Source organism: Passer montanus, unplaced genomic scaffold (genome assembly GCF_014805655.1).
Source record: "Passer montanus isolate IOZ18808 unplaced genomic scaffold, ASM1480565v1 scaffold31, whole genome shotgun sequence".
In the NCBI taxonomy this organism is placed as follows: Eukaryota; Metazoa; Chordata; class Aves; order Passeriformes; family Passeridae; genus Passer; species Passer montanus.
The window spans coordinates 10,951,254-11,023,342 of NW_024367819.1; the positions used below are offsets into that span (position 1 = coordinate 10,951,254).

General features: G+C 40.2%; 1 protein-coding gene across 1 annotated transcript; it reads left to right on the forward strand.

Moving 5' to 3' along the window:
- The first annotated feature begins 3,749 nt into the window (after positions 1–3,749).
- Positions 3,750–58,928, forward strand: VWC2 (von Willebrand factor C domain containing 2). Its single transcript, XM_039714793.1, has 4 exons — positions 3,750–3,808; positions 4,907–5,688; positions 12,458–12,587; positions 58,443–58,928. Exons 2-4 carry the CDS (start codon positions 4,975–4,977, stop codon positions 58,592–58,594), a joined length of 996 nt encoding a protein of 331 aa, XP_039570727.1. The 5' UTR covers positions 3,750–3,808; positions 4,907–4,974; the 3' UTR covers positions 58,595–58,928.
- The last annotated feature ends 13,161 nt before the right edge of the window (positions 58,929–72,089 follow it).

Consider the following 72,089-nt stretch of genomic DNA (forward strand, 5'->3'; position numbering starts at 1 on the left):
AGGAATTTGTCTTGAGTCCTTTGACAAGTGGCATAAAGAAAACAAGAAATAAAAATGAAAAGATGAAAGGTAACCTACTTTAAAAATAGTTATGAAAGGTTGCTTTTCTTTATTTATTTTTTAAGAGTTGTTTAAACTGCTTATTTATAATTGAGCCTTTCAAATACACATGATTTGTTAGAGTAATATGTGCTTCAGCTTTGTCTCTCTCTTTCTGTCTTCAGATTGACTGCTATTTGAAGGCCTTATTTTATATGGCTGGGCTAATGCTATTGCACAAATTGCCACCTTTTCAAGGCTGTGATTTCAACCTGCCTGAACAACTGCCACTTTAGCACCACAATAAAAAATACCTTTCATATAACAACTCTCTTCCTTTTAGGAAGAATAATGAAACAAAGCAAAATAAAAACGCACAACCATCCCTTTTCCCAGAGGAGTCATGCTTTGGGGACATCTCCTCCCCTGTCACCTTCCAGAGTTTGAGAGCTGCTGCACGGACACGGGCACTGCAGCACACTGCTGCTGCAGCACTGCTGCCCTAAGCACACCCTGTGCTCCCCTGAGCTCTGCAGGTAGCTGTCACCAAAGCCAACCTCGCTGTTGTGTGGGCTTTTCCAACACCCACACCCACTCCACACTTGCACCGGGGCTCCTTTTCTGCTTCCCCTGCCCAGCTTTCCAAGGTCCTATGGAGTTGCCTTCTCTTTTCTTTCTCCATCTCCTCACTAGAGGCAGATGACACTTCCTTCAATAAAACAGTCCCTGTGTGAGAACACGTGAAGGGATTGGATGCTTCAGGTGGCTCCCTGGAGTGCAGGGCTGCATGTCTGCACTGGGGTACGTGCATATCCCAGATTTTATCCATATATTAGGCTAAAAGTGGTTTTCTTCTGTACTCTCAGATGTCCAGAACATGTCTGCCTAGCTGTGAAGTTTTGAGTTTATGTTGTAATTACCCAGTTAGAGAACCAATTTTAACTTGGCAAAAGATCCTACATTTCAATTCTTCTTGTTCATACAAAAGGTCACTCTTAAAAAATATTCATCAAAATTTCAGTCATGAGTAGATGTTTAATTAACTATGTTTGACTAATAGCCAGCTGTCTTCAGTATGGGTGTCCACTCTCACTGTCTTGACTCTGGTCTAATGGAGATGATCAGCTTGTTCCTTGACAGAAGAATTATTTCAACTACCAAGTTCCCTTTTGCTTTCCATTCAACCACATCCTATAAAATTAGGCTAATTCTTAGTAAAACTAAGCTAAAACAGAGAGAACTGTTTTGTGCACATGACAGCTCTTACTTAAATAATAAGCTAATACAAAGCTCTCATCATGCAGACAAGACCGAGAGAAAAGGGAAGTCTTGAATGGGATTCAGAATTTGATCCTCATCCAGATACAGAGTTTTCCTTGCAACTGTTGACTTGGGGGATCAGAGTAGGGAAACTTGGAGCTGTATTTTTATGCTGAGACTGTTCTGTGAATAAACAGGATTTCAGTCTCCAGGACCTTACATGATACAGTATAAGTATACAATTTCTCATTAAAAATATTGTTAGAAGCTGCCTTCAGATGACAGATTTTCATTATTCTCTCTCCTAGTTCAGGCTTCACTTCACTGAAAAAAACACCAAACATTTCTTACATATCTGTTATTTAACCATTTGGACTGTAACATATTGCAATTTGATTCTATGACATTAATGAACTGGTCAGGTGTCAGTTCTGCAAGGGTTCTAATGTCAGATACAATTAATCACTAAATATACCTACAAATCTGAATAAACAGGGACTGAAGTTCAATGAGAAATCCGTCTGAAAAATAAAGGAGGGTGTTTACTTCTTACTTTGCCCAGTAGGGTAGGATGAGCTGCAGTTTGTTGTTACAATCTTGCTCTGAGGCTCTGCCTTTCTCGCTACAGAGCCTAGTGTTTTGAACCATCAGCTCCAGCTGATGATCCCAGTTCTACGTAACCAGGGCTGGGAGAGGCATAGCTCCTACAAAGAGAGCTCTGGATGCTGAAGATCTCAGATTTTGCTCCGAAGTTTCACCTGGGAACACATGAAAATGTCAGAACCATAAATTGGCTTCTCTCTGCTCTTTATCACAGACATAGCATTGCTGTCCCAAGGCCCTTATTTTCTTCTGCCTTGCTCTCACCACAAGCAGCTGCTGCTGAACAGCAATGCTCACAGGCTTTTGAACTCCAAGGTAGGTCCATCATTCAAGTTGTTCTTCTGCAATCAGTAATGGGGTGTACTGGTTGCTCACCCCAAGTCAGGGTTTAAATTCCATAAGGCATGAAATCTTTTAGGTTTACACATGGCAAAGATTAAATTCTTTACTCAGAGGTAATGAGATGGTAGTTTGAAAGGAAATACTTTATTTTTAGTCATATAATAAGAAAAGTCAATCTTAACTCCTTAAGAATTTGTCTAGAAATCCCCTAGCAATACGGAATTTCATTTTATTAGTGCAACCTATGGAAAAACTTGACTGCTTCACATCCTTCAAAACTTAAGTCTTGTATTTTAAAGTTTCGGAGAATTATTTAGCTGGTGAACACCCTACTAGAAGACATGAGGCAATTTCAAGAGAAATATTTTTAAAATTAGACAGGAGTCAATACTTTTTAATAGTAACAACCCAGCAGCCAAAAGAGTTTAGCACCTGCATCCTCCTGGGGAGCAATTTAAGTATTTGGGTTCTCACAATTAACAGGTACTCATGAAGGTACTTAACTATGAAACATTAGTACCCAGCAGATTTTCACTGCTCTCTTGAGTACCGATATTGCAGTGATACCATTTCAATGGGGAAAAAAAAATCAAACCAAAACAAACCGGAAAATTAGACCTAGCCTAAAAATTTCAGATACAATGTGAAATATGTTGTGAAATCCAGCCCTAGTCACGAGTAGGGCACAGCAGATGTTGAAGTGCTACTGTGGCAGAGGGTTAGTGCAGCTGGGACTGTTCTGGAACATCTGTAAAGCAAAATTCAGAAAAGAAGATTATACTGATATGTCATCTAATGCAGCTTAAAAATAAATAAATACATAAATAAATAACCTTTTGGGCTCCAAGCCCTTGCTTAGATCCTGAACAAAAGTACCTCTAGCTATTCTCGTGCATTTCTGTCCCAACGCTCCTGCAGCAGTCATTTCATAACAGACCATGCTGTCCTTTTTCTCTTTTTGTGTCAAAGAAATATAAAGGAGAATAACGCAACTATATTTAACTTCAGAACTGTCCACCAGCCATGCAAAACCAGAAGGAGGTATTTCAACTAGTAAACCACGTACCACTTCGCTGCTAGAGCAGGCTGGCGGGGGAGCGCTAACGCACAGCACTGCGTGATGCTGCGGAGCGGGCAGCATCAGACGGGCACAGATCGCCCGTCCCGAATAAACGCTGCTCAGCCGCCCCTGCCCGTGCCCGGGGCGGGTCCGCAGGCGTGCGCAGCGGTGCCCGCCCGCTCCCGCAGCGCGGGGAGAGCGCGCCTCTCGCGTCCCGAACGACGCCCCTAACACCGCCAAAAGTTTCAGCCGCGGGCGGGCGGGGCCGGCCCCCAGCGCGCCCGCCTTGCCCCGCTTTCCCTCCCTCCCGCCAGCCGCTCGCCGGCTCCTGCGGCAGGAGCAGGCGGCAGGAGCGGGCGGCCCCCGCCCCGCACACCCTCCGGCGGCGGCAGGGCGGGCAGGGCCGCTGCACTGCCGCCCCCCGGCGGCACCGAGTCCCCTCGGGCGCGGGGCGACGCTCGCCCGCCCGAGCCGCCGCCGGGGCTGAGCGCGGCGCCGGCGCAGGTACGGAGGCACGGAGGCGTCGCGCCGGGCCACCGGGGAGCCGGCCGGGCTGGGGAAGGGGCTGGCCCGGCTCCCTCACAGCTCCAGCGGGCCGGGGTCGGGCGGCGCTGCCCGGCCCTCCGGAAAGTTTGGGCGGGCGGCGCGGAGCCGCGGCTCCCCTGCCCCCGGGCGGAGCGCGGTGCCCCGCGGTGCCGTCGCCGAGGGCCGGGTAGGCGGGCGGGTAGAAAGAGAGGCTTTTAAATGGCTTTGGGGAGCGGTACCGCGGAGCTGGGGTCGTGCCGGGAGGCTGCAGCGGCATTGCGTGTCGTGGCCGGAGTAGTGTACGTATTTTGGTTTGGGGGTTTTGGTGTTCTTTTTCCCCGATTTGGCGTGCCGTGTTTCAGGGAGAGGAGCCGGGAGTGCTGCCGAACTCCTGGAGGATGTGGGTTAAATGAGCCTCGGCTGCGGAAACTCGGAGCGGCTCTGTCTTGTCTTTCGAACACGGGCGAGGAAGAGGTGGTGTTGTGTGCTGGTTTGGGTAGTTCGGAAGGGAGGTAGTTTGCCTTTGCTCGCTTTAGTGTGTTTTAGTTGTCTATTACAGAAACGTGCTCGCTGGTAGGTATTTAAACAGAACCCAAACCAGCGTACTTCAGACTGAATAAGAGGTTAATGAAAATCATCGTGTGTGCAGACAGTGAATAGCACTCAGATGGGTAATTTCTATTCCGGACCCTGCTGGATTTTGGGGAGCTCCATTTAATTCATCGGGCGTCCGTCCTCTTCACATGTTGTCATTTGAAAGTTAAAAATAACGCCCCCCCCCCAAGCGCTCTGAGTTTTGCCTGCACCTGCCTTTGCAAACGCTGGCTCCCCGGAGTTCTGCGTGGGGCTCTCTCGGAGCCGAAGACGCCCGGTCCGTGTCCAGAGCCCTGCTATTTATAAGACTTGGCAGAGCGGGGGAGGAGGAGGAGGGATGCAGCAGCAGGCTGTTTGCCTTTTGCATAAACTACCGAGGCAGGTTGCATATTGTTTGAGATGTTGCATCGGTGGAGACGAGGCGGGGTGAGGGGGGGGGAAGAAGTGCAGAAGCTGAAGTATTCCTAATCCTTCTTTTCCTAGGGACTGTGGCTTTATGAAGCGCTTCCCTCCGATGTGAATGCAGTGTCCCCTGTGGGATGCAGTAGGTGATGCCCAGCTCTACTGCAATGGCAATTGGAGCTTTCTCTAGTTCTCTTCTCGTAACCTGCTGCCTCATGGTTGCCCTCTGTAGCTCCACCGTTCCCGTACAAAAACTGGCCAAGGCTCAAGACAAACAGGAGATAAAGGCGAGCCAGGAAAAGAGAGATCACACGTCTACAAGGGACAGCCAGACAGGTCCAGGGAAAATGAATGAGATCGGCAGGAGCGGGAGGGAGGAGGGTAGCAGGGACTGGAAGAGCAAAGGAAGCAGGAACTACTCGAACAAGGAGTCTTGGACTAAGCAAAAGCAGGCTTGGAACAGCCAGGGGACAAGCAGTAAATCTGGGAGCATTCAAGTGCAAGAACAGAGGGATGCTGCTCCTGAGGAACCTCAGGTGGCTGAAGATTCCTCTCTCCCAGCATCTGTTGCGAGCGTCACTCCCGAGCCTCCGGAGGAGTACGCCTACCCGGACTACCGTGGGAAAGGCTGCGTGGACGAGAGCGGCTTCGTCTATGCCATCGGGGAGAAGTTTGCGCCGGGCCCCTCCGCCTGCCCCTGCCTGTGCACTGAGGAGGGCCCGCTATGTATCCAGCCCGAGTGCCCCAGGCTCCACCCTCGCTGCATCCATGTGGACACCACGCAGTGCTGCCCGCAGTGCAAGGAGAGGAAGAACTACTGCGAGTTCCGAGGGAAAACCTACCAGACCCTGGAGGAGTTCATGGTAAGGAATGAAGCCAAAAGTCTTTTTGGGTTTTTTTTCTCTTGTTTAAAGTGGTATTAACGGTCTTTAACTGTTTTCTCGGGGAGTGTTCTGTGTCTCCCCCTCCTCTTCACATTTTTGTGTTAATATTACTCCTGCAGTCCTGTAAAATATTCCCCTTAAACATGACCTTTCTTGCTCTATGGTAGTCTAACATTTTTAAGTGAGGGTGCTGATCTTTATTAATTCCTTTGGTATTTACAGTAAAAAATGCTGCTTGGAAGGATGCTACTCAGTGGTGTTATGGATTTTGTGAGAATTTTCAGCAATACATTTGTTTCCCTATTTAACCATTAACTGTTAAACTTCTGCCTTGCAGGGATCAAGCAGGGTTTTGTGGGCTGACTTCTATTCCTAGCAATCAGTTTGTGATGATCTCTTCTTTTTTAAATGTCTTTTTTTATTATTAACTATTATTTTTTATTAACTATTTAAGTAGTACTGCCAAGATTGCATAATGTTTGCCCTTCTTTTTGAAATGTCTTTTTTTTATTATTAACTATTATTTTTTTATTAACTATTTAAGTAGTACTGCCAAGATTGCATAATGTTTGCTTTCTGTGGATGACTCTAGGCCTTCTTTTTAACAGTAGCATAGTTTTCAGACTTGATTGCAGTAATACCTAAAGAAAGAACTTGAAAAGCTTCATGTTCAGGGAAATCCTTTCAGACTAGGGTCTTTTTAGCATTACTGTGCAAGGTTGTTATCATTGAAAATGCAGGATGTTACAATGCACTCAAAAGTTTTGGAGTCGGGGCCAGTTTTCTGGTTGTTTACCTTGTCTTTTTCCATTTAGTATTTTGTTGTGATTGAGACCTATGAACAGGCTCTGAGAATGGCTTGTGAAATTTCTTGTGAGTGACTGTTAGATACAGTGCTGTTCCAAAACCCATTTCTGAATACACTGAAGAATTTAATGCTGAATATATTGAGGGGAGTATGAAATATAATTGAAGGTTCTGGAAGCTGAGCCCCTCCAGGGTAGAGAAAAAGAAAGTGTGTTTTTGAAGGCTGAAAGTAAGTTGTCACCTTTGCTCTCTGGTATTTGCATGTTCCTGAAAACTTAGCTTTGGTTCATAATGTCTTTCCATATTCGTCAATTTAAGAGAAAATAAATAACACAGCAGAACTACTTTCTCCATAATAAGAAAGAGTGTTGTCATTTGCTCTTCTCAGGCAGTAAGGTGCAGAGCACTGGTGAATTGCAAGGTGTGGCAGAAAACATTGTATCATTCTACCTATTTCCATGTAATCCTCAAAGGGTTACATTCAACTTCAGGGTGGAAGTTTTCTACTTAAGAGGGAGCAGCTACCTTAACAGCAGCTAGTTGGTGTGACCTTTTCAGCGATGGCTTGTGAGATCCTTTCTTTCCCAGCAAACTTAATTCTTGAGGGGTGGCCAAAAGATGAAGCTTCTCCATAGGTCAGTGTTTTAAAGGCTTCTCTCTGCTTTTCATTCACTCTCTTCTACAGAGTTTCATTTCTTAGCCTTTTCCTGTAGTGAAATTGTATTAATGGCTATAAAGCAAGCCTAAAATACTGTATTAAACCTGTAGCAAGCGTAGAACCTTAATGTTCCCTGGTACATTTGAATATGACTGACAGTCTTGGTAAGAATACTGTGGAACAGTGACATTTATAGAAATGTCCTGAAAAGATTTTGGTTTTCAGCTTTCTTTTTGACTCAGTTCAGCTTTTAGCCCTTGGCTTCATATCTTCCTCTAATGAAACATTACTGCTTTGTTTTACCCAGCTTTGGAAACACAAGTGAGAAGGGATGTCTGCTCAGTACAAGCAAGGAAAATTATTGATGCAATTAGATGGTGGAACTGCAGCCTGATTATTTTCCTATGTGAGAACCTTGTTTTTTGGTTGAGATTCAGCATTGGTTCCAATATTGTGAGCACAAGCTCTAAATGCAGCTGTTTGCCCAGGCCACTGCAATCAGAGGAGTTGTCTGGCAACACAAGGTGCAGATGTAGTCAGGTTGCTACTGCTCAGTGGAAGCAGTTGTAAAAGGCAAGCAACTGCACAGTTTCAAAGGTATTTTTGTTAGTTTAAACTTGGTGGTCTTAGGTTACTAACATGCTGTCTCTTGATTAAGGTCAGGGAAGGAGTTATAAATGGATAGTGATGTGATTTGTCTCTGCGTCTGCTCCTACTGTTTGTGGCAAAGAGTACCAGACATCACTGAAGGAAGAAAAAGATGACCTCCTAACATTTAAGTGACATTTTTTGTACAAACATTTATGTATAGATGTGCAATTATGCATGCAAGTTTCTGAGTCTACTTATATAAAATTCCTATATGGCTTGGCATGGCAAACAATTGCCCTGACTGGAGCCAGAAGCTGAGTGTGCCAGGGAATTTGAGGTTTGATGTGTTTCTTCTTTGATTTGCAGTCCATCCTTCAGGTTTTGCTTGCATGTGCACGTATGCGTGCGTTTTTGTGTTTTCAAAGAGGACATGGATATCAGCACAAAAAACAGCTTGGGTATAGGGGAAGGATGAAGTCTCATAAAGCTGTTTCCATCAGCACCACTCTGGTCACTTGTGGGTATTGTGGGGCAGAATAGCAGTGTGATCACAACATCCATATTAGTGGAACTGGTAGCAAAATCTTTATTTGGTGAAATGCAATGGGTGTTAAAGTTCTGCACTGAAGCTGAAGATTTTCTAAAGCATGTGGCCCAAATATTCCAAGTAAAATTTGAAAATGAAGGCTGATGTATAAAGTCTTACAAGAATGAGGAATTATCTTCAGAAGTGCAATGTTTTGGAAAAGACCTATGATTTTGAAATCTGTTGATTTGTGTCTTTTAGAATTTCCTTGATACCACAAATGGTATTTGTTTTATGGGTAAGTTACTTGAAAATCTGGGAGTCAGCAAACCCAAATGAGTTTTGAAAGATGAGTGGTATTTTGAAGCCCGGGAGTAAAAGCATGGCTGGTAGGTTTATTACTGTCAGTGTAACCCCATTCATGTTCTCGCGGGTTATGTCAGTGGCAGAAAATATTAGTAAAAATTCCAGCACAAAAGAAAATAAATTTGGGATTATGACTGTTTGCTTGGTTTTTTGTTTTTTTTAAATTTAGTTTTAATAAGTTTTCAAAGCTTAAAGAACCAAATGTAGATCTGAATATCTGTTATTAATCCAGCTTTTTTTTAGTTTTGTTTTGATGTCTTTTTGGTTTGTTATTAAAGTTGAACATTTGGTATGGGAAAGCTCAAATTATTTTGGACTACAAATGATTTGTCTCTTCCTAATTATGACAATTTACATTAAGCTGCTGGATAGATCTACTACCCTTACTAAGCTACAGCTTTCTTCACACCCTACTAATGGAAAACGTAGCACTTTACATAGTATTTCATTTGCTCTTTTACAGTGTCTGCAACTCAGGCACTGCTCATAAACTTCCCTTTAAACAATTCTAAAGAGCTAGGGGTTTTTTGCCATCTGTAGTCTATTTTCTACAGGTTTTATAGCTGCCTGGTGAATACACAAGGCTTCTGTTGCCTATTGTTGTCTTCCTGCAGTTCTTTCATAGGCAGAACTGCTGCTGCTACAGACTTAACAGCTTCATCTGTAGACCACAGAGGTGTGGCATCATTAGTTGCCAGAGAGAGACTGATATTATTTCCAGTCCAGCCTGGTTATGTCAGAAGTGCTGAGTGTGAGTGCTGCTGGGCTGGTCATTCCCCACAGGAACAAGTGAGATGCTCCTTGCAGTGACTGCCACTGGGACCTGCGCTGCAGGGAGTGCACTTGCATTGCATGAGTAAAGAGGGGAAGTGAAGGACCAAATGGGTCTTTTCATTCTGATTTATTTAGCTGCTGTTACATACAGGCACTGTCTTATTGTCTCTCTCTCTAGTGATATCTCCAAGTATTAAGCTGCCATTAAGGCATGGAAAGTGGGGGTTTTCTACAGTTTCTGCTGTATCCTGATGATCAATAAAAAGCAATGTGCTATATTTTAGTCCAAGGATGAACAAATAATGGCTCTCACTGGCACCATTTTAGCATCCACTGTGGTTTACTTGCATGCCTGAAAGAGCTTTGTAGAAATAAGCTCATGGAGACCCTCCTTCTTGCTGCCATTACTCAGGTTGGTGGGGTGTACAGATGACAGTACTTATCAAGGGTGTGCTGTAAGTATTCCTCTGAAATCCCATGATCTATCACACTAGAAGTGTCTTCATTACTGCAGTATCACATTAACAGTGCACTCTGTTCATGACAGATGTAGTCTACAGGTGTACGTGCTGTATAGGACAGAAATGTGTATCTTGAATCATCATTATTAGAGAACAATTAGATCAGTTTTGTTTCTCAATCAATAACAAATTACTTATTTTTCTGAGAATTTCAGCCTTTGTCAAATTTGGAAATCTAGTAAACCTATGTAATTAGAATATGCTTACATTTTACAGAGGAGAGATTTTAGGAATAACATCTGTGTGTTGCCTTGTTTCCTGATTGTCATCAGATACACGAGTTTTTACACCATCTCCAATGTTGCATGACACAGCTACTAAGCAGTGACTTGGACTAAGGAATGTCTGTTGTGGTAGTTACTGATCTCATTCAACTTTGATGGCTGGCAATTTTTTATCTTTTCCAAGTCATGGCAAAAAATGTTAAATTTGATTTAAAGCTGTATGTTCACCTTGTTGATCCTGATCCTTGGAACTGAGTGCTGGTGTCTTTTTTCAAGTAGGATTATATATTGTATAATATTTTATATTAAAAATAATATTAAGAAAATCAGTCCTCCTTAAAGACCATGTTTTATAATTTGGTAAGTATTGTTTCTAGACATAACACTAGAAGGAGGGATTCTTGTTATTGACTTAATATTTAGGAGCTCAGGTTTGCTGACACTCATAAGTTCACATGTGTTTCAAGTGATTACTTGAAATACCTGAGCCTTTCAACTCTGAGCATTGGATCAGAAACCTCCTCATCTGCTGACACTCCAGATCTGGAAATGAATATGACAGTTTAAAAACAATTACAGGACGAAGTTGCCCCAAAGTCTGCAGTAAAGATTTTCTGCACTGGACTGTCAGCCTCTGAGTGGGATTTCCTAAACATATGTGTGGTGTTATCCTTGGCAGAGTGAAAAGCAAAGAGAAAATGCAAAGTGAGTAGCCAGCAAAGGAAACCTGAAATAAATAATAGTAATAAAGCAGAAAGCAACACAGCAGGAGACCCTATTTAGGCTTTCTAAGCAGAGGGAAGGGCGTGAAAGAAATCTGAGTGCATAAGGGAATAACAGCCTTGGCAGGTGGGAAGGGAAGTAGCAAAGCATGAATGAGCATTTAGTTGGAGATGATGCTTTGCAAGCATCAGCATGTTTGAACTTTGGAAGTGAGAAGGATGTGAGAGGCAAGCAAGCAGAGAATGGATTTGAGGAAAAAGAAGTGATAGGCTGCCTGAAAAATAGGGAGAAGAAGCAGATGATCTGCAAGTTAGACATCTGGGTGATTCTTCAAAGCGAATAATTATTTTCTTTTTTAGATTTCATTTTTTTCTGCTCTTATTGGAGAAGTGAAATGGGGGATTGTCTGCATCAGCTGGAATCTGGAGTGAAAAACAGTCCATAGAAAGAACAACCTCCTCCTTAAATAAATCAGTAATCTGCACAGATTATAGATTTAGAGGATCACTAATAATAATGTTCAGCTGCATTTTCATCCTGGTGTTCTGGGCATGGGAACCCATGTGGTTTTTTGGAATGCAGCAATGAGATTTACAGTATAGCATTTATTGCTCTTCACATCCTTGCTTTCCTCTATCTTGTGAGGATATCAGCCATGCAAGTGAGGTGTGCCTGGTCAGGAATGCTGAGGGGAACAGCTGGAATTGTACATGTGGCAAATACAGACATGTCAAAGTCCATTTTTTACTAAAGAGAGTCTTGCTACTCTTTTGTTAGGAATTAATTTCTTTGAAGTAGGTCTTTCAAGTAACTATCTCATGGTATTCCTATTCTGTAAGAGTTCTTCAAACGCAGTAACATTTCACTAGGTATAAAGGATTACCAGTATTTTCCTTCACCCTTTTCTTTGAATTTCAACTTCCTTTCAGAAAGTTACAAGTACTAGAAGAATTGTCCAGAAACAATTAACCTATGGGAAATACCTGAATTCAAAAAGATGGGTTTTTTTCCTGACTTCTCTTTGAAAAATATAATTTTCAATAAATTGTAACTTCCTGCTACCAAAATACTTTCAAACCTGAAAAAATTACAGTAAGGATTTCCATTAAAAGAAGTTTCAAACTTCATTTAGCAAAGCTTTTCTTCTTAATATACACTTTTTTTTCCTAGAAATTATTTTTGAACATCTAATAGAACTAAACTAGATTATGAACTTAATTTTCAGAAAGTTCATTAGAAATTCAGTAAGGTAATTTTTGTTTAATTTGTATTAAGAGTCGTCACTGTTGTTGTTTTCAACATCCCTCTGACTTTCCCATTCAGTGTGTAGGTTCAGAGAACCTGTTTCGTTTTGGTTTTCTTTTCCTGCTGTGGTTCTGTAATCTTGCAGGAGCCCAGTCTTGGTCTCTGCATTATTTAGGCCACAAAACCCATTTGTTTTAGAGTGGGGAGGAAAAAGATGTGAAGGAAAGCACATTTCAGATGAGAAGGGGGGCACTGCACACTCCAGGAGTGCGTTAAGTGGTGGAGTTAAAGGGTGACTGGGTTTGTGTTTCAGGTTTCCCCGTGTGAGAGGTGTCGCTGTGAAGGCAATGGCGAGGTGCTGTGCACGGTGTCAGCCTGTCCCCAGACCGAGTGCGTGGACCCCGTGTATGAGCCTGACCAGTGCTGTCCCATCTGCAAAAATGGTGAGTGATGGCTGCAAAACTAGGAGGGGGCCTCTGTGGAGAGATCTGTGGTGCTCTGTTCTGCTTTTGAAAAGTTATTCAGATATTTTGTCTTCTTCCCCTAACGGAGATGGAGTTGTCTATGGATGGTGTAATCCTGTTGTGAGGAATCAGATATTCCTTGATTGGGGTGGCCTCAATTATGACCTATGTGGATTTTTGTTACCCAAGAGACAATTAGGATGTTAATATCTGCTGTTGATGTATCTCTTGGATATATAATTTGCATGAACTCATTGTGGCTGTGTTTTATCTAGGCACACAAAATGGAACTCAGACTCTTCATATTATCCACCTTTCAACATGAACAGGAAAAGCTACTTTTGTTCTCCATTCATATTTGTTTCCCTTTCAGATATTCTTCTCCTTTTTTTGGTTTGGTTTTTTTTTTTTCCATAAGGCAAATCAAAAGTACCTTATTGAGCTCATCTAATTTTCATAACTAAATGAATTAAAGTCCCAAGTTTAATTGAATATTTTTTGTAACTAAATTAGACAGAAAGTCTCTCTACTCCCAGCAAGGGCTTGTATTAGATCAAAGTCTTCGTCTATTTAGACGAAAGAAATTACATGACATACTAGCTCATCACTTATAACGAAGAAATGATAATTTATTAATAGAAATGAAAGCTGCAAAATCTCAAATGAAATTATATTTAAAATTAAAAAGGACATTTAAAAATACTCAGATAATGTGCACACATCTCTTATTTCTCTTGAATAGGTAGATTTCATTACATTAGCTAAAACAAACTGCTTAAAATTGTGGGAAAGTTGGGGGAGGAGAGAGTGTACAGCATATGGTTTCCACAAATTCAACAGTAGATGATAAGGGATTGTTAATTGCATTGGAGGAGTTTCATTTGTATGGATATAAAAGTAATTGCTTCATATCCCTTAATTGGTTGTTACAGGCCTGAAGGAATTTATTCTCGGCTGTACAGCTTAAGGGCACTCTTGTTTCTGGAGATGAGGACAGGCATTTTTCAAGGCATTTAGGGACAGTTCCTGAGAAAGTCTGAATTTGGAAGCTGGTGATGTCATAGTCCGAAGGATCCTTTAGCACTTCTTTGATGGCAAGAATGTCACCGACATTGTGCATGACACGCTCTGCTGCAGCTCCCCAGGTCAAAGTACCTTTAGCTGGCAAAAGGTTTGTTTTCAGTATCAGGGATGGAGTTACAAGCAGAATACGTTAAGACTCTGTAGTCTTTCTCGCTGAACTTATCCAGTGATCTAAACAGTGTTTGGAGCTGGGCTGACCTTCCGTCAGCACAGATTCTCCCACAAGCAGCAGCACAATGCACAGTAGTGGCAATCTCCCACTGACGGCTCTCTATTGGATTAAGGTGGTGTAGCAGTGCAGGGCTTGGCTCAACTGTTCACATAGATTCCCTGACACTTTTCCCAGAAATGAGGAAAAGTTACCAAAAACTGTACATGAAACATACCTTTTGTGTGAGGAAGCTGCCTTTTCAGAGCTGTTAAAGCTGTATTACCTGAGTTCTACCAGCAAGAAGAGGATGATCTTGTCCTCAGCCTCTGAATCCCCAACTTGTGTATTTCTTGTGTAATACTTGTGTATTTCTCCCACATAACTGTGAGCTGGCATCTCTGACCCAGTTTCAGACCAAGGTGACCACAGCTGCCTGTTTCTAGTGAGCTGTACTGTCACTTCTCTGCATGTCAGAGAACCAGCAATGGCTTTCCTTGTTAGCTTTTAGATGAAGAAAACCATTAGCAATAACAACCAGACCAAGATAGCTCAGAAGCAGCTCAACTTTTCTGGTTCAGCAGTTTCAGTATAGTATCACAAATAAACTTCTCATGAAAACTCTCCATCTGGGGAGTGCATTTAAAAAAAACAAAACAGTTTGCTTTTAGAGCTTTAAGTGTGGTTGCATGTGCAGTTCTCTAGGAACTTCAGTGAATTGCTGAATGTTTTTAATTAGATTGGAGCAAAAACCTACTGAGCAGGAAAACCTAACCTGCCTCATCCTCTTATTTTCAAGCCTGCTGGAACAAATGTGCTTTGAATGTGAGTTGGAGTAACAATCATTGTGTTGTGCTTCAGGGTTGATTGTTACAGCGATGACATCAATGACATCATGTAAGTGACACAAAAGAGCTTTGGGTGATGTACAGGGAGCTCAGCCATTTAACCCGAACGGTGGGAAAGGTGGAGCCATAGAAAGCATCCAAGTGAGGTAACTGCCACTTAACCTCCATGCTTAAGAAGTATGGAGGAGATCTAGTGAAAGCTTGTGATTATTAGAAATTAATGAATTCGGTATCTTGACAGGTGTGAGACCCTCTGCCTTATCTCTGGTAGGAAGGCAGGTATGCAGTTGACTTCTCTCTTTTCACAAATTTGCTGGCAGCCCTTACGAGGAGGGGTTAAACATGTTGGGCTTACACAACTGAGCACATGGGGAGGTACAGACTTGCTTTGGATGTAAGCAGTGGTGAATGGAAGACACATGTAATTAAAGAGTAGTTGTATGTGTAGTATTTAATAATCTTCTATATCACATTCTGACTTCCAAAAAAAAGCCTGGATACTTCCATAGCTGAAGGTATAATTTTCTCCTTTGTGGGTGCGGGAGTGCTTTAAAGCACATATGCTCTGAAAAGTAGTATCTAGAAAAGACAAGTGATAACACCTCACTGAGATATTTGGATTAGGGGAATTTTCCTGCTTTTTGTATCACAAGTCACTGCAACGGAGGGAGCTGTTCTGTGTTTATCTTATAGAAAGGCCCTGAAAGGAAACAGGGTGAGGACAGAAGGGGATGGAGGAGAGGCTTCCTTCTCATGTGGATTACATGCTAAGCTTCATGCTTTTGGTAACCATCAGCACCAGCCACAAGAAAAAATCCAGAAAGTTAAATCTGACTTCAGAAAGTTGCATTAGGTAACAGAAGCCCAGTTCAGACCTCCATCCTGCTATACAATATTAGCAGTGTGGTTACTTTTGTGGAAGACATCCCTGTTCACAGCAATATCAATAACCTTAGATTCAGGTACAGACATTTCTACAGTTTATGCAGAGTTAAGGGTAAAGGTAATGGACATACAGTCACTCTTTCATTGGGAAAAATCTGGGCACTTGTCACTGAGGCATTTGGGGCTGTGAAAGGGGGCAGGGGTAATACTGCTAGTGAGTTATCTTTCTTTAGACTAGATTACCTTGGTTGTGTGTTCCACTTCTATTCCCAGCATTAGAGCCCTAGTAGGCATACACAGCTGAGTTCTGCTTCGCCTAAGCCTGCAGCCATGGAGCAGCAGATGGAGTCAAGGGTGGCCTTGCTCCTGACGGTGTGCTTGCAGGAAGATGAGATTAAACCCGTAACCCACGTGGAGCCTGAGGGGGAGTTGTGGTTGCTAGACCAAAAAGCATTTTGATCTAAGGTCCCCAAGAGATTTTTATTTCATTATATGGCTGAAAGATTGCCCCAGATAAAATGAAGTGGATCCTGTTGCCCTCCTAGCATTCATCTATCTGTGTGTCAGTGTTGTTTCTCTCTCTACAGCAGGGAGAGCTGAGCTTCTACTTTTGGCAAAGACTCATAGCTGTACAGTCAAAAATAAAAACACTGATGCCTGGAAGATCAAGTGTGTTCTCAGGGCTGTAACATTTGCAGGAGATATCTATTCTTACCGGCTCTGCAATAGGGAGACTTCACTGATTGCAGTCCTTTCAGGTGTCTTAGGTCATTTCAGGACCTTATTTGATATTTGTGTTTATAGTTACAGTGGAAATACATGCATCACTTGATTGAAATGATTGCTGCTAGTGAGGTGCAGGTAATGTGCTGTGGCCAGGGAGGTTGTGTGGTGATGGTTTTGTATCCCTGTGCTGAGGTTGACTCACTGAAACTTGTTTTAGTACCTTTCCATACAATTGCAGTGTTTAGGCCCAAGGTGACTTAAAAGTGCTTCTGAATGGTGAGTGGGGACCTTCATCTGAGAGAAGGAGCTCTCAAGAGAGCAAAACCCTGGTAACAGCTAACAGAGCTACTGTCTCCTTTTGCTGTGGTTGGTGAAACAGGACTTTGTCTCACCTCAGGACTCAGGTCTGTTAAACAATGGTGCTGGTTGATGCAGTACCGTTGCCCCTGTCATCCCTCTAAGATCCAGGTGGGGAGAGGCTGCGTTGGGCTGAGAGACCTGTCTGCCATAAGAAAGATGAGGATATTTATTCTGGGCCCATGAAGGGAAGTTGCACCTTGACAGCTCTCACATGAGCTGGCTGTTTGCTCTGCCCTGCAGCCCCAGCTTTGCTCAAGTACCATGGTGAATCTGACCTGTAAAATTTAATGTCCTTCTGCAGTGTGTTTAAATAAAATATGATATGACCTTGACCATAAAAGCCTTAATCTCAGCAATGAAGTATCATCATGCTGGTGTCCAAGTAGAGGTCAAGGCAGGACTATTGCCAACATCAGGAATGTAACTGCTGTAAAATTTAAGTAATCTGTGCTTTTGATTGTCCTCCCTTCCTTTGTCTATTGTCACTTTAAATACTTTTTTCAGTCATGCTTTGGCAGCTAATTTATATATAGCAAATGAGATCCAGAAGTTTTAAAGCCTGAGGGTGGATTCTTTGGTCTACATTATAAGGGAGAGATCAAATCATGTGGTGATGGTGTTCTCTTCTAGATGTAAAATATAGGTACCATAAAATGATTGTAAATTCTAGTTTATTAGATTGAAACAGTATTTAATTTTTTTTTATGGAATGTATGTTGAAAAGTAATAACCTAATGAACAAGAAATCATTTCAAACAAATCCCAGTTCCACCCACACAGTATGCACCAATGTGATTTGTTCCATTCTAATGTGTTTACTTGAGGCATTTGAATGCTTTTGCATGCAGGGCAACATTTGCTCCATGTTTCTGTGTGCATGAGTCGTTTAGAAAAACTTCTGCATGGATTTGCCACTTTAATAGAGTGTATTTCACAAAAGGATTTATAATATGGGACTCCTAACCATGAAATATTAATATTCTAGGGGGAATGAATGTTTCAGGAAAAAAAAAAAAAAACAGTATTTAAGTTGCATGAACAGCTGTATCTGATTAAAACTGCCTAGAAATCATGCACGTAGGTTGAAAAACTGTAGCAGATATTTTGGCAGACATGTACTGAAAACAACAGTCTTGCTTCTTTTAGTCTGCATTGGTTGTTTAAAGTGGCTTCCAAATCTGGTAGGTGAAGTTGGTAAACTAGTTGCAGTAGTTTTTATTCTTGGTTTCTGCTGTTGATGAAGTTGAGAGGAAGTTTGGTCTGTATTGTCTTAATTCAAGGCATTCCTTTAAACTCATTTCATCTCTCTGCTCACCTTTTCCCTGTACTGCAGGAAGGTTGGTGGCTGCATAGGCCATGTGTGCTTCCTGTGCAGAAATCACAGAATCTTATTCTTGTGCCATATTTCAGATCCAAAGCTGTTTAAATGCACATGGATCAGCACTGCAAAGTGGGCTGAGCAAAGCCTTATGCCAAAAGCACCCAGACCTTGTTGTTTCCAGCTCACATCCATGTGCATATGTGGATATATGATCCACTGATGGCATCGCTCGTATTTGGCTGGCTAAGTAGTGCTAGAGGTGTTATTTCCTCCGAGGGTGTTTACAACTTATGTTGACTTTCAGGGTATACATGCTTTCCTAGGTGTAGAAACCCATCATCCCATGAAAAGGATCTGTCTGAAGATATGGCAAAAGTATCTAGTTATACTGAGCCTAGATCAGTTACAAGGATAAATCAGTTTATATACTGTGTATGTATTTATTGCAAATAAATATTGTGTGCATTTTTTTTTCCTTCCAGAGGCCAGAATGCTCTCAGTTGGGAGTTCTGCTGTCCAGAAGCAGCTGTAACTCCCCTGAGTATATAATGTCCCATCATTTTGCTCAGACACATGAGGACAATCAGAAATTATACTAACCTTGGTATTTAATGTGGTACTTTATACTTAAGTAGAAGGATGTAAAAGAGCCTATTAAACTCTAAAAGCAGTGTATCCTATAAAGTTTTCAGAACTCACTTTGCAATATTTTTTCTTTACAGGCTGTTACAGTGAGCCTGAAAAGCATTCTGTTTTTTTCCTCTTACTTGATACTGCAGGTTTAAGTCATATATAAAAGTTAAATTCTGCTGTATGAGTCCACTTTTGTGGCAGCTGCTTGCAGGGATTATCATTTTACTGTAAGTTGAAGCAAAAGCCAATGATGATGTGCCCCAAACTGTTGTTTAGTGGTGGTGGTCCCAGGTGAGTGTGGGAAACAAGCCGCCAGTTCCCCATGGTGCTCAGAACTTCCATGTGTCGCAGCTACCTGGCTTCTTAAAGTGTGTCTTGTGTCAGCCTCAGGGGCAGGAAAAAGAACATGCTTACTGTGCTGATAGAAAAAGAACAGAAACTGAAATCCTGGGATGGGAGGAGAAAATTTTTCTAGCAACTTTCACATATCTGATGTAGGTTACAGTGCTTGTCATGGCAGTTTCACATATCTGCCATCCTGTGTAGTTCTGGATGCTGGTTGGGGTTCAGACAGGAAGGTGCCTTTGTGCCAGTACCCATCAGAGTATTGGAGTAAACAGTGTGCTCTTGCTTGATTTGTCTTTCCTGACACTTTCTGTGCTACATAGAGCCACATTTGGGCATTTGCTTGGTTTCTAGCAGAACAGCTAGCCCATGCTCCCCAAAATAAAGTCATCAATTGCTTTGGGGCTTTGTTTGCTTGTTTGTTTTGTATTTTTAAGTTCTTCATGTAAGAATTTTCTGAATTTATATTGCTGTTTCATTTTCACACACGTAGAGATAGGTAAGATGTAAAAACAGAAAAATAGACCCCAGAGCTGACATTAGGGGCTCCCCCTGTTCCATACACTTCCCCCAGTGTTAGTTCTTTGCTGTTCAAAGAAAACAAACATTAAGGGAGTTGCCTTGTCTCCTACATCCAGTATTTATATGCTTTTCATTAGAGAAAATATTCTCACTGCTAAGTTTGCTCCCTCATTCTGCTATTGGACATCTATTATTATTTTGTATGTGTCACTAGTTGAAATTGTGGCAAACATTTGGGGGGCATGTAGGCTTCCAAGGTCTGAAACAGTTGTGTGCATCTTGCTGTATGCAACATCCTTGGAGTAATATTCCCTATGAATAGCACACTAAACTATTTGATTTAATTGTAAGATATTAGGTTCTGAAATCCTGTCTTAGTCCAGATTGAGTTACCATAGGTTAATTCATTATCCAGTGTCAGCTGAGCTTCTGTACTGCCCATGTGAGCTCTTAGTTGTGTTCTTTACAGATAATCCTGTTTGTAAATAGAAGCTGTTTGCTAGCTACTAGCTAGCTGTTTACTAGCTAAGTGCTACAGTAATAGCTCTACATGGCTGTTTAGTATTTTGTGGTGTGATCAAAAGGAGCAATGAAGAAAGATACACACCTTGTGCATTTTGCTTTATATTCTTTTACATTTTTTCATTGCTATTTCATTATGTTCAATGAGACATCCAAGAGTTTGCTTGGCTTTGAGGGGAAATGGAGGCTTATATTAAAGTGCTGTGGTATGTTGGTATATCTCTCTCATATAAGAACACTTGCCCTCTGATGATTAATGATATAATCAAAGTCTCCTATCGTTCTAAGTGCAGTGTAATTTTCTCTGCTTATTTTTTCATAGGAAGTTGAGATTTAGGCATTAAGAAAGATATTAATTGATCCAAGTGACTTACTGGTTGATGGAAACAGGGAATTAGCTTATTTCATTAGAGTTAATTTCCTTACCACTTTGCTTTTCTGTGGCTGAGCTTTGCAATTGTGATGGCCTTTCCACGCAGTGCAGGCTTGCTGATGCCAGGTTTGTCTTAACTCGGCATAACTCCTCTTTCTTTTGAGTTTGTTGAATGTCCTACCATGGCATGACAGAAGTCTCAGAAGTTTTCTTCTAGTCCTGATGGAACTGTATTTGTAAATTAAGTCAAAATCTGATCAACAACAGGAAAACCTGTTTCCTTTCCTGACATGAGCTTGACCAGGGGCTGACTGGGACATCTCTACCAGTGTTTGGAAAAGAGTTTTGAAGAAAAGGGAATGATGAGTTCTTAGGGAAAAGGCTAAAAGCTTATCTTATTTTTTATTAATATTTGTAAAATCGCAGTGCTTGTTTTTCTCATTGCTCTAAGTAGCATCTTACTGTTTCAAAGTACTGCACTGGGGATCCCCCCCTGTGTTGTGTGCTGTGAGAGTCCTGAGTTAAGTTCCTGGAGATTACCTTTGCCCAGCAGGTCAAACACCTTTGTCAGCTAGAGACTTAAGTACTTTCCTAATTTAAAACCTTGAGCTTTAAGGTGGAAGGAGCTTTTACTTTGTGAACGGTTGGATTGCTTCCATAGGGGTAATTATCCATACAGTTTTGTTTCCTTGAGCATGTACAGCTGCAGAGAAGCAGTGATTAAAAATAAAAAAAAAACAAACCTAAAAAAAGAAAATAACACCCTTTAAGTAATTCCTTACCTTCACCAACACAGTTACCATAATGATTAGCATTTCAAAGCTGATAGGCAATCAAAAACTTTGATTGCTATTTTTGTTTAGGGAAACAGTAATTTTTTTTTTTCTGCCTACACTAGTGCTTGTGAAATTTTCATTAGAGGAATGACTTCCTACTGGTAAACATCACTTTCTTCTAAATACCCTGTTCTTTTGCTGAGTCTTCAGCTCTGTTTGGTTATTTCTGTGCTGCTAGCCCTTGGATAGGGGCCCATTAAAGAACTGCATGCATAAATTCTACTTACCTTACAGTCTTGTAGGTGATAAGTGCTTTTTCTCCTGCATCATTTCTTCTCGCTATTGCACACTGGTAACTGACCACCTTTCTTTGAGGTACTTGTGAGCAGCAAGTCACACTCTCTTTATTACCCATGGAAAAGATAACTATATCTTTACTGTGTGCTCACCCAACATGTTATTTAATTTTGTTTTTCTTTTTCAAATGGAGTTGATCAGATGGAACAGTGGCAAAAAGAAGAGAACAAGCAATGCATTCTAACAGGATTCAAAATACTATTGGTGAATAGCACTGAATAAAGAAGATCCCTATCCGAACAATTGCATTTGGGCCTACTGTGTTTCAAATACTTGCAGTGTTATTTCCTTTCTCAGAGGTAGTTGCACTGAAGTGTGATGTTAATTGCTTTTTCCAGAAAAATTAACTTCTTGTGCTCCAAAATGGTTCCCATTCCTTTTCTTTCTGCTAATACCTTCTCGAACATTTTGAATTCAAAAGGGAAATGACTGGTTAAACTGGAAAATTTTGGGGGAGATATGCAAATAACAAGTCCTGTTAAAGACAGAAAAGGAAGGAGTAGTGACCATTAATAATATCTCACGAAGCCCAACAACAAGGCAGCACAGTGGTAAATGAAATTCAGCAAAACCATATGTTAAGGAGTAAAAGAAATTGCTTGAGTATTTTGATAACCTTTTTTAAGATTTCTGTGAAGGTGTTTTATTTACATATCAGTGTGAAATATTGTATGTAAACATCTGTCAGGCTTGCATGTATTAGAAGTATGCTATTATTTGAAGACTGGTTCCTCCCACCTGCTTTGTATAATCTTCCATGTTTCCTGAGCACTCAGCAAGGAGAGGTTGCAGAAGTACAGAGACGAGCAGCAAGAAATTCCCCTGAATATTATTCCCCTGTGAGAACAGATGAGTCCTCTAGTATTGATAGCACATGAATTAAAAATCATGTGATAAAGTGTGATTCCAGGGGAGAGGGACAGTACCAGTGAAAATCTTCTCTATGCTAACAAGTCAAGGGAGAGGCAAGAAAATAACAAGACATTGTACATGAGGTCTTTAAAGCACCATGTAATTAACCCATGAACTCACTGCAGAAGGTAGTGCTGAAATGCAGTTTCCTAGGATTGGAATTAATATCATGTCTTTGATAGAAGAAATAAAATACCTTAACCTAGCTACCATAAAACTGGCTGGGGTGGCATGATGTAGAGCCTCCCAGAAACCTGCTCATTTTCACATGAACAGAAATATAACTTGTTTTCTACAGTCCACATCTTACAATTTCCTTTTTGAACTGCCTTTTTTTTTAATTACTTTGCAGAAAAAGAGTTGGGCTATCTTGACTTTAGCCCAGCCAAACCCATCTTGGATGGGTACTTTCTTGTGAAGGCAAGAACACAGCCCTAATGAAGAGATATTAAAACAGCAGCAGTCCTTTTCCTGCACAACCATTGCACCATCCTTGTGTTGTGTGCTGGGCCACAATAGTACCTTACTCAGTACTTGTAGATGATGGAGATGGGATCTGATGAGGATGCCTTTTTGGCATGGCCTGCTCCCACTTATTCTATCAACCTTTCTTTAAATGACCTAAAGGCAAGTCACCCATGAACTGCTTGTGTAATAGCTATCCAGGCTGTCTAAGACTTCTGAGATTGGTCAAAGGACTCTCTATTTATAGTTTTTGTGTGTTTAATACTATCTGCTGAAGAACTAATGGGGGAAAAAAAAGAAGCAAATAAATTATAGCAGTTTATGGAGTTATTATATCAATGTAATCCATAATGTACCACCCCACAATGAAAACTAATTATCTTCAGGCCACTGCAGCTTGCTAACCTGATATTTTGTTAATGAATGGATTAGATGGAGCTTTGACAGCCACTAACATGAGCAAATGATTAAGTACACTTTGTGCTAATGTCTAAGCTAGGTGATGATTATGACAACTTGGAGGTAATTCTGTATCCATTATTAAGCCCCTGCCCCCTCTTTCTCTCTCCCCTCCACTCTTTCCTTCCAACCCTCTTAGATAATTAAGTCCAATTATATATGTACATCTTTGAGCACTCCTACATGCAGCTGGCATACATGAGGAAGCTTCATTTACCTACTTTGTAGCCTAGACTTTAAATCTGCACGTTGGAATTTGATTTCACTGTGTTTAAATACGGTATGCTTTCTTTCCCACATGACTGTTGTGTCTTGGTGTGATTAGATAAGCTGCTAAGACATTGGAAGAATCATCAAGTCCAAGTATTGGGGAAAGGAAGATCCAGGTTTGCTGCCAAAGGCTGCCTGGCTTGCTGGCAAGCAGGTGTATGTCAAGTGTACAGTTTATATGCCTGTGGTGCTGAAAAATAAACACTTCCTTGGATTTTCTTGCCTGCAGCTTCTTCAGCAAAGATGTTTTAACCATTGTGCAGTCTTCATTACGAGAAGGTGATGTATTTGTCAGTATGAGTGGACTTTTTAATTTCACATCAACTGAGTGTTTAATCTCCAGTCTTCTGAAGTTAAGTTTGTTGTGACAGCTGATTCTTTCCAGTCAAAGCAACTGAAGAGTCAAGTCAATTATCTTGATATACAGGGGTTTGTGCCTAGGTATGACTGATTAGTCTTTGGCTCCACTCTCTCTTGTGGTGCACGCTTCCTCAGGGCCCTGGGGCTCTCTCCCTGGCTGTGCTGCTGTCTGTGCTGTCACCTGGCCATGGCTGTGCACCAGAAGCTACTTCCATAAAAATCTCTGTGTTATCAGCTAAGTGCAGGAGCAGTCTGGAAACTTTTACTGTCCTTTAAGCAAGCTTTTGGGAAGGCAGAAGTTTTCTCGACTCTGGTTGTGAGGACTCTGCCAGGGACAAATATTTGGGGTGGACAGTTGACAGAATGTGAAATGCCCCCTGATGCCAGTCATGGCCTTTTAAATTATATACATGGGTTACAACATCTGGACGATGCAAAAGGGAACATTAGAGATTCAGATGGCGCAAAACCCACTGAAATTTACCCTAAGCTAGGATCACCTCCAAAGGTGGTTCTCACCTTCTGAGGTCCAGCTGGCAGATTTCCAGCCTCCTGGCTATGAACGTTCCTTCAATGTGTGTGTGTGTACAAAGATATATATATACACACACACACAAACACATGGTGCAAGAGTCATCAATCACCATACTTGATGAAAATATTTCCTACTTTGGAAACCTTCTCAGAAGAGTTGCCTGCAGTGGTCCACAGGCATCACCCTTTTGCTTTGCCTCCCAGACACTGGGGCAAACTTTTTGTTTGGGTCTCTTGTGATAGGACTAGGGGTAATGGTTTTAAATTATAAGAAGATAGATTTAGACTTGATATAAAAAATAATTTTTTATGGTGCTGATGTTGTTGATGCTCCATCACTGGAAGCATTCAAGGCTGCATTCTGGAGCAGCTGCTGTAATTTTCTCCCTGGAGAGGAGCTGGTTGGTGACTTACTGTAACCTGAGTATCCTTACATCTGGACCATGTTGCAGTGGTATGCAGGGGAAATGCCTGCCCCCAAGGGCCCATCACACCCTTGTTTTGCAGAGAAAGCTGCAGGAGTATTGCTTAAGCTGCAGGGCTGCTTTTGCTGTAGAGCTCTAGAGGACAAGAGGTTGCCTTGTTATGATGGTCCCGGAGATGAAAGATGACATTTTGGTTGTTGCCTGAAGATATGAGCACTCGTCTGTCATTAGTTGTACGTAGCTGATTCTGTAATGCGTTTGTTACAGTTGCGAGGCTCAAAATCTAGTGTTTGTATTTTCTTGCCGTTTCCTCTTTTTAATAAGTGAAATCAGAGGTTTGGATTTAATCATAACATTTCTGCTGACTGTGGTGAATTCACCTGTGACTGTAACAAATATGAGTTCAGGGTTTCTCCTTGACTGCACATTCCTTGCAGGGGAAGCCAAGGGGTAGCTGTGAGTTGAAGCAAGCTCTGTAATCACAAAGAAGCCCAGAGATGTATTCCCAAATGGGCAGGCCCATAAAAAGGTAAATTCCCATCAGTTGTCACTAGAGGTCAGCATTAATTTTACGATCAAATCTCTTCTTACCACGTAGTGAATTGTCTGTAGATTTGAGGTGTGGGTGGTTGTGACACAGGTGGGACTTGCATAAAGTGAATAAAATAGGGAGCTTAAGTAGCTGGGTTGAGTCATTTCATACATTCTCGTTATCTCTTGTTTTGATGGAATGACTGCTGCTTTCGCGGTAAGATTATTTGACTCATTATCTTCTCTTTCCCCCTCCCCGCTTACTTGCCTACTTTATAATTAAATATCTGTTTTCCTTTTCAAATGTGTTGGCTAGTTTTTTAGCAGAGTTTGAACTGAATAGCTGTTAACATAATTTTCAGTCAGGGGTTGGGATCAGAAGTTAAATGTACAGATACTGTTACGATTCTGTTGTGATTCACTGTTTTTTGCAAGACAGCAGCTGGATATATAGAAAGTGGTGTCCATGTGTATGAGTACATCTTGTGTGGAATCACAGACCTAGAACTTTCTCACCAAAGCCCTGCCTCTAACATTTAGTGTAGGTCCCTTCACTCTCCTCTGCATACTCCAGCTAAAGAAGTCCTGTTTGTAAAAGGCAAGTATTGCTCTAAGTTGAATTATAATATTTAGTTAGTTTGATTTTTGGAATATATGTGTTTTAATAAAATGAGGATTAGCCCTTGATGCCTAGTTTTTCTTTGTGGAAATTACATAGAGCTGTCTCAAATACAAGATGGATCCGTCTGTGCCAGGGCACCCAGTGCATGGCCAAGTGGAGCTGCCTGTCTGTGCTGGGGACATGTTGGTAGGCTGTGTTCATAGAAAGCTTCTGGATACATTAAATTTTTGGCTGACTAGGAATGTCAGGCCATGGGTGTACAAGAAAAGATGCTGCCAGTTGCTGCAGCTCACTGAGCCAGGCCTAATCTCCATGGGAGTGATGAGCCTCTTGAGAAGTTGCAGTTATCTTCTGCCTGTGAACTTGCAAAATTGCTTGTCTTTGGGATTGTGGTGTGTGCTTTGTTCATAGCAGATTGTGCTTAGCAATAATTGGCACTGTGTCTAATCCTTTCTGGTTTAGGACATGGAAGAGAATTACATGACGTGACAATGCCTGGGAAATAGCAGAGTAGCCTTGTGTGAACATGGTTATTCACCAGCATGGGTTTAAACATTGTGGTACACATCAAGAAAGGAAAAACAGAATTGGGGAGAGGATGGATGTCTCATATGGCCTTTGAAATTCTAAAATAATGAATTTATTTACAAGCATCAGATTACTTGATAATATTTACATTTCTAATTCCAGATAAAATGAAGTTATTTAAATGGGTGCCAGCCTTCCATTTATGGAAGGTTAAATGGCATTTTCATTTTGTGATGTTTGAAAGACTTGAGTTCTCTGAAATTGTTTAAGTGTAAGAAACCAGCTTCAGTGATAATTATAGAGAGAATAGCTTAGCATAAATGCATATATATGTGCTTTCATAATTTTCATGGAAAGACAACTGAGTAGTTCCCAGCAGTGTAATCTCAGTGCCTGTTTTCTGTGAAGAAAATTCAAGGAATACTTAAGAATGCCCCAAACCAAGTGATTTGTGCCCTCACAAGATGCACCTGTAGGAACACCAAGCTACTGGGTGAGTCAGTATAGATGTCTTTCCATGGACTGTTTAGGAGTTTGGTAACATGACACAGATTTCTTCAGTCAACCTCTATTTCTGGGTTATTTTTATTAGGAAGGTCAGTGATCTGTCTGAGCCTTATTATCCCATCTGGTGAGTATGCTTGAGGCACACAAGTTTCCTGCAGTTTGTGTGCACAAAGAAATGATGTGGTTACCACGTTATTTAGTCAGCTCTGACTCCTTGGATGCATGGGAAGGTGTCTGCTGGGAGCTGCCTTGCCTGGAGTAGCCTTATATGTTACTCTGGAAAAGAGTTTGCCTCTCCAGTTTTATGGGGAGAGTTTGCTCTACTGCTCTGCTATTGGGATTTGCATTTTCATACCATAATTTATCTTTTTTAACACATTCTTTTATTGGTCTCAGTTAAAAGCTGTGTGGAGAATTTCTCTTCAGTTTTTCAGAAGTTTCTTCTGTTCTTCTTGCACCATTGAGTGATTAGGTGGGCATTTCAGAAAGACCTCCAGGTCTTCCAGCTGCATCATCTTCCAGCTAGCATTGTCTATTTTAAGTGTTTGTACAGACCTCCACAAGCACAGTATGTAGTCATCCCTACCATCTCCAGTGCAGTTCAGCCACACAGTGCCTCTGTAACACACAGAACTAGTGTTGGAGAAGAATGTTGGTGGGCCAAGTACCATGCCATTGGTCATGTGCACAAGAGACATGGATGGAAAAGGAAATTGCATGTTAACTCTTGGGTTATGTCTTAGCCTATGAACTACTAAATCCCTCTGTTCTTTCCTGGGGCATCCATTCAAAATGCTGAAAGGAATATAGATTGCTGACATGTATTGTCACTATAGTTAAACTTTCACCAAGACTATGCACAAACCTGAAATCTTCAGAGACATCTTCATTAATTAAGCTTCTCAGTCATAGGCAATAATATAGATATATATTTTAAGGCATTCATTTCCATGCTTTGTAATCCTATTTCAGCTCTGAAAAGAATGTAATATAATTCTGGCTAGAAAATATTTTAGATAAATCTATGAGTTCAGTCAAAACTGTATTTTCTTCATCTGCTGCTAATCTCTTTCATTATTGGCTCTTGACAAAACAGTGCTATGTAGAAGGTGGCAGTGAAACTGATAAAAATCCAATTTTTTTGTTTAACCAGAAACTGGTGTGCAGTCTGTGTATTTTCTCTGTCAGGTTTAAGGCTGCTGGTGGGCTTGAGATAGGTCTGTAGCTATGAGGTTTGAAGCTTCAATTCTGTCACTGGCCATTTTCCCACTGGGATGAGCTATACCTATTTGCAGAGGCACAGGGCAAAGCTGTGCCAAACTGTGATAAAGATTATGTGCACAGGAGTGAAAAAAGGATAAAAAACCCACGCTGATATGAGGAGAACATGCTGATATGAGGAGATTTGAAAATATGAAATAACGAAGGGAAAGCTTGCATTTTTTTTTTCTTTTCCCCACCTCTGCCTAGAACAATTTCAAACAAGAGTATGCTAGCCCTTGTTATGTCATTGTACACATGCAGACTTGTAAAGAGAGAAAACACCTCTCTTCTGGTGTTGCAGTGAAAATGTGGGCACTTTGTCTGATATCATCATTGAAATGTGAAATATTTTAACAAAATGATCTTGTTTATTTTTTTGGAATATAGCTCAGAAAAAGTTTGGGATATGGAACAAAGTGGTATTTTTTCATTTCCTGATAAATTTGCTCTGGTGCACCTGTCTGGTATTGATATTTCTTGGTCATCTAAACTGGTATTTAATTCTGCAACATCTCAGTTCAAATATCACTTAAGTGATTTAAGGAAAGGAGACAGAAGGTATGGGAATGAGCAAAAACACTAGAGAGAAGGATGAAGAGGAAGAAAGAGAGGAGTCAGAGAAGATGGGAGAGGATGAATTAGAGACACATACTTAAGAAAAAGATTGTATCCCCATAGTGAGGTAGGCAAGAAGTGCTTTTATGGTAGTCTGACTTGTCTTGTTATCTGTGTTTGGAGGAGAAGAACATACCCAGCCATAGGGTCAAGTCAAAATGTTTGTTCAGTGAAGAATTAGGGCATGGGAGGCATGGAAAGCAGAGCTGTGGTGGCCATATATTCTACACAAGCCCAGCCTGCATCTTCTTGGCTGGCCATAACCCTGCAAGGCAGATGGGCACAAACTGTGTGGTGCATGTATCTCTGTCTTCCTGAATCTGTCCTGCACCAGCCCTAGATTTATTACATTGTTTTAATCATCTTCAACAAAGTCATCCATCACCAATTTAAATATTTTGTCCCAGCATCATAGGAGCTAAGCAGCCATTATACTGATGAGATTATTGAGATTTTGTAAGTCTGACAGTATGGCTTTCATCAAACCACTGCTCTGTTGCCTTGGCAGAGGATTTTTTTATGATTTTTTTTTTTTTTAATGTATGAAACATAGCAGGACTTTTGCACAGGTAAATGTTTATTTTTAAAAGGAATGTGGTGGTAGAGATCTGCAGTCAGTAGAGGCAGTGGGGTATTCAAGAAAATTGATTGGGTTTTTCTGTTGGTGATTTGATTTTTTAAATTAGTTATTGCCTTTGGTCATAATAGATTTGTCATGACCTTAAAACTAATTGTGAACAGCAGAGGAACTTAAGGAAAGATTGAATGATTTCACTTCTGAGCTGTTTTTTTCTGAGTGAATAGACATGATGCTTTTCCTTGTTGGCAAAAGTTTTCCATGCTGCAGGTTGTAAGACACCATTTCAACTTTTGCAAGTACAAAAATCACAAGGAAATTGTTAGGGCTTTTTTTAAGAGAGTGTAGCAAAGAGGAGAAAGTTTCCCTTTGTTCTAAGATCAATATCATATGCAAATTATGTTAGGTACTTTAGTGATTCCCAGATTTTCAGTGTCTAGGGTAAGCATCCTGAGCATGAAAAACTCAGAATGAGGACCCAAGGGCATCTCATCCAGTATGAGTCCATTATATGCTATGTTGTCTGAGGGAAGCCCATGATGCTCAGTTCTCCTTGTAGTCATCAAAGCTGGCATTGGCTGGAAAAAAGTATTTCAGGTTTGGGGAATTATTTGCTTTTTCTTCCTTTTTCATTTTAAGGACTTGCCATGCATTTCAAACAGGAAGTCCTGAGATGAGCATTTCTGATGTCTAGTGGCACCTGTAGCTCATGTGATGTTTTTAGCAATGGTGATGGATAAATTTTATCCATTGCTTGGATAAAATTACTCCCTCTCAGCTGATTTTGGATGGTTTTATGTTTACTTGCAAAACTCAGGATTTCTAGCACAGATTTCTTGACCAGGTCAAGCAATGTCTTTGAGCATCTCAATGCCTCCTTCCTCATGACACATTTTCAGAAATGTCTCTTGCTTCGAGAGGCTTCTAGTCTTGGGGAGACTTTCACTACATTTGCAATTGGCTTGTGTTGGCAATAGCACTACAGTTTCTAAATCCATGGGCATGTGTACGGAGAACAAAAAGTAAATCCCTGCTTTAACCAGTATACAGTCTAAATGCATGTTTCTTATAAGGAGTGTGTTCTTATTTTCATTAATAAAGTTCTTAATGTCATATTCCCCACACTATCATTACTTAAACTATCAATTGCCTTTCTTATACAGGGTGGTTCTCTCACCCTAGTATGTCTTTTATAGCCACAAAACAGGGCATTTGGATAGCACTGAAGGATGTGTATCAAGTATGGAGGGAAAAAAAATCCAATAGTTCTTATTACTTGTGACCAGAACAATTCAGTACATTATACTGATAATCCTGTGCCAACGTAAAGTTTGAAAATATTGAAAAATATTTTAAGGTGTCAATCATTGATCTTAAGCTTGGCCAGTGAAGGAAAGAAACCTTCAGGACTCCTTTAAAAATAATTATTACTTGTAAACATGATTGTTCCAGTTTAGTAAGCTTGTTTGTTTAACCCTGACTTTAGTTTCTTTAATTGCTTTTATTAAACCACAAAGAAGGTGTACATGTCCGAGGAAATGGGGAACTTTCCACTTCCATGTTCAAACCATTTATTTAGAATATGTGTACTCAGGTGTTTCTTAGTGCAATCAATACTGCCATGTTGCCTGGTTTCTTTGGGAAAAGAAAGTATGAGGGTCAATCTTGGATAAGGACTTACATCTGAATGAAGGTGTAGTGTTTCTCAGGTAGTTTTCTTGGGTTGGTATAATTGTAATTGCCAACTTTCAAACTGACTAGTTTGGGCCATAGCCAGGTTACATTTGGGTCATTGCCTATTTATAGTGTTTTCTCAGAATAGATAGTGCCAGTGTTGATTTGTGTGCACTCTTATAAATGTTTCCTATGAGCTGCTGCTTGCAGTTGTGCAGAACAGGAGAATTCAAATTGCCATTGCAACAATTTTACAGATTATATTTAGCAAAACTGCAAGGAAGGAGTGCCTTGTCCTGGATACAGACATTTAGATACAGCATGGGTTACCCAGTCTGATTTGGCTGATTTGCACAGTTGTGGTCATGCAGTCCTAACAGACTGAAATTAGGATACACTGTGCTCTAACCTTACTTCCGGAGAAAAAGGAAACAAACAAATAAACAAAACAGAAAAACCAAAGAAGAAAATAACAAGACAAAAGCACTTCAGCAGGATCCTGATCTAGGTCTTTTGTTGCTACGTGTAATAAACACCACAGAAAAAAAACCATCACAGAAAAAAACCCACCATGAAGTGACCCACATATCTATATTATATGTGCTTTACAGTAAAGACTGAGTTTGGTTATTTTGCGTTTTTTGATAATGGAAGAGTAGCTGTGATGTGAGAAAGCAGATGGTCCTTCCTCTGAATAGCTCACATCTTAAATAAATTAATTCTGAAAGCATGAGGAGAATGGGAGAAAGGAGAGGGTGTGTTTGTGCACACATCATCCTGGTGTGTGAAGATGCTCTGTAACCCAGTACTTCTCAGTGCTAAACGTGTTCAAGGCGTTGAACTATTCAGATCTCTTTTCCCCTCTGCAGCCTGTGAGTTTAACTCTCTACTGAGCTGTTGATGTCTATATCAACACATGACTTGGACTATGTCCAACCATAGAAGAGTGTCCACAGCATTCCTGTGTCTCCCAAGCTGTCGGCTTGGAAAGCTTTGAGGAGAGATCTCTCCACTCTTCCTTCGATCAAGGTTTCATGTTAACTGCAGTGCTGCTTAGTCTTCTCCAGGATATTTAGGCCTCTCTGTTTTTCCTATCTTTGGCCAGCAGTTTTCTGCACTTTTCAAGTTCCTGCTCACCCACAAAGGGGCAGGAACCCCTTCCCCCTCAGCTTTTCACATGTGGATTGCTGCTACCTCCTCTTCTGGCTTCCAGGTGTCCCAGCAAGCAAAACACAGTTAAACCTTAGTCTCAGGAGCTCATGTAGCATCAAATAACTGGCAGTGGAGAAATCAAGAGATTATCTGATGTGACTGCACAGGGAGTTTGCACCTATGGCTGGAGCTGAAGGAATGAGTGCTGCAGTGCCTTGGGAAGCTGAGCCAGCCAGCAGTGCTCGCCAAGGAGCCTCTGTGGCACCAGGAAGCTGCTTTCACACAGAGCAGGGTAGAAGCAAATCATCTCTAAACCACCTTGTGGTTTAAGGGATATACATTAGTCTGTGGCAGTGTCGTAGTCAGGTGTGCCCTCACAAGGTCAGGGACAGCTCTGTTAAGCAGTGGAAATCAGGACAAAAGCAGCAGTAGAGAGTTGGAGCATCAGAGTTGTCATTCATTATCTCTTCAAGTCATCTTTGGATTACTGATAATTACAGGATATGTTGACTCATTTGCCTGTGCTGTGAAGCTGATGTTTATTTGAAAAGGAAATAAAGTGACCTCTTAGAGGGGTGGTGCTGGCTGCTCTCAGCTGGGCGTTGCCACTGTGAGAATCATGTACCCAGGCATTTAGGATTGCACATCTCTTCTTTGCTGTAGGTTTAATGCAATTTCAAATAAATGGGAAAATTGAAAAGCATGAGACAAGGAAGAAAGTGCACAGGAAAACTGGATGTCATTTAACTAAAAAAAAAAAAAGCTGTTAGAAAATGCTAGTCTTTGATGTCTTGGTTGTTTAGATCACATAGCATTAAAAATGAGATTAAAAACAAGATTAAAAACATGCTCATTTTATACATCATATCTCCACCATTGCAAGTACTTTCAAGCTGCAGACAGTTAAGGAGCTTTTAATGATAATGATCCAATTATTTTTAAGACTTGCTTGTAAATACATCATGTCGATATTTTAAGGGTTTAAAATAATTTCAGTTTTACGACTTGGTAAAAGCTATTGTAAGAAATAGGCACACCATATGAAATTCCATTGGCCAGGCACCCTTAAATCATACCCTATTCCTGCTACATGACAAAACATAAATCAAAATTAGAAGCCTGTGAGTAATTTTTTCTTTATTTGCTGTTCTCTTGGAATGGCATTATTATGTTCAAACCCCACATGGAGGTCGTGGTTGAGGTGTTTTCAACAGCAGTGAATAGTTTGAGTCTTTCAGAGGTGAGGATCCACAAACTGTTGTTTTCCTATACAGTAGCTGTCACACTTGCACGATTCTTTGTTTTCCTTAACTTTATTATTAGAGTTTTTAAATACTTCCTTAAAAGTGGAGGAGAGCATTAAAATGGGTATAATATACTTAGTGGATGATGGACACAGGCTCTTCTAGTTATCTTTTGGGGATGACAGTGATTCTGGACAGGTGATACTACAGATATCACCTCCATAATAATTGCCCATAATAGTAAAAATATTGATAGGCAATTTTTACTATTAGGCAATAATAACTGCCTAATAGTAAAAATACTCTGAAGTAGTTTTTCCCTGGTTTTGAGCTTTGTGGAGAATCCAGCTGTATGCATTGTTCGGATCAGACTCCACTACTGCCCTTGGCTTCCTGGCACAACAGCCCAAGTTCTGAGCCTTGATCAGACCTTTAAGTTATTCTCTTGATCCAGCTCCTCAAAACAGTTGCAGTTTCTCCTTTAGGCAGAGGTTTGAGAGAAGTGGCTAAAGACTTAAAGAGTTCAACTGAATTTTCCTCCTGTTTCTTGTGTGCAGTTGTTTTTTGTTCCAGCACAGCATTGTCAAAACAGAGGCACCTATCAGAATGTGTATGAGAGAGGAGTGTGCTAGCTGTGTGGAAAAAGAAATCTGTGCTTATGCACTAATTTATTTTATTTCGTAAGGGAGGCTGAGCTCTGTTTTCGCATTTTTTGGATAGCATAGTCTTGGTTTTAAAAAAGAAACAATGATTCACAATTAAGCCTGTGGTTTCAAATTTCATCTTGCAGAACAAAGACTTTATCAGTCTTTTTGTGCTTTCCTTTGCTCCGAGTTTTCATGCCAGATGAACCAAAGCTGTTTGCTCCCAGCATCAGGTGTTCATCTTGCACAGTGGGCAGGTGAACATTGGCAGAGCTGAGCTCTCTTCAGTAACAGCTTTAAATGAATCATGCTGAGCCAGTGGCCTCAACACACTTCCCACAGAGTCTGGTGTTCCTCTTCTGGAGCTGGTTAGCAGACAGCTAGAGTTGCAGTATCCCTGCAACTTGTATGCTGCTTTAGTGTTTGAAAAAAAATTCAGTTGTCTCTAAAGCAGCATGGTACAGGAAGTCCAGATCTTACAAAAGAAGAAAATATTGTCACTGGCAGGCTTGTGTTTGGTGCTATATTTTAATATCTTAACCAAATACATGCAGGTTTTTTTCTCTGATTTATAATACTAAATAGAATACTGTCTTTCATCTTACACTTTATGCAGTGCATACAGGTGGTGTAGTATATAATAACTGTGTGTAGAATACATTCTACAATAATGTACTATATGATACACACATATATAGGAAAATAAACTTAGTTGTGTGTGTGTGTATACACAGATATATGTGTGCACAGACATATTCTTTATTTTGAAAACCCTACTCCTGCAGGGGTAGTGGGTTTAGGTGTAATTACAGCATCTCATTGACCAGGAGAGAGTGTAAGTTGTGTATAAAATCATCTACTTACAATAAGTTAATGGTAGGATCACAGCTTAGTCCCATTAGTAAATGTCCCTTGGTACATATTCTGTAATTGCTTTAATTGGTATCTCTCTTAGCTCACCTGAATAGAAAATGCCACTGAAAGGCTGCCACAATACATGGAAAATATAATTCAGTCCATGCCTCAAATAGAGCAGGTGTCTCCCCCAGTCTGTTTTTGTCATTGAACTGCACTGAGAAATTTCAGCCTGTTACAGCCTGGGGTGATAAATTTTGGGATTTTCTTTTGAATTGCACCTGTTTGTAGATCCTGATTTGGCCCTGATGATGACCTCTCAGTCTATGACTCTAGGAGTAATAAATACATTGTTATTGATGACTTACAACTATGTTTATGTATATGCATAGAGAGAGCATATATATACATGCTTGCTAGAGACAAGCTTGCTTAAATTAATTATAAGAAAAAGGAAAAAGTTTAATATAAGTGTCTGTTGATAACATTGGAATACCACAGGGGAAGTAAATTATTACTTTGACTGATTTGGTGAGAAAGGATGGAAATGAATATCAAAAGCCCAGGGCTCCATCCATATACTTTGCTGGTCCTGTCAGGAGGTTTTTGCCTTGCAGGAGTTGTCTCCAGCTGCTAGTTTGTTCTCCTATCTGCTGGTCCAGTAGATAGTGAAACAGGTTTTCTTTTGGCAGGGGAGTTTGCAGCAGTGTTAATTGGTAACAGTCATTGTGCTCTCGGGGATGTGGAGGTGGCACGTGAATTGCTGGTTTCTTCAAGAGAACAGTGGAAGTGCTGTTCATTAAGAGGAACTTCTCAAAAATGCAGAAAGGTGTATATTCTTCAATAAATATTTGTCCAGCAGTGTAGATTTTACAGTTTTCTTTGCCTTCAAGTGCACTTATTATCACACCAAAAAGGCATTTTGATCTGTTAGTGCTGTGAAGATTTTGAGCCCTTGTGTTAACAACATGATTAATTTATGGTTAATTTGTGTTGCATGTTCCAAATTACTAGTGTTCTGGATATGTTAGATCACCAAAGAGCCCAAGCACTGTGTGTGCTAATATGGGAACTGAACTGGGTTTGCTAGGTGTAGGATGAATCACAAGAAAAGTAATTTGTGGTATAGAGAGCTTTTGAGGAGCATTATCTGTCTTTGGTTGGCTGGAAGAACTCATCAAAGATGTGGAGAAATTTGTTTTGCAGCTCCTTTGTGTTGTTAGATAAGTTGAGCTAACTTTCTTTGACCCACAGGTTCATGAGCCATCAAATGTTGATGAGATGATAGTTTTTGACCTCTATTACTGTAAGCTGCAGCTGTTTGCTTCTGTTGTGGTTTAACCCCAGCTGGTAGTAAGTGCCATGCAGCTGCTCACTGACTTCCTTCCCTCCCTGCCGCCAGTGGGATGCGGAGGAGAATCAGAAAAAAAGTAAAAAGATTACAAGAGTTTAATAACTGAAATAAAGTAAAATAATAAAAGAAGTAATAATAGCAATGAAAATCAATATCTGACGAGGTATTAGATATAGGGCCAACATGCATCTGTGCTCTGGGATTGTTCATATCCCACAGCAGTCTTCAACAAGTTCTTTGACAGCCAAAAATCTGTGGTATATCTGTGTAAATTCCCAAAGTGAACTCAGCATTCTTATTCAATAGTATCTCACCTTAATTCAAAGTATTGTCAGAAGCTGAAATTGCACTTTGATACCAATCTGTGCAACGTACTTAAGAATCTTCCGTGAACTTATGTCCTGTGACAAGCTGAAACTTGGGTCTTCTGTAGTGTGACTATGTAGTGTCCCACATGTTTGAAAACTTTGTTGAGAATATAGCCATGCAATAATGTGTGACACATGTCAAGCAGCTTTTTTTCTTTTTTACTTTATGGCACAAAATCTTTCTTTTCTAGCAAGTCCCTAGCTATCAGTAGAAGAGCATGAGGCTGAAGGACATTGGCTCTCAGTACAATTTTTTTCCATTGCAAGGAACTTCATTTTGTCTGTTGTTGTGAGAGCATGATCAGCACAGAGCAGCAATTCGAGGAGTTACAAGCTGGCACATTGTGGAGACCAAAGATTGCCAGCTGGGCCTGAGGAGCAGAGTGATCCCTGATTGTGTTTTCCTTAAAGTGCTTGGACAAGTTCCATGTTGTGAGCAAGATGGACAAAATTCATACATCCAATAGCAGTCCTTTGGGCACTTTTTAAGTGTGCTCTCCAGCTGTGTTTAATTACACCTCTAGCTGGGTAAAATTTCCCACAAGTTGTAAAAGTCCCTGGCCCGTACCTGAATTTATGCAGCTTAAGGTATGTTTCACTGTTTCAGACTTCCTACTATTTGTCTTCTAAACCTTAAAATAATTTTTCTCTTTTAATCCTTCAAATAAACATATTTTCAAAAGCCTTCTTTTTTTGTTTATAGTCAGCTGCTAAAATGATTTGGCATCTGTGGCTTTTTGCATCAGCTATCGAGGGAGCAGGAGCTGAGAGACAAATGCTAGTCCAGCATGTCCAGTGATGAGTTCTGAATGATGACTGCTTTTCCACTAAAATCTTGTCTGTTTTTGTGGAATTAGTGTAATTTCTGTAAGCAGTGTAAAGCTCTGATGGGGGGAGGGGAGTAATTTGTGGGGAAGTTTCTTTAAAAAATCAAATGGTACATGTTTGGGGGATCTGCAGAAAATTATTCTAATAATAAAACCAGGGCCTTGGAGGTTTGCTATTCTGAAACATATGTACTAGTGAGACAAAAATCTCAGATGAGAATTGTTAGCAGTAGATGAATTATCTGAAAATCTTGTCTGCAGCTACTGAGGTCAGTCAGCCTGCAAGCTGTGCTTGTTTCTGTGGGTGTTCCAAGTTGTCCAAATTCTTCCCCAGCACTAGGATGGTTTGGAAGGCTCGGTGCTTGTCCTGGGCTGTGCAGAAAGATGATAGTGTTCAGAAGCTGATCTATTGTGCAGTCTTTGTGTCATCAACCACCCCTTTGCCCTGGAGGAACTCTCTGGGGCCCCTGCATGTTTCCCTGCTTTAGTTCAGCTTCCTCTGGCTCTTTGTCTACTAGGAGTCCCACTCTGGCTCTTCCCTTTTGGGAGTGCTGGTCACTGGGAAGGACAGGAGGACATTTGTGGTACACATGGGTCTCTGAAGAGCTTGCAAGCTGGGTCTGGTGCAGACTCATGTTTGAGTCAGTTTCAGAAGATGTTCCAGAAATGCTTTTAATCATGGACTTGGCCACCGTGTGTCTTACCTTGATCCATTTCAAAGGTTCATCCAGATGTTCTCCCCAAGAGAACAATTGTTTCACCCCAAGAGAACTTTTTTTCTAATACAAAAAAGTCTCTGCGTGAGACATTTCCTGCTGTGCCAGGCTGTGTGTCTGTGCCACTCTCCCTGTACTAGTTAGGCATCGCTGCACCTAGTAGGTTTATCTCCCTCAGACTGGACACAGTTTTGCTTAGTTTCTATTTGCAAAGGTGTTGGCTATGCTGAAACATTAGTCTTGCCTTTGAAAGAAAATGCTTAAATTCTCACTCCTCATTGTTGATCATATAGTTAACTACTTGACAGCAAAGTAGCGCTGGTCTGCCCTGTCAGCAAGGCCCTGCCAGTACAAGTCATCCAAGCTCATACTTCCAAGCCCATGGAGCTCACCTGGTGTATAACAGCCATGGATCCGGCTTAGTTTTCACATGCTGTGAACACCACTAAACATATTCATAGAAACCTTTGCTTTGCCATAGAGTTTCCTCATGACCTTGAAAAAAAGAATTTAGAACTTTCTTATGTTTAAAATTATGAGAATGAAAATCTCTCTTGCCTCTTCTGTTATTTTCTTGCTTGAATGTGAATTACAGCAGAACAAGTTTTATTATACAGTAGTGCATTGTATCATGATTAAGGTCTCTGCTGGAGCATTAAATATTACAATTCTACATAATTTTCATTTAAGCAATTTTTCTTGCTCTTCAGTTGCCTTCCATGCTGCTCCTCTGTTTATGTGTGTGCATAGGTGCTTCATTTCATATTGCACAGACAGGTAATACTAAATTTCATACTAATTTGAGTGTGTGTGTCTGTGTGTGTGCCACCCGAACACAGAATCAACAACAGAAGTTGTGTGTATTATCTAAGACTAATTTATTGAACAGGTGTTGGGAGGGAGGAGAGCGGTCTTTCTGCAAAGAGGCACTTTTAATTGTGACTCAAATATATTCTTACTTTACAAAGCCTTGGTAGAATTTTATTGGTTTGACATATTCTTTGCAAATGAAAGTTTCAAATGTATATGGAAGTTACCATAACTAGCAGCAGTGTGTGTTCCTATTTGAAATGGATCAGGTTTCGAATTATCTTAGCCATATATATTACATTTTAGTGAAGTACAGAAATTTTCATGGCATGAGTTTAGGAAGCCAGTTTGTTCTGTTCTCCCCTTCTTCCTAAGCTCTTGAAAAAAAAACACCTTCCCTCCATTTGTCCTGGGTCTGACATTTGGCAGAATGTGTAGACTCGCTCTAATTCTGGCATCTCCTTTGGTTTTCGGAATGACCAGCACTGCCCATGCTGCACCAGGGGTCTCCAGGAGGACAGGCTGCTTTAGACACGTGGTCCTGGAGCTCTGACTGATCATATATTTTGATTCTTATGTGCATTAAATCTATATCAAAATAACCTTGAAGTATCTCTATTAGAAGATGACAGGTGTCATCCTCTAATCATCCTCAGGTGTCCCCTCCTTGAAAGTTCACAGGCTGCTATTAATGCTCTGAAAGGTGCTTTGCAGTCTGCTTGGCCTGTGATTTCTGCAAGTACCATTATTCTAAAAGCATGAGTTAGGGAACATCCAAATAAGTATATCTATAATATACTAAAAACATAGGTTATAAGTGCCCAAGTGCCGATAATTATTCACTGTATCTCCTTGCTTTCATTCTTTTTGGGAAAGGAGATTTGAGTCCTTCTCAATTCACTGAACTGCTTTGAAGTCAATAGTTTATATGAACGTGTGCACAGGTGCACACAGCAGTTTCCAGCAGTATGACATCAGAGTTTTGGGTTGGAGCTGCATGTGCAACATCTTTATTCTTAAAACTTGTAGGGAATGTTTAGGTTTTGGATAGTTTAGAAAAGTCTATCAAAATGCAGAGGAAAAAAAAAAGAGCAAAAATGCAGATGGTCAGCAGCATTCCATGCCTAAATTAGCAGCTCAATCTATGTAATAACTATAGGGCAAAAAGTCATGCAGCAAGGGATTCCCCACAACTGTGAAGTGACACAGCGTATTGGATGGAGAAAAAGAAACAATTTAAACTTTATTAAGGCATTCAGTTTGCTACATATTGGGTAAATCTTAAAAAAAATGCTACTGATTGAAAAGAGATGAGATGAAGAAACTCTGTATTACCCCAGTCCTATCAATTTCAGTCAATGGCTAGACTGTATTAGAAACATGGACATTTTCAAGAACCTGAATCCGTCATTAAAAAAAAAAAAGGCAATTATTTTTCTAGATTTCTACTGGGATTTAATAAGGCTCTTTGATTTCTGCTGTGAAAAAAACCCACCCCTCTGAGAGATGCAAACTTACAGCAGCTGTTCAAAGTCACCAAAGTGGTTGCAGTATTTTTGATCAGCCTTGAATATACCTCAGAATGTTAGGGACAGCCAAGATGTCAGGAGCAGCTTTTTTATCCATGTTCTGTTGGAGTTCAGGAGATACTTGGGTGAATTCATACAACATGCACTACTGTAATAAAAGCTATAGTATTCATGAGGAGAAAGTAAATCCCTCACCAGAGTGGAATTCCTGAAGTGAATGTGCAGCTGGGATTACTTGGGGTGCCTGTCTGAGAGAATGTGGTGCTGTGCACCTTTCTGGTCAGGTCTGCTCTCTGTGCTTGAACAGGCAGCATGAAGTGGTGCTGCTGCACAGCAGATGGGGTCCTGCAGCTGTCCCAGAAATCAGGAGTTAAGGGCAAGAAAGGAAGCAAAGTAAAGCTGACTGGAGCAGAAGGAGATAGAAAGACTAGAGGTGAAGACAGAAGGATAAATGGAATGAGAACTTGGAGATCTTTGCTTACTGTAATTTTATTTTATCAACTTTAAAATTTATTAAAAGGTAAGAAAATTGCTTACAGATTGTACTTGCATGTACCTGGCAGGTGAGGAACTTAGAAAGAAGTAAAAAGAAAGAAAGGTAGTGTGCTAAGGGTGATGCTGAGTGCTGCAGCACATAAAGACTTGAGAGTGGGTACATTTGAGAAAACTTGTTTAGATGTGATGTGCTCATGCCATGATAGCTGGAGGAAGAGACAGTGCTTTTAAGTTTCATTTATATTGCATGACCTCTTTTGAAATCTTTTTGGTGCCTTGGGCCTGGTTTCCTTAATGTGCAGACTTGCACATTTCTGCATGGGAATCTTGCAGATTCTTTCATTTCCTTACTTTCCTATTTTTTTTTAATCACTCCCTATTACTCTCTACTGCAGTACGGCCAAGGTGCTCTCTTCTCCTAAGTCGTATGCTTAAATGCCCTGTATAGTCTTCCTACAATCCTTTCACACAGCTCACATACGGAATCTGAACACAGGGCAGGACTGTACCTTAAGGGAGAAAAATAAATGTGGTGAGGGTTGAAGCTTTTCTTAAAATCTTTGTCTAAACACTAAGCAAATTAACAAGAAGCAAAGCCATAGGTGTTCTGTCTGTGATGGGAGTCAAATATGTTCAGATATGGCCATGCAGGCTGGCCCTCTCCTTTAGACTTTTTTTCTCACTTTTTAAATAGCCTGGAAGTGGAATCTTTCTTTTAACCAGAAACCTGTGTTAGAATTGATCTTTTAAAAGCAATGTCATCTGCAGGAAGAACCCACAACGATTAGTTATTGGGGAAAAATAAGTGACTGAGTGCAGCTTTTAGGAGTTCCACTTTGAACAGAAGTGAAAACTAATGAGGGGAAGTACCAAAAAGCAATGTTTTTCTTCCTGCCTTCCATTATAGCTGCCATTTCATCCTGTTTTAAGAGTTTTCCCCTTTCTGGCTTGTCAACATCTGTATTCAGTCATTACTTGACAACATGATTATTTTATTTTCATTATTAAGAATGAATATGCCATAATTAGCTGAAATATCAGACTCATAATTACAGGTACAGAGGTGTTTCATTTGATAAGACTTTGTGCTCAGAGGAGAAAAATTACCTAATGTGCCAAGAAGGCTTAAAATCTGAAATTTAAACTTATCAATCAGATTATTTAACCATGATAAGGGTATTTTGACTTAGTTTCAGTATCCTTTGACAGTTCTGGTGTTTGCAGCACTAGCCAAAGATGAAGATGTATTTAACCATGGTTTTTATTGCTGGCATTTTGAAGAGATATTTGAAGGAGATCTGTTTGTGTGATTCCCTCATGGAATTTCATGTTTGCAACTGTATTATTTTGCCTTGCTGCTGGTTGTTTTTACCCGGAGCAGTGTTCCTAATACAGCAGAAATCAGCTGACTGTCATGCTTGAGGAAAGAGACTCCTTGATGTATTTTATTCCTTGTTGTAATGTGCCTGAAATGACACATATTCTGTATGAAAGTTTCCATTCCCAAGTGTTTTTGTCTATTTTGAAGCATTTACATGGTCTTATTCACAGTATTGTGGTCAAGATTTCTCTTAAAAACTGTTGGAGTTTTGGTTTTGGTTTTTGGTTTGGAGTGTTTTGGTGATTTACAGAACAGGAGTTCTGACCAATTTTCTCTCCTCTCTTGAAAACCTATCCACAGCTTTTGTTCCACAAAGATTCCTTACAGAACTCATTTTTTATGCATGTCAATACATGGATTTCAATTGCACATGCATAAATTATATATAGACTTGGAATAAAGAATCAGAAAATAAATTACTAATCCAGTAATTGTTGTAGACTTTACAAGTACATATTGTGCTATTAATCGTTATGGGATCAAGTGCAAAGGGAGTAATTGCAAATTAAACCCTACAGCAAGACAGGAATGAGTGTTGCCTTGCAAAAGGGAGTGAATTGGAAGATCTGCTGGTTTCTTCCACTTGGGCTGATATTCCCCCTTTGCTGGGACCTCGGTTCTTCTGCAGGAAGCATCTCCTTTCCACATCTCTGAATCTCATGTTTTGCAGCATTCCCATCTACTCTGTAATTAAGAGCTTCTCATTTTAATTTAGTTTTGTTTCCTAGGAGGTTCTTGAAAATAATAACTTCTACTAGACACAAACTTCTTAATTCTTCTTTACACGTCTTCTTTGTATGCAGCAGGTGAGCAGTGATCATTTTTATCACCAGAGAGTAGAAGAATATCCCCAAGACAAATTGAGTAGCTATCACTGTAATAATACACCAAGTGTTTAATTGTTAGTTGTAGGACATTCTGGAGTAATAACTTCATTAGAAAAGTAAAATTTAATTTTTAGTTTTAACACTTTTTTATTATTTTATTACTCTTTTTCTAGTGCACTAATCTGAGTTTTAAAAAAATCAGTTCAAAATGCCTTGGGAATCATTTACAGTTTCATAATGCTTTGGTTTTGCCTAGGAAAAAACAAACATAGCTTTCAGATTAACATAAAAGCACCAGCTGTTTTCCTCCAGAACTTTTATTTCCATAATAATTGCCTTTGGAGGTAATTTTACAAAAAGAAGCATATAATATGTGGAAATATTTAAGAATAGGTTTACAATAATTCTATTACTGTAAATACAAAGACTGGTTTTCATGCCTCAGTAACTGCTCCAGAGGTCTTACATGTTAGGGAAAAAAAGGGGAAAAAAGTTCTAGGAAGCAGCCCAGCTTCCTAGTGCCAACTTGGCCATCTTGGGGGCCATTTCTGGAATCCAGTTTTATTTTTCTCAGAGTTTTCTGGGCTATTAATTTAATGAAAGTCCTGATCCAATTTCTTACTTTTCCCTGAGCATCTTTGCAGGAGCTTGATGGCTACTTCTGTGAACAAGAATCCCAGTAATATTGGTAATGCTTGCCTCCTCTTGTGCTTAGTGTCTTGACTTAGTGGTTGGGCATTTAAATAGTTCAGCCCCTTGCTGGGAATATCTTGTCTCTCCTTAGAAGAGCAGAAATCTTTGCAATCTGCATTACATTAATTTTGACTTCTTAGACTGTGAGTTTTCATTGGCTAAAACCAGAGGGCTGTACATGAGCCCTGGTGTTTTTTGAAGGTGTCTGTATCCTGCTGTGTGACTGCGATCAACTGTTGAATCTTCCTGGCCAAAATAGCCCACCCTGTGATGTTAGTGTTGGTGGCTGAATATGTAGACTCAATCTATTGATATCCCTTAACAAGCTGCAGTGGGAATGTTGAAGGGAACATTGAGCTTATCATCCTCACTCTGTGTTTCTTTCACTAGCCCCTGGCCCGGCTGGCATATGTCCAGGAAGCCAGAGATCTGTCGGCTCCAAGGGGGTTTTGCTCTCTCCTGGGCTCTGCCCAATTTCTCACACCTGTAGTGGAAAGAAAGAGCCTGCACTACCAGCATCATAGGAGAAGAGCACTGCTCTATCAAATGGTGCTCTTGGCTGTGCAGCACCTGAGAAAATAAATGCTGTTTAAGACTCTAAAAGTGAAGAAATTGGGCCATGTTATGTAGAAGATTTTTTTTGGGATAGTGTGTGTCCTTTTATGTGTGCCCCTGTGAGCAGCATAAAATTTCTGTGCTGCTGCATTTCTCTTGGATGAAAGGATTTGTATAACCCACAGAGGGAATCCTTCCATTTAACAAGATGGTTCTCATATCTTTCCTGATTCATGTCTTTCGCTTTAAACCATCTGTCCTTCCATCTCAGCAAAAAGGTGATTCCTTAAAATAATTTTGCCGGTCACCCTACCTGCTTTCTTCCTTTTTTCTTCCTGCTTGAAATCACACTGATTTGTTTTTTTCCAACACCAATGGCTTCCTAATCTCCTGCATTTGCAATGAATCACCCTTCCATCTTCTGATTTCCCACTCTTCCTTCTCCAAAGCATCCCTGTTAGCTAGATTTTGATTAATGAGATGTGTGAGAGTGATGCAAATGGAAGTAAGAGGAAATTAACCTCAGGTAGTGATGGATTTTCATGTTGCAACTTAATATATTTAGATTTGCATAATACCTGGTTGTATTTCCTAAAAACTGGCTTTAGACATGGTCCTAAGTGGAGTGTGTGAATTCTCCTCAGGAATGGAGTCTCAAATTTTCAGCTCTGACTTGTTGACAGTTTCTGATCACCAGAATAACTAATATTTTATGCACCCCTTCCTATCCTGAGTATTTCTTCTCATCCAAAGGGTGTTGTTTTAGCATCTCACTCAGTATTCTGTGCAAGACCTTGATGAGATAAGGAAGTGATCCAAGGAGCCCATGTGAGAAATGGGGCTGAAATGTGAGGAGGATACCTGTGTGCTGGTGCAGGGCTCAACCTGCAGACCAGACTAGTGAGCAGCTGTGGCAGCACCTGTCTGCAGGATGTACAAGGACTTGTCCCCAGAGGTGCCTCTTCCCTTCCCTCTGTATATGGAGTCCGTGAGTGGCTGGCTTGGACCAGATCCCTCATTTCTAGGTGGCAAAGCTGGGTGCCTGTGCCCAGAACTGTGTCTGGCCAGAAGCAGTGTGCTGGAACAGGGATTGATGCCAAACTTTTCCCAGACTGCATCCTGGCCAGCCATGGGATGGCCATCCCTGCTTGAACAGGGATGCTGGAACAGGGACTGATGCCAAACTTTTCCCAGACTGCATCCTGGCCAGCCATGGGATGGCCATCCCTGCTTGAGGTACCAGGGGCAGGAAGAGCGCGCTCTCGCAGAGACATTTTCCTGTGATTTTAAATTCAGCTTCCTCCATGGGTACCAAATGCAGTCTTTCCAAAGCAAGCTGTGTCAGGGCTGTGTTTCATAACCACCAAGAGAAAATCATTAAAGGGGATAAAAAGCTGGAATTATTGACTGAGTAGCATGGAGGGCAAAGCATAACCTCTCTTTTGCTCCTAAAAATACTGTGATTTTTCTCAGTTGTGGAGTAACCTAGGTGCATCTTAAAGCTAGCTGATAAGGAATTTTTTCCTTAGGAAAACTTAACAACTCTGTTTTTTACATGTATATTCACATAGCAATAGTATGACATTAAAACAGTGAGCAATTACAATTGTATATTTTGTAAATTTTCACACCTATAGAATTAATACGTTAAGACTGTTACTAAACAGGTTCTTCATTCTGGTCTGGTTCCCATGCATTACCCCTGTTTTTCACAAGGACAGCATTTTATTTCAGTCAGTGAAGCTAACAATGCACAGCAAAGGATGTTGTTAGAATTAATTTTATTTTTAAATGATGCATTACATGCTGACAGTTGTAGTTCATTCTCTGGCACAGATCCCTGACACTTCTATTCCTGTAAGAAGGGGTACTATTTTTCTGGTTTTAGGAGGAAGATTATTGGAAGCATTCTAAATGAGAAAGGTAGAAGAGGGAAAGAAGGCAGTCAGTCTTCTGTATATATTGAATATCCTTTGTGGAACTGTTTGGATTTTTTAAATGTTTTAAATAACAGTTGTGCTGGTACTGGTTTTGGCTGGGTACTTACCTTTTTAACTCAAAGGAAATGGATAAAATAACCACAAAACCACAGACACAATCAAGAAAATGCCACAGGGCCAAAGTCTTCAAGTGAAAAGCCGAGCAGTTCAAATGTGACAGACCACTTATTTCTGTTACTGCAGAAACTTTATTGCCTTTAAGAGTCTTAACCTCTGTTTCCTTTTTCTGCAGCTGTCAGCTTTGCTCACAGCTTGTCTGTATGAGAGGGTTACACAGGTGTCTGAGATCCCAAACTGCAGCTCCTTCAGTGATGACACTTTTTTCTCGTTGGTGTGTATCACTTCAGCAGCAGATTACCTAGAGAAAGGCATGTTAGGGACATCTGTACACCTACAACCAAAACAGATCAACTCTAGTGAAGAGTGGCTAGAAATCTGTCTGTGGATGCAAGCCCCTAAGATAATAATTAAAACAAAAAATAAAACCCCAAAGGAGCAGTAATTATGGCACACAACACGAAATAACAACAAAAAGTCAAACCGAGTCTTTCTTAAATACCTGAACTTGCAAGGGGATTGTGTAATTGGGAGAGTTGTCACTGTCTGCTGTGACAGTCTGTTAGGACATGAATGATGCTTTATTTATGATTTTGGTATAAATCATTCTCAGTAAGAAAGATAACCTCTGGCTTAACTGTATTCAGTGTGTTTATTTGAAAATGTGGTGAAAAAATGGCTGATGCTTGACTGATGATGTTTTGTTGGTTTGATTGAATAATTCTTGTAGTAGTAAGTAGCCACTGGCCGTCCTCATATATTGTATTCTCAATACCCAGTGATTTATAGTGACTGGAAAAATACACTGATTTAGATTCTGCTTCATTGCTAAAGCAGAACTATACTGTATTTTGATACCACTTGAGCTTTTGATTTAGTTGAAATCTTTAGGGATTTTCCCCAAATAATTCTCTAAATCTTATCCTTCATTAGTATCCTGCATTTGGCCTGTGTTTCAGGACATATAAAATGACTGTATGTGCATTTTTGCCTAAGTTGCTGACCACTTCTCAGCAACCTAACTAGCCTAACTGATAGACACTACAGCCCACCAGTTCTGCAGTGTTTTGGCTAATTAAAATGTGCTTTTTGTTACAGTGTTTGCAGCATATCACTGGGGCCTGTATCATATGTTTTTGGAAGAGCAGAATCCTTTTAAACTTGCATAACAGTTTTTAGGACAACCTGTTGAGGATCTTTCAACAAAGGCATTTCACATGGCTTGCTTAATCTGAAGAGTAAGCTGATGTTTCCCAGTGCAAAGAAGATGTCTTAGTGCTGAGCAAATCTTTCACCAGGCCCTCAGTTATCCTGCTAAGCCCAGCAGGGTCAATGGGATGAATAAACAGGATTACCCCTGTTAACCTCAACAGAAGGGTTTTTAAACTCCCATGCTACAAGTGCTGGGGCAGGTATTTTACTGCACTGCAGCCCACAGTGCAGTGGCCCATCCCTGCTGCCAGTCCTTGCAGTGCCTGGCAATGCTTCTGCAGTTTCTGTAATAGAGGGAAAAATTAGCAATGATTCAATTTGTTTTCTGAGACATGAGTGCCCTCTCTGGGCTTCAAAAGTAATTTCCAAGTAGCCAGTGCTACTCCCACACACTCCCTGGGCTCAGCTCCATTCTGCAAGCAGAATGCTGCACTGCAGCTCATGTCCCAGACCACACCACCCTCCTCTCTTCCAGGCTGGCTTTAGCCCAGGCTGGTTCCCAGGCCAGTCTGGGTGGTGCAGGGGGTAGCAGAGAGAGATCTAAGGGGGGTGTAGGCAGGCAGATTTCTGCAGGTGTGACTGGGCCCTGCAGGCAGGGACAAGGGTGAGCAGGGTAAGGAGTGCCAGTCCCCAAGAGTTCCTGTTTCTCCCACAGCATTCTCCTGGAGAAATGAGCTGCTCATGGCTTGCACTGGTTCATTGTTCACCTGGTAAAAAAAAAACAACTGGATGACCAGACCCAGCGTGTGGTGGTGCATGGAGCTACATCCAGCAGGCAGCTGGTCACTGCTGGTGTTCCCAGGGCTCAGCACTGGGGCCACACTTTGAATCTGTGTCCAGTTAGGGGTCCGTGACTACAAGGACATTGATGTGCTGGAGCATCAGAGAGGGGCAGTGGAGCTGATGTAGGGAGTGCATGTCCCATGAAGATCAGCTGAGGGAGCTGGGGTTGTTTAGCCTGGGGAAAAGGAGGCTAAGGGGAGACCTTATTGCTCCCTAAAACTACCTGGAAGGAGGTTGCAGCCAGGTGCTCGTCATGTCACCTAAGTAACAGGTGACAGGATGAGAAGAAATGGTCTCAAGTTGTGTCAGGAGATATTTAGATTGGATATTAAAACCAATTTCTTTATAGATATCTATATACCTATAGATATATAGATATAGACATATAGGTGGTCAGGCTGCCCAGGGAAGCAGTGGAGTCACCATGCCTGAAAGCATTAATAAGCATGTGGATGTGCTACTTGGGGACATGGTTTAGTGGTAGACCTGGCAGTGCTTGGTTAACATATGAACCCAATGAGCTTAGAGACATTTTACAACATAAATGTTTCTGTGATTCTTTGTTATCTCGAGTATCTGACATGATTTTTCTCCATACATTCAAGCCTGATGTTTTTAATTTCCTAATCATCTGGGTTGTGACAGACTTGCAAGAAAGCTGCCTAAAATCGATACGCAGCTTGCTGGCTTCTAAGTGTTTATGTAATTTTCTGTGAGATACCCACAATGTTCAGCTCATGTCTAATTGGTGCTGTTCCTGGGTGGAATACAATGTCTTTTTACAAGTAATGAAATCATTTTAAGTAGCGTATTTGAGTCTTTTTGTATTTTCTCTGATAAAGGAAGTTGTTTGATGCAGCATATTTTTATAGCAGTCAAGCCTCATGTTTAATTTGGCCCTTTTATGCTTCAAGGCTTTCTATTTGGCTCATGTGGTATTGGATTGTGTGGTGTTCGATGCTCCTTTGCTTCTTTGTATTCAGTACACAAAAAGCTGAAATGCTGCTCACTGGATACACCTGAAAATCTAAGGAGACAGCAGCAGTGGCAGGTTGCAGACTGTTCACTTCCTGCAAGCCATTTCTGTCTGCGCAAAACTGTGCAGCCCTTTATGGTAGTGGTACTATTGGCATTGTCAGTGGTTTTGGTAGTATTTGGCATTGTCATTCCAGGGATGTTAACATCACCAGCAAGTTCAAGGTGATGGAGAATCAGAGCTGGCAAGAAGCAGTGGTGAAAAGGATCAGTCCAATGGCTGTGGTGGCACTGTTTCATGTTCTGGGGGTCTTTTTGGACACTACTGCAATTTCCAGAGCTGGAGCCAGCACAAAACATTCATCAGAAGTGCTGTCACATGTGATAAATGAAAAAGTAAAACAACGGAACATGGTCGTAAACAGGGCTTGCGACTCTCATCAGCAGAACATTAAAACCCAACTCTTAAGTAGATTATAGCTGGTTTATCTTCTGGATTAAAGCCCATACACCCACACAGGCACACGCAGAACACAGCAAGTGCCAGAGTTTTGATACTCACTTTGTCACAGCAGTGACATGATTACATGGTCACCCTGTTTAGTTACGGAAGAGCTTTCTTGGGCTCTCTTCTATCTGTCCACTCACAGCAGACACTTTTATACACATCCTTCTAAATTAGTTGTCAAAATGTTATTTTAAATTGTTTCTTCCAATCTGTCATTTCCCTATGCATCTAACAAAATGTGTCCCTAAGAGAAGGAGGGATTTTATTATTGTTAAAATCACCAAAGCTCTGTCTAGCATGAAAAAAATTATGCTTTCATGGAGGGTAGCATATTACACCCACTGCTTTTTTCTTTCTTCCCATAGCAGGTAGGAAATATAACAAAGTGGATATACTTTTATTTTGCTTTTTCTTGTCATACATATATATATACACACATTTACAGGAATAAATACTGTTAGGATATCTGCCATGGTTCTCTGGTTGGCAGTATCTTAAAGCACTGATAAACTATGGAAATAGTACATGATTTTTCAGGGTCTCAAATTGCTTTTAAAATTGGATTTACCTGAATCCTTCTTCTGTTGAAAACTCTCTTTTGGGCTTGGTTCAGTTGTGTCCAGAGGTACTGAGGCAAGTAAAAGATTTTGATGTATTGGGAGAAGTCAGAATCATGACAGTAGCAGAGGTGCTGAACTTATTTTTGTGAGAGAATGAGAGTCTGCTGTAATCCTGGTCACAGACTCCTTTAGCCAGCTGCATTTTGTGCTTTATCTTCTGAGCTGACATTTCACAGGAGACAGATGTATTGTATATATACACACACACACCCACGTGAGAGGGAAACAAAATCAAGTCAGGGAGATACAGACCCCTTAGAAGAGATTAGAGATTGGAAGGACACAGAGTAGGTACCAATACCATCTCTGGGGAAAGTGAATTGATTTGAGAGGGATGAGGGAGATAACACCCGTGTCTCAGAAATCTTTCTGTTGCAGAGCTATGTGGCACAGCAGCCTTATTTTAATGTCTCACCATGCCACATTAGCACGTCTCAAAACCCATCTCAAATAGCTAAGCAGGTGAGGAGGACTTCGTGTTCCTGTGCACTGGGAGGCCTATGGTTTGGTCCTCAGTTGTTCTAGCTCCTCAGTGTAACTTCCAAAATGTCCTTGGCTTTGTATTGTGGCAATCACAGGTCATCTGTAGCAATAGACAGCTTGAAATTCAGGCAGGTGGTTGTCTACATTTTCCAGCTCAGTGTTTCATTACTCTCTCTGATATCTGCAAAGGAGAAAGTCTCGAAATATCAAAAAGAGGAAAGATCTGAAAGATGAGAGGGAAGGCTTTGCTTTCTCCAGCATGTTCCTGAAACTACTGAGAAACAAAACCACTTCTGCTGTAGATGAAAGACTGTCAAGTAGCATTTCTGGACAGTGAAACTTTTATGTAACACAGGCAGTGGCAAATTTTACTTGAGTGCAATGATGTATTTGTTTCTGTGAGATTTCTATCTGATGTAAAATTCATAAGTGTAATGAAAACATCAGCTCAACTTTTTCATCAGTGGTCACAACAGAAAGGTAAATGTCAGGAAGTAGGAGGAAAATAGGAAACAAACCAGGGAATATCACTGTGCTACTGTACCAGTCCCTGGTGTGTTTGTACAATTTGTGTGTTGTACACAGGTCTGATCCCCACAGTCCCAAAAAGAGGTAGCAGAACTGGGGGAGGTCTGGGGAGGTCAGCAGGGACAGTGGTGGTGCAGAGCTGGCCTCTTCAACCTGCAGGTGAGGTAATGGGATGGAAGGGAAGTATGATACAGGTCATGACAGCATGACAAAAGTGGGGATAGTTGTTACCGCCTCTTCCACTATCAGGATTTCGAAATACCAAGTTGAAGTAGTGGGTGGACAACAAAAGAAAATGGTTCTACCCTGTGCACAATAGCTATGGACCTCCTTGCAACCAAATTCTGTTTATCAGAATTCCGTTTCAGCAGGAGGCTGGAGAGGTTAATCATAAAGTAACCTTTTAACTCCATCCATTAACTCCACTAACTCAGCAAGGAGGAGCCATTGACCAAATATCTGATGCAGACAGTGCTGGAAGCTGGACATGTGTGCTTGCTCTGTCCCTGTATACTTCCCCATGCATCTCCTTCTGCCTCCTTCTGGTGCAGGTGGACCTGTGATCTCACCCAGCACTGCTCGTTCTTGCATATTGTCCTGGTTCTCAACACTTCCAGGGAAAAGTGTAGGACCTCTCTTTCCACATTGTAACCATTGGCACTGTCTCTGTGAAAAATGAAAAAAAGAGTAAATAAAACCAAGGGGGTAAGCTAAATACTGAGGTTATGTAATTTACATAAGTGCTCTAATACCACATGAATGATGCCAGAATGAATGATGCCACTGATGAATACCAGAAAACTGTCAGGGTAGATGGGACTGCCATCAGGTGCCTTGGAAGTGGCCTGTTTGACTGCTGCAAGGAGCTATTAGAGAGGCAGCTGTGAGGAAGTTTAGTACAAACCAGAGCCCAAAGCAATCTTACATCAAAGTGTTGTATTACAGAGAGGTTGTCACTGTAGTTTTAATTGGCAAAAATCCGCTGTGACTTATTCTCCAGGCAAACACATTAACTTGCAGTTGAACAGATTTCTTTGTCCATGATTCGGTTTAACACATGATGAAAACAGTTGATTAAATCATGATTTACCAAATTGCTGTGTCTCATATTTTGTAACTGATTCGAACATGTGCCCATACAAAAGCAAGGACAGGAGGAAGAGGAAACAGGAACAGCTCTGTGACATACAGCTGTGGTTTTGTGGAAGGAGGGGAGGAGTAGTTTCAGAGAGGCACTTCTGAGGTTGTCAAGGTTACAGGTACTTCTGTAGGTGAGTGGCTTGGGCATTCTCTGCTGAGAACTGGCATCAGCTGTTTCCGTCTGAGATTAAAAAATTGCATTTTAATTACATTGCTGCCTTTGTCATTGCTATGCCTTTGCTGAAGCATAGCATGTAAGTCATTGGAAACTTTCCACAGGACCAGTGAAATTTTTAAAGAAAAAAATTACAATAGCATTTACCCCAATAATATTTTGAAATTTCATTAGTTTTCAAGTGTTTCCCAGATGAGGGTCTCTTTATAATCGCCCAACGAATTAACCACCCAGATCTGCCTTCTTAATTCTTTAGATCCCAGTAAAAATGTTGCTTTTGGAAGCTAGGATTCACTGTTTCGGATGTAGGGAAGCCAAGAGCTGTATGCCAGTCTGGTGCTCAGTGAGAGAACTGAGGATTTGCGCTGAACTTGCTGCTTTGAGACATGGCTGCAATGGCAGCAACTGTGCCTTAGCCCTGGGAAAGAAATCTGTGCTGATACCAGCGTGGTACGGCTCGAGTGGAGTCTGACAGCACCAGTAGTATACTTTAGGAAAACAAACAACATCGTGGTAGATTTCAAGCTGCGTGCAGAATTGATACAATATGTCATAATGAATTTTCTGCCAGATTTAAGAGTGATGCAGCAAGATCTTCATCTGCTGTGAAGAAGTGCAGCACCACTAACTGCCTTAGTGCTATCTATATAAGTGTACACAGTTGGGGATGGGGCCAGGAGGTTTATACTGCACAGCAAACAAGCCAGCACTGCACTGAGCAAGTACCAGGTGCTGAAGTTGGGCAGAGTAGTAGTGTAGGCAAAAAGGAGCTCAGAAAGCAGGCAACCTCCTTTGTAAACCAAGGAGAATAAATTCACTGCTCCTGGAGCAGAAGAATCTAGTGAGAAAGCCCACCACTGCTGTGGGGTTAGAACAGCCCAAATTTACTTGGAAATGCTTTTCATGTGCTAAGTCAGGTAATTTTGCAAACTTAAAATCTCAAAAATGGCTTATCTTTTGAAAATCTTACTAAATGAATATTAACTGCCCAGTTTTAAGTAAAGCAGTACTTTCAGCGAGTGCCTTGCCACTGGGGCAGCTCATCCTCTCTGAATGTGGAGGACTTGCCTTTTCAAAGGGAGACTGAGGAAAACGCACTCTTTCACTTTTAAAACCAACCTTTGTGTGCCTGCCGTGCCTCCAGGCCTTCTCACTGTCTGTTCAAAATCTTCAGTTCCTCAGTTTCCCTACTGTCCTTTTAGACAGGCAGAGAATCCTCAGTGGCTTCTTCATAGTTGTCCCTTTAACTTGGACTTCATGATCCTTGTGAGTCTCTTCCAACTTGGAATATTCTGTGCTTGTGTGACAGGCAGGGACAGGGAAGGGCTGCTGGAGGCACAGGAGCAGCCAGAGCAGCCATTCACCAAGAATCCCACCAGTGCTGTCCCATGTCTACCCCATCACTGCAGGCTGGTCTCATCAGTCCAGCCACGTAAGTCTGTGTCCTGTGTCTGCTCCACAGAGGAAGAGGAAAGGGACAAGTATTCCCTGCTTGGTGGGAAAGGAACCTCAGGATACCAAGAGACAGGACAAGCTCATACAGCTTCAAAATTGAATGAGGGTTGGGGTGAAGCTCAGAGTTATTTTCCCTAGAAGTCTGAGACTTTGGAGAAATAATAAAAGAAGAGTTGTGGAATTATTTTACCTTGTTTGGACACTATATTCCACTGACATTTATGGGTATGATGTTGCAGTAATCCATTCAATTCAGCCTGCTCAGTCATGACCTTTTCTGTAACATTACCCACAATGTTGTGTGCAGTACTGCAGAGAAAAAGGTGAGGGCAAGGATGCCAGCTGACTGTTGTCAGCTTAAGTACGATATAAGATTTGCACTTACAGTAATGATGGGTGCAAATGCAGAACCAGAAAATGGGCAATTTTCTAAGGAAAAGGTCCATGGTACTAAAACAACATTTGTTGCTGCCATTTATTTTTTTCAGGTTCCCTTTTCATGTAGATGATTATTGTTTTTCTGTAGATTTACCAAAGCAATTACTTACCCCCATACAAAATAGTTTAACAGTTCATGTCTTACTTGTTGAATCTTTACATTAAATAACTTTCTAGTGTAATAGGGACTCATCACACATGACATTAAAGTGTTGCTAATTGTGACTGGAGGCATTTAAATTCTGAATCCAAGTGAATTATATTCACTTGGTATGTTGCACCATTTTTACTTCATTCCCCAGTAGGTTTTATAACCAAGTATAACCTATAACATTTGCTTTTCCAGAATAAAATAAATCCTGTACAGGGGATTGACATCACTTTTTTCCTATGGTGCCTTTTAAGTAGTGTTTAAATTTCAAGTAGTCTTGTAGGTTTCATACAAATTCTCCATGGAAAGTAGATTCTGCTTTTGATATTTTAACTCTTTATATGATATGGCTTTGTAAATCATGGGGCTGTTACGTCCAGCATGCAAAACATTCAAGTATCCTTACGTAATGCGCAGGTGAACTCATTTTGGGATAAAACTTTATTAATTGCATGAAGAATACTGTATTTTAGAGAAACAGAATTGTACAGATGAGCGTTCAAATATGTTCCACCAAGGACATAATGGTTAACTCTGCTTTACCTTGGTTGAAACCCAGGGCACCTCCCAGTGTGCAGTGGGGACCCAGGAGGATTGCTTGCACCCCGAAAGTCCTCCTTGCAGTGTTTCCAGCTCAGTAATACTTTGCATGTACAGATGGAGGGACTGAAAACACAGAAGTATCACAGTAGCATTAGGATAGTAAAGCAGGTGATTTTTAAATGAGACATGCTGTATTTTGCTGCTCTTTCTGCATCCAAATGGGCAGGAAGTTACCCAATGAAGAAGCCACATGTTGGAGATAATTGTCAACAGTCAGTTCCAAAAATAGGATAGGCTGCCCAGGGAACTGATGGAATCACTATCCATGGGAGAGTTCAAAGGGTATATGGATGTGGCACCTGGAGATGGGGTTTAGTGTGGAACACAGTGCTGCTGGCTTAACAGCTGGACTCAGTGACCTTAGAGGTCTTTTCCAGCTCTAATGATTCTACAGTCTGTGATTTTATGCAAACAAAGTATGGGCTTAAATATTAAGAGCATTAAGAAGGAGTACAACTTGGGGAAGCAAAATTTCTGCAGGTCATGCAGGTCTCATCTAGAGGTAACTCTCATGTGAGGAAAGGCTTTCTTTTGGCCAGTTTGGCATCTGGCTCTCAGGCTGCTGCGTGCACACAAAGATATAACCTGTTTCAATGAGGTAACTGTTAAAACTGATTTGTGAATTATTTGGTTTGTGCTTTAAAATGCACAGCCCAGGAGGTGGGCTACATTTCTGTAGAAGACAGAGCCATGCTCTTTGGTGCAGATCTTGGAGTAAACCCTCAGCAATGGAAGACTGAGGCCATCTGGGATATATTTATTTGTATGACAAACAGGTTGGCAGTCAATAAGTGTTTTGTGCATCCATAGCCTTTAAGAATTTCAGCAGTATCAGACCAGTGTATCCTGGCCCCTCCTACAAATGCCCTGATGACAGTGGTGCCAAAGTGCTGTGAGGTGGCCAGGCCGTGCCTTCAGTGTATCCTGGCCCCTCCTACAAATCCTGCCCTGATGACAGTGGTGCCAAAGTGCTGTGAGGTGGCCAGGCTGTGCCTGAGCTGCTGCTGTGTGCTCATTGAATGGAAGGGCCGGGTTCCACTGGGGGCATGACAGTGGATAGATGCATTGTTGGAGGGCTTAATGCTGCTCTGCATGTGCATTTTCAAGGCAAAAATAGACTTCTTTTTCGACACATAAAGTATGTCTAAAGAAATATAGATAATCCAGCCCTCACAGCCTTCTGGTTTTTGAAAGAAACAGATTGGTCTTCTGAACGTTGTGCTGGTGGGTTTTTCTCCTGCCTCATCCTTGGAAATGAAGTTATTTCAGGGTACTATGAAAAGAAGTGTTTGGAGACTTACTGACTTACATAAAATGGAATATTTCATTTTATACATGAAAAGTATCCTCATTCAGAAGAGGCTGAAGCTATTCCACTCTGCTGGAAATAGACTATTTTCTCATGAAAGGGAAGATAAACTAATGTGATACTATGATTACTACAGAAACTAAAATGCTTGCTTCCAGTAGGAGAAAAGTAATAAAATGTATAAGCAGCTGTCTAGCTAGCTTACAGTAGCACTGTTGAATTACCAACAGCTGGCATTTTCTCTAGCTTCAGTCCTTGTTCATCTGCACCATCAGGGTGTGCCCAGGTCTCTGTCATAGCTGTACATTGCACAGAAAGGTTTTGTTGCACCTTCCTGCACAGGGAGCAGTGTGGAAACCCAGGGCACCGGGAATATTTCTCTGTCTGCTCTGGAGTGCCCTCACCCCCAGGGGAGCAATGACTTTGACCCTCATTCATGGAGAAGTTTCCTAGAGTTCAAGATAAACTAGGATCCACAAAAGTGTGAAATAGATTGTAGAGAGTAGTGTAGGTGTGTCACTTAGGTGAGAAATTTAGGTTTTGGGATTTTTAGTGTGTTGTGGATGGAAGCAAGATGGAGGGCACAAGGTGTCATCCTGAGTTTCTTCTTCATGCTTCTTCTTCCTCCTTCACAGGTTTGGGTAGCATTCTGTAATTGGGCAGAAAAAGCCATATTGCGAACTTTTAGGGACCAGTTATTGGGTTAAAAGGAGTTCTTAATTAGATAGTGTAGTCTTAAAAGACCTTGTAACAAGAGATTGTTAGTCATTTTTGTGGTGCACTGAGCCTAGTGTAGACAGTGTGCAAATCTTAAGATAATAATAAACAAGAACCTGAAGACCAAAAAAATCCAGTGCATTTCTATTTCCTAACACAAAACCACTCCAAGAAGGTCTCACCCGACAGGGGAGCCCCCAGGGAGAACCCAGCCTGAGGCCCAGAAATCAAGAAATCGACAGAGCAGGGACAGTCCATACCAGAAACATCCAGCCACTTTGGTAGGCAGGCTCCTTGCGTTCTTTGCTGCTTTTATGCCAGTGACCCAGACTGAGGCCCAGAAATCAAGAAATCAACAGAGCAGGGACAGTCCATACCAGAAACTTCCAGTCCGTACCAGAAACTTCCTGGTAGGCAGGCTCCTTGCGTTCTTTGCTGCTTTTATGCCAGTGCACGATGCCCATGTTTGTGTAATGTGCCCAGCGTTGCTCACTTTGCAGCAGGTTTTCTGTGCCAAGGACTAGGAGTGTGCTAGGCTGGATTGCAGTGTGCTGTTGGTGTCACATAATGAACTCTCTCCTTCTTTCAGGCCCAAACTGCTTTGCAGAAACCCTTGTCATTCCAGCAGGCCGGGAGGTGAAAACTGATGAATGCACTATATGTCACTGTACTTACGAAGAGGGCACTTGGAGGATTGAACGGCAAGCCATGTGCACTAGACACGAATGCAAGCAAATATAGGAAATCTACAAATCTACAGACTTTTCGTGGTTTTTATAAAATATCCCACAGCAGTGAGCACCCAAGATGATCCAGGGAAGTCTGAATGAGAAGATTCTGGCAAGGAGCAAGGAATAAAATACTGATATTTTGTTTTTCAAAGTAACATAATACTGCAAGGCAAAGAAGTGCATATATTTAAAACATTTGGACATAAGAATACCTGTCTTAAATGTGTTATTTTCACAGTGAGTACACTTAAATACACAATAAAATATTCTATGTATTTCTATAATACCATTATAGAGCTTAAAAATAAATGTTTTATATAGACAATACACGTTGAAGTACTGTAGCATTGCCTCTCCTCTTGTGTACATGCGCCATGCTAAAACTATACATTTCTGTTCCAGTTTCACTATATGATGATTTTCTTGTGTGTTTTTTGGTTTTGTTTTGGGTTTGGGTTTTTTTGCTGTTGCTTATTTTGAATTTATTGGGGCAGACAGGAGATAGCACGTGACAAAACTTTGACATTCTCAGTTTTGGAAAAAAAAGGAGAAGAAAATAGGCTTTCAGAGAACATGTGTTCATTTATGAACATAAATAGGCTGTAATGTAGGGGTGAGTCATATCCATATCCATATCCATATCTTAGCTGAGATTGTGCTCCTGTCTCCTGATCCACTGCCAAGATAACTTGGAGCAGTAGGTAATGTGAAACTGGTCTCTCATAGCTGCTGCGAAAAATTTATTCAGATTAATTGAATTCTTAATATTCATTTCAGACATAAAATTTATCAGCAGGACAGATGTTGCTGTGACATAATACAGCATCACCAATCTGGTGGAAGTGATGGTAAGTAACTACAGAGCAGCATTGATGTGATGCATAATGGATATGGAGAAGTGCAGTTTGGAAGGGCTACAGCAGCCAAACAAGCCTTCACTGATGTGGCTCCACATTGCTAGCTGTGGGTAGGAGAGCTGGTTAGTAGCTGCACCATTCCCTAGCCATGCTCTTGCCAATTTTTGGAACTTGGTTCAACATTTTGTTTGGCAGAGAATCCGTACACACTCTGTATTGAAGTGAAAGGTTTAAAACTCTGCCTTGGAATCCATCAGAGGATCTCTAGCACATAATCTGACCCTGACTGCATGGGAGGTGAATTACATCTCCCTGCTTCAGCCACCAACAGCCTTTGCTTAAATTCATTTCAGTTTTAGTTTAGTTTGTCACCAAATCCAACAGTATGTCTGCTTTGGATACCTGTTAAGGCAGTGACTCAAGAAATATGGATTTACTTTTAAGCTTTTGCTGGAGGGAAGATTTGATTAATAAATGTCTGAAACCAGAAGATTATTGCTTACATTCCCACTTACTCTTTGCTAATTTCTCCTATGGTGTAACCTGGTTACCACCTTTGCATCCATACAAAGTATGACTTTCTGCTGCTTCTGAACACTAAGGAACTTTTGCCAGTGACTTCAGTGGATCCCAGTTATCACCTCATGTCCTTATTTTGAGCATATTCCTATCACTGTGCATTATTTGGGAGTAAAGGATGTATGTTTTGTCTAAAACTTGTGATAAAGTATACCAATCCATTTCATAGGAATCAGTAGTCATATAACAGAGAGCTGGCTCCTAAGCCAGTCAGACCCATGCCTCATGGCTTTTGGGCTTCTGCTTACTGAAATCAAGTGTCAGCACAGCTCTGAGAGAGCGCCATGAGTGCCAGTGGTCTTCCATGCACGACTTCTCAGGACAAGTGGAAGTACCCAAGTAGGAAGCAGCCATGAAACTTGAGCAGAGAAGGTGAACTTGCAACTCAGCATGGCATTGCCTTTCCAAGTAGGCTGCTTGGTGACTCTAAGAGACATATGTGTTTTCAGTGAACTGTGAGATACTCACATTTTGTGTCATTCAATGTATGGCCAAAATGAGTAAGTTCTTGAAATTCTCACCTCAGACTAGCCATGCTTTTCTTCTCTACTGAAGGTTCTCGTTAAGCCTTAAGACCATTTCCGAGGGGAATTTCTGTTCTTTTAGGCAGATCTCTTTGTTGAAGTGGTGAGTACAAAGTTAAAGGCTTAGTTTCTAGTGTAGCTTTTATAAATATTTTCTATTGCACATTTTTTCAAAAATATTTTTCTGTCTTTCAGTCCTGGTACCAACATATTAATGTCATTTTTACTGTAGTAATAGGATGGTCCTTTCTATTGCATGTGAAACTTCCCAGGCATGTTCATCTTGACATCCAGCACTGTGAGTGATTTCTTAAAGAGGTTATATTTTGTTATAGAATGTTTTTTTTTTGGTTTTTGAGAAGAAAACTTCAGATATTTTTAGATTGTTTTCTCTTTTTATTGAGTGATGTAGAAGTTATACTGAGTTTTTAACCTTATTTATGCTTAGATCACTAGCACATCCAGCTTTGGCCTGTAGTATTACCATATGAGAGCTCTTTGGTTATGCCTGAGATGGGGAAATGGGCTGAGTCACTCTTTCTAAGCAGATCTCACCAGTCTTGCCCAGTTGCCACTCAGTGTGCTGTGGGATAACCCCAGTAGGGAGCTAAGCACCACATGGCCATTCACTCCCCAACTGCCCACCCAAGTGGAATGGTGGAAAAGAAATGAAGAGTAAAAGCAGGAGAATTCGTGGGTCAAGGTGAAAATAACTCAATAAAGAGAGAAAGCAGAGCAGAAAGAAGCAACAAAAAAAGCCTGGCAATTGCAATCACTCACTACCTTCCATAGGCAGGCCAGTGGCCTGAGTAAAAGATAGCCTCAACCTCAGTCTCCTTCGTTGTGCTGCTGAGCAGAGCACTATATGGCATGGAACATCTCTTTGGTTATTTAGTTCAGGTCACCTGCTGGTTGTGAGCCCTCCCAAGCCCTAACACACTCCATTCTACTCACAGGGACCCAGTGAGAAGCAGAGAAGACCTTGACATTGTGCACGCCCTGTTCAGCAATAGCCAAAACTCTCGTGTGTTTCAGCACTGCTTTGGTCACAAGCCTAAATCACAGTGCCATACTGCCTATTAGGGAGAGTAACTCCATCCCAGCACGTGGTGATTCTGCCAGCAACTCCACACAGGCATGGAGACAAACACACCAAAAGTCCCCAAAGATCAGACTCCAACCAGTGACTGCACCAAGCAGCACATGGGCCTTTGGCAGCTGAGTTGGGGAGTTGAGATTTGCAGCCTGATGTATAATATCACTTCACACAGACAGGTTTAAAATTTTCTTGTTATTGGAGTTGATAATGAAAAGAGGAAAAGTAAAATATTTAAAGTTAGCCATTATGGAATGCATTTGGGAACCATTTGCCTTTAAACTAATTTAATCTCAAGGCAATAAAATAACCGCAGAACTGCTGTGGTGGCCACATGTACTAATCTAAATGTTATGCTTTAGTTATGTAATATACCTGTTCATGTGTAACCTTAAAAAATAAGAGAAAAGTCATCTGCATCATTTCCAGTGAAATAAACTCCAGCGAATATTGTCTTCCCTACTGAAGCCTAGATACTCAGATGGTTTTTGCTTCAGTGCAAACAGGATTATGCATCCTGCACATGAGGAGTTCTTCAGCTTTGCAGGTGGGTTGTGTCTATTAAAGCTGTATTTCCAGACACACTAATAACTCATGAATAATTTTGTTTTTGAAGGTCTGTTGCTTGGATAATGAATATTCTTCTCAGATGTTCTCGTGTAGCTGCATTGGCATGAATATGAGTTTTCTGCTTCTGCTTCACTTATTTCACTTGCTTCTGCTTATTTCCCAGTTGAAATCAAGACAATCCATTTCTGTAGGAGTACATTATACATAATTTGTCTTCCTGTGTAAGCAGGTGCCTGAAGAGATTATATTCTAGATGGTTTCAGGTAATTATAAAATTGCACAGTTAGTGTGCAGTAGGATTCTCTATACTACTCATTTAAGCCACAAAAATGGAAAAGCTGATACTCAAATATTATGTGAGATTTAAAAGGCCAAAGGAGAAAAAGAGAAAGTATGAGAGACAGATGAGCTGGGCATTACAATAGGAATGTCCAAAAAAAAAAAGAAAAACATGTATTTTCAAAGAATATGATAAGAAAAATAAATGAGAAAAGTATTTGGGCACAAACTGAAATACAAAACATTCTAGCTGGCAGTGAAAAAAAATCACACAGTACAGGTGAATGAATACTGGAGGATGCTGCCCAGAGATGTTTTGGAGTCTCCATCTTTGAGGATGGCCAAATTCCAACTGGGAGGCACAGTCCTGAGCAGCCTGCTGCAGCTGAACTTGCATTCAGCAAGGTATTGGATGGGATGCTCTCCAGAGGTGCAAAATTAAAAACCAGATTTTAATGACATTGAATTAAAGTCTTTAATACATACAAGAAAGAAAAAGATACAATTAAAGGTTCCTCACTTTGGAAAACAGCTGTTCTGTTTCCATATGGGGAACCGTACTGTCATGCTTGTAAAGTATTTGATGTTACTTTTGACAGTAACTTTAATACCAACGTTATCATAGCTCCATGATACATAGAAGGCTTTTAAAGGCACACATTATTTAAGAATCTAATGTAATCCAATTAAATGCTCCATTTATTCCCTTTATCAGGCAATGAGTTTTCTTCACAGCCTGTGTTAACATGGGTTTTCTCTCTGCAAAAATACAACTTCCTGCTGCATTAAAAACCAAACTCAAACTGGGGAGACAGCACTGAATATCACAGACTATTTTCCTGACTATCCAAGAATTCAAAATTTTCATCATTTTTTAGTTAAGGTAAGTACTACTTTAGAATGTACATGACTTATTCCGTTTTGACAACCACTCCTTCCCAGATTTCTCTTTTCTTTGAAAATATATTTAGGCTCAACCACATTGACAATGAAAATGTGTAGTCTCTTGAAATGTCACATTAAATAACTTCCATAGCAGGCAAAAAATAAACACAATCTAGTGTGTCATTTATTTGTTTGTTTGTTTGTTTATTTAATATGCCTGTAAAATAAATACAGGGAAACTCCAAATGACTGTGTCATTCAGTTACAGAGAAGTGGAAATAATGATATGGAATATTAAATTATTGGTAATAGGAAAAAAAAATTTCTTGACTAAATCAGCATAAAACAAGAGCTTTTCAGAAGCCCAGGTCAACACTGTTGAAACTGAGATAAGTATTTCTTCCACAGGTAGAAATAATAAGGTCTCTGTACTTAACTACAGTCAGTGAATGAGAGGGAATATTCACAAAACCTGGTGTAAAGTGCCCTTGTTCATAGTAGGCAGAATTAAAGACAAACCTTTGTTTATAATAATTTACTTTTTATTTTCCAGTAAGTCCTAAAGGTTGTGCAAACCTTGTGAAAGAAGGTACATTTCACCTATCAGGAGGACCAATTCCCACTATTTCTATACTCTGCTAAAATCCATAAATGTGTGCATGGAGAAGAAATTCAATATTCCAGTGTGTATAATATCCCAGTGAAAAATACATCAGTTTTATTTGTCTCTCTCAAAGTACAGATGCAAATAAATGAATGCCTTTAATTGATGAAAACATCTGCCAACCAGAGCTTTCCATTTCTGATATAAAGTAAGGCAAATTATAAAAATGTCAAAGTGCTGCTTAACCTAAATGGCTATTTCCTTAAATAGCTGCATCCATTTCAGAGGATAATTCCCAAATTAGTTTGCTATCCATGCCTCAGTAAGGTCCATGTGCTGTATTACTTGTTACAGTTCTGTTTAACAAAACCAAAGTCTGTATTTTCACAAAAGCAATACTGTATATGATGCTCTCTTGTTAGCCACGGATAATTCAAATGAATGCTAACTAATTTAGTGCTGTTGTGAGTGAGAAATCGTGGAGATAACACAGACATGCAGTGCTTCTGCCTAATGTAACAACCCAGTGGTCTGTTCAATTCTGGTTATCACAAGAGAATAAGGAATAGGTGGCCTTTAGTCATTCCAAGGGTTACAGTAAAAGAGAGTTCAATTTCTTATCTGCCAAACATTTTGTAATGTTCTTTCCCAGCTATTTATTTTCAAATGGCATTTAAGAAAAAGAGCTATTTTATATACTCTGCTAGTTATGCCATTTATACTAATGTTTGAGCAGTTAACACTGTAACTCTGTAGAATGCTAAAAATGTGTTCTTTCCATTTTCTTCTAAGTGCCTTAGCTGCCTATGTTTTATACAAAATACTTCATATATACTTAATTCAAACCAGAATGGCAAGTAATACAATCTTAGTAGTTATTTTCAAATGTACTGTTTTCAGTTTGGTGTCCTTCAAATCAAAACATAATATGATTGGAGCTTCAGGCTCTGTCATGTTAACAAGATATTAGTGGGAATCTTACAGTATCCTAATACATCATGTTGAGAAATTATTTCTTAGATGTAGGACAGTATTTCTTTTTAGTCCTTTTTTCAGAATAGAGTTTCTGAAGACACATATTACCTCTGTAGTCCATATTTGTGCTTGAAAACACAAATACCTGCAAACCTCATTTTTTCAGATATGACAAAGAGGTGAAAGTGGTGTCATGGTTTCACCCCAGCCAACAGCCAAGGTCTGTTCAGCCATTTGCTCACTGCCCCACCAGCAGGATCAGGGAGATAATAGGAAGTGTAAAAGCTGGAAAACCCATGGGTTGAGATAAAGACAGTTTAACAGGGAAAGCAAAAGCCACACACAGAAGCAAAGTGAAACAAGGAATTAATTCACCGCTTCCAATGGCCATGCAGGTGTTCAGCCACCTCCAGGAGAGCAGAGCCCCATCACACATAAAGGCTACTCGGGATGACAAACACCCTTACTCCAGATGTTCCCATTTCTTCCTTCTTTCCCCTATCTTTATATACTGAGCATGATATCAGATGATCTGGAATATCCCTTTGGTCAGCGGGGGTCACCTGTCCTGTGTCTCCTCCCAACCTCCCAAGCATCCTCAAGTTTCTCACCAGCATGGCAGTGTGAGAAGCAAAAAAGTCCTTGGCTCTGTGTGAGCCCTGCCCAGCAATAACAAAAGCATCCCTTTATTATCAACCCTTCAGCACAAATCTAAAACATAGGACCACAACAGCCAGTGTGAAGAAAATAAAATTCTACCCCAGCCAAAACCAGCACAAATTATTTTCACATCTAGCTGATTGCTATACATGAATTACATGGAAAAGAAGTGGAATAAGATTATAAACTCTATAATACTTATTAAAAACTAAGCAATTTGCAAATGCAAAACAAATAGCATTTTAAACAGAAGTCCACTAGTGAATACCAACTTAAACAAGGTGCTTGGTGAATGATGATAACAACGAATGCATTGAGTCAACCACTTAGTAATTCTGAGCATTAAAGAAGATGAGTGTCAGGAAAAGTATCATGGTACTTCATATAGCTGTTTGTTTTCTTTGGGTAAGAGCAAAAGTCTTGTGCTCAACATGGTCTCTTAAAGCTGGACAAATAACTGACCCACATGGATATGTTACATCCTTTGGGAAGAAGTTACCAATGGGTCAGTGGTGATAGTATAATTAACCCTGAAAGAAAGACTTCAGGATGTTTTCACATCAGAGGCTAGATGGCACCATTCATGACCTTTCACGTACACTAAGAGCTGCTGACTCTAATCCTCTTAGCCAACGACTGAAAGGGCAGGGAGCTGAAAACTACAGTACAGACTCCTTACATCAGCCCATCTTTATTTGAAATAGGCTTCTTGAGCATTCTGAATTGATGATGAAAAAATTGTATATAATTTCTACATCATCTATTTCTTATACCATACTCTTCTTCACTTTTTACTCCATTTACTTATGGGGGATATGCCCATCAATTGCATTTTAACATGGCCTATATGCAGTAATGTTTTAAATACACTTCTATAGCTCCTTGTATAAGTCCTACAAGAGAAAATAAAGCTGAAATTTACACTCTGGTAATTATTAAGAAGTAGTGCAAAAATAATACATCAAATTAGAAATCAATGTATGATGCAGAACAAGTGTTCTGAATGAAATCTTTTTCTCCTCTTGGCTCATGTTATGCCATTTGACAAAGTCTGCACAGTCACCTGCAGAATGACTTCACTGCAGAAGACAAACTCAGCACTGTGCTCTTGGCAGAAAAAAGCGGGATTTGAGCTACTTGGTTATGACTGTCCTGAATCATACCTTGATTTGGCAATGGTAGCCTTTCTTTGAGATGGACCTTTAATTGACAGCATTTGCATTTAGTGTGTAAAGATAATTAAGGCCTTCTTCCCTTTTGCATAGTTGGCATTTCCCTTGTTACTGTGTTCTGCCTGTCTCAGGGCTGACATCACTGCTGCACAAACCTCCAGCAGGATTTTCAGTATTTGGTTTGGTTTATCTTTGTTTGTTGAGGCTGGCAGGATTCCCTGGATTCCCAGTGCTGTTACCAACTCACCAAGCATGTTTTGCCCTTGCTATAGATGGAAGGGGCTTTAGAGGTTATGAAATGTGAGAGAGAAGGAGTCCTCTTCAGGTGATGTCAGATCATTGCTGTGTACTAGTACACGCAGGCCAAGATGGCTTCATTGGAAATAGAAAGCTTTGCAGTTAACTAAAGATATTTTCCATCCTTTCTGTCTACAAAATCCATCATCTTGTGTACCAGAGGAATAATTGTTCTCATTTTATTGAGGATTATAGGCACATATCTAGCAAATCCTTCAGAATTTTCAGTTTCTTTAAATGCAGGAAGGTGGACTTTTCTTACAATGGGATAAAAATTTTATTTCTCAGAAGTGCCATCTTTTTGTTATCTATCAGAAAGCATGAAAAACAGAAAGGAGTCAGAAGTAAGAACCAGTAGCATGCTTACCCAGCTACTGGAAACTTTCTCTAACTGTTAAATTGTTTTAATCTTTTCACTAATGGAAAACCCCTGTTTCTCTATATTTACTTTGAAAGCATAAAAATCTTAACAAAATACTCCTTACAGTATATTTTACATACTTGCCACATCACAAACCAAAGTAGACACATCCTAATCTGTTCTTGTATTCTATAAACTAAATAGTATCTTGCACTTTCTTCTGATTTTTAGGATTGTTTCAATGTTCTTTGAATAATGCTTTTCCTTTTGGACTTTCAAGTTACTATATGTCTGCAATATAAATAATCACCATACTGTGAGCAAGAGCTGAAGAAAACCAAATTAGAACTGACTATTCAGTATTTAGTCTACTAAAAATAACATGGAAATCAAGCTCTGCAGAATAAAAATATTTCAATAAATTACAACAGCATCTCATATCAAATTTTCTCGTCAGTGAAGACCTAAGAAACATATGACATTTTGTACTGTATTAATCTCGCAGCTGCATATTTTATATATATATATGTATTTATAAAGCATACAAATTGTATTTGAAAGTTTTGATGACATGAAAGTGACTCCATCGCCTATGTTAAGTAAAATTTAATGGTGGATCAAGCACGATATCAAAATATTTAATTAACTTATTCTGAAATAACATTCTTTATTTAACATAAAACAGGATTTTTAAAGTAGAAAAGCATTAAAATTAATACAAAATTATATTAAATAATTTCTCAGATGTTTGTGCTTATCAATTCTGTTTATTCAAGGCTGCTTTATAGAAGCAGAACACTAAATGGAATTACTAATCATCATTAACTCTATGTCTTTAAGACATTGCCTCTACAAAACTGCTCAGTAAAGGGTTGGCCTGAGGCTTATCTAGTACTGGATGAACAAAACCTTGATATGTTTTACCACCTGTGTTTTCTGCGAAAAAGATTTCTCAATGGATAGGTACAGCACACGATGACTAATCGGGGTGATTCAGAAAGAGATTCAGCCTAGAAAACAGGAGTAGAAGTTGAGACAGTAGCCCAATGTTTCCTGCCATGCTAGTAGAAAAGTAGAGGTGGAAAAACAAATCAGGATATTGTTTGATACTGAAGAGCATGAGGCTGATGCATGCAGAAGAAGTTGAATGCAAGTTCTGATACAAAGGTTTGGGTTGGCAGATGATGCAGTAAGTGCAAGGGGTTTATGCTTAGGGCACAGATTGTGTGATGGCAGTGTGAAATAAATGATGCATTGCACAACAGAGCATTGCAAAACAGTATGCAGGAGCAGAACTACTGAAACACCACGTGAAAAGAGATATTCTAAAAATAATAGAGGAAAGAGAGCAGGTGTAACCGAACATCAAGCTATTTTGCTGTATTAAGAAGTAAAAATAGAACAGCCTTGGTTATGAAACCTGCAGAGGCTGTGGATAGGTTTTTTAATTTTTCCGTGCTCTTGGGCCTACTCCATAACCTGTTTCATTCTGTCAGATCCTTATCAAGACATGGAGACTAGAAACAGATGCACTACTCCAAGTTTAATGTACTTTAGAAAGTGTGAGTGATATCTGATTGCATGTTCCAAAATGGGACTGACCCACACATGGCAATATGAGGTTTTCAGTGTGTCTGTGGCGATAGCCTATGGCTGGTAAGAAATGTACTCTAAACTTTTCAGAAAAGGGAAAAATAAGAAAATAAGAAATCACAGACGTGCTGATCATACTTATGTAATATGTAAAGACTTCATGAATGAATTCTGAAAAACATGCAGGTAAGTGTAAAGCAATACAATCTGATGTGGTTTTTAAATTAAGATATATATGTAATTAATTTGAAGGCACCTGATATGACATCACATACAAATGTAATTAACCAAAGAAAGACAATGTTTAGAATTAAATTTTAAAAATATTACTGAATGATCCTAAAAGGGAAATGAGAGAGAAATTGCTAAAGGGGTTACTCAGGAGCTTGCATTTAGAGAGGCATACTAAATATTTCCAGTAACAAGATTATCAGAAAAGGTCCCAATTGACAATGCTGACAATAAAAGTGTGAGAAACAATGAATAAAGACAATGTGTAAATAGGCAGGAAGAAACAGAAGAATGAGAGTGGCCTGCATATTTGTTTGATTAAACAAACTAAACTAAACTAAGTTTAGATTCTTTAGTTTAGATTTGTTTGATTAAAGAGGACTGTGGACACAAACAGTCACAATGGAAAGGGGAAGTGTGTGCTGTGACATCTTTGGCAAAAGAGGTTCTGTGGACCAAGAGAAAAGAACTAATGATGTAAAAGGCACTGGTAAGAGCTCATATGAAATGCCATGTTGCATTCTAGTGACCCCTGTGTAAGGATATTAAAATCAAACATGACATGTAGGATACAGGTTTGCTTTCCAGTGGTGAGGATGTGCAGTTTTATTTCCTTGGGAGTCTGTGTAGCCTTCTGGGGTTTTTTAAGCTTGTGGAGGATACATCTCTCAGGTATAACTGAAGCTCATGTCTTGCCTTGAGGTAGAATGATAAGGAGAGGATGATAAGCAATGTGATTTGGATTCTGGGGAAGCAAATTTATGATTTTACCAAGATGTCAACCTAGGAAACAGGTGTATTTTTCAGCATGAAAACACTCAAACTATGGGACATCCTCAACCATGAGAAGCAGTAGCAGTCAGGTTTCAGGACTGGCAGTTTCAGATTCTTGGGTTCTTCAAATGGGAAATCTTGCCAAAGATGTGTCTGTTGCAATCCTTGCTGAACAGGAATCAGCTCCTTGGGCTGACACTGGACTAGGGCTGTGTAATGTTTCTGTCTAGTGCAGGAGGTAATGGAGCATGGAAGCTAAGAAAACAGTGTTATTTTTTGCTACTTATGTTAAACAGCCACCAGAGCTAATATGTAAGTTGTGTTTTGAAGAAAAAAGAAAGGCAAATTAGCTTAATCTTGAGTAAAATATTCTGAGGGAAAGCCCAAAACAAAACTGCAGTCCATGCAAAGCAAGTGATCCTAAAAAAACCCTGCTTTTCTAAACTTGATTTCAAATTTAGATTTATTTTTCAAATTTATACAGAGCAATTATTGTACCTATTATCCTTATTATACTTGGCTTTGGAATGGGGCATTTGAATTTGTAATTAGATGAAAGCATTGCATTATCATGACCCCCTTTATAAATTCAAGAACAAAAATAATTATCTTGTTTGTCTCACTGTAAAAGAGCCCTTGAAACATACCTTGTCAAATTACAGTTTATATCCTAATTACAAAAAAAAATACCATTGCTACTTAGAGGTTTGAACTCAATCTGATTGTTTTCAATTTGGATCAGGCCATCGAAATTTAGGGTCTGGCATGAAATCTAAATCAACAAGGCCTTATTAAAGTTCTAGCTAAGTACTAACCTGATCTAGTGCTTGTTACCTTGACAGGCTTGTCCCAAAACAGTCTGGCATAACAATCTTATGAAGTTAAATATCAAAGTACTGAGTCAAATCAGAGGAAAAAAAAATTGCATCATTTAGTACTTCAAATGATAAATTAATTTGGCACTTAAGACAACAGTATGGATGTATTAGAGCATTCATTCCATGGATATCCCCTGGATATTCCTGGGACAGTAACAATCAACTCCTGCCATTTGCAGAGTATCTTCAGTGTGGTGTATTACAGGGAATAAATCAGGACTTTCCCTTCTGACTTCAAGCAGTTCCACAATGAAAACATGCCTATACAGTGTTTTGCCTAAATTGAAGCAAACAGTTTTTTTCAAAATCTTTGATTTAAAGAGGTCAGAATACAAGAAAAGACAAAAACATCTAGGTATGAGTTAGGATTAAGATGTAAAGGATGTACTACTGAATCTTTGGGCTGTGGCTAAATGGAAACAGGACAAGGAATATTCTTGAGTATGTTTGGTTTAGTTTAGACAAACCTTGATCAATTAGTTCAATGTTTTTGAAAGTGTTCTGGATTATACAAATGGAACTTTCAAAGCTCATCTGTGGCAACTTTGCCTACATTAGAGAGCTGGAGCTCACCCTCAGTAGTCTTAGCTTTCCATCTGCATAAATACTATTGTTTATGTCCACTTATATTCCAGAAATACTTTCCATCTTTATTAACTATTTCTGTTCACTAAAGAAAAATTCCAGAAGTCTCTTGAGGCCAAGTTATATGAAGATGGTGATGACGTTTTTGATGATAATGATTAATCAATCAAATATAATCACGGAAGATGAATGCTCTTACCAAAAAATATTTGTACAAATACAATCCTAAATAGGAAAAACATTAATTTCAGTCAGAGTGGGATATGCACCACAGAAGTACAGAAATGTTAGGATGCAAAGGAGTTCCATTCTATCACACCAATTCTATCTCCCTAGCCAAAGACAATATTTGTTTTTAAAAATGCTTTATTTTCTTATGAATTTTGGACTAATTTTATACACTATTTTCCATTTAAATATTAAAAGTTTTAAGTCATAGCAGTTAAATTTGAAGATGTGACTTTTAACTAGCTAAGATACATAGAATACAGAATAAAAAAAGCACAATCTGACAAAAAGTAACATTAAAAGTTGTCAGTGCTTCATATCCACACAGTGCTTTCTTTCTGTAAATGGTCTATATGG

What these genes read in the sequence shown, in the direction of transcription:
- VWC2 (XM_039714793.1), top strand. Translation starts at nt 4,975, where the DNA reads ATGCCCAGCTCTACTGCAATGGCAATTGGAGCTTTCTCTAGTTCTCTT. An exon ending in AGACCCTGGAGGAGTTCATG is followed by an intron (nt 5,689 to 12,457) that starts GTAAGGAATGAA and finishes TTTGTGTTTCAG; the next exon opens with GTTTCCCCGTGTGAGAGGTG. An exon ending in CTGTCCCATCTGCAAAAATG is followed by an intron (nt 12,588 to 58,442) that starts GTGAGTGATGGC and finishes TCCTTCTTTCAG; the next exon opens with GCCCAAACTGCTTTGCAGAA.